The sequence below is a fragment of the Phyllobates terribilis genome, unplaced genomic scaffold, assembly GCF_046119375.1.
Source record: "Phyllobates terribilis strain yellow unplaced genomic scaffold, ASM4611937v1 Scaffold_4__5_contigs__length_816908805, whole genome shotgun sequence".
Taxonomy (NCBI): Eukaryota; Metazoa; Chordata; class Amphibia; order Anura; family Dendrobatidae; genus Phyllobates; species Phyllobates terribilis.
The window spans coordinates 547,430,503-547,502,591 of record NW_027362764.1 but is presented as its reverse complement, the minus strand read 5'-3'; positions in this window follow the sequence as shown (position 1 = coordinate 547,502,591).

Sequence of the window (72,089 nt, the reverse complement as noted above, 5' to 3'; positions counted from 1 at the left end):
CAAAACTTTATTCTAGGTGATGTTACATTTGCACATAGGACCCCTTGTTCGAAAGGAGCTTCTGAACTCTCTCGTCCATTGAATTTGTCAGGTTTTGGATGGTTTCTGCTTCAATTTTTTTGTATGAGGACAGAATACCCTCCCAGAGCTGTTGCTTAGATGTGAACTGCCTCCCGCCATCATAGACACTCCTTTTGATGATGCTCCAGAGGTTCTCAATGGGGTTGAGGTCAGGGGAGCATGGGAGTCACACCATATGTTTGTCCCCTTTTATGCTCATATCAGCCAAAGATGCAGATGTGTTATGTGCAGCATGAGACGGTGCATTATCATGCATGAAAATGATCTTTCTGCGGAATACACGGTTCTTTTTCTTGAACCATGGCAGGAAGTGCTGTTTGAGAAACTCCACATACATTATGGAGTTCATCTTTACCCCTTCAGGGATCCTAAAGGGGCCGACAATCTCTCTCCCCATGATTACAGCCCAAAACATTACTCCACCTCCTCCTTGTTGGCGCCGTAGCCATGTTTGTATGGGGTGTCCATCAACCAGCCATTCACCACTCCATCCATCTGGACCATCGAGCGTTGCACGTCACTCATCGGTGAACAAAACAGTTTTGAAGTCAGTCTTCATGTATTCTTTGGCCCACTGGAGCCGTTTCTGCTTGTGTACAGTGGATAGAGGAGGTCGACAGGATGGCTTACACACAGCTGCAAACCTATAATGGACCCTGCATCTTGTTGTTCGGGGGTCGTTGGAGGCACCAGCAGCTTCAAAAACTTGTCTGCTGCTATGACAAGGCTTTTTTGCCGCTGCTCTTTTAACCTGACGTAATTGACTGTAGGAAAGAGTCCTCAATTTGCCCTTATCAGCACGCACACGTGTGTACTGTGAATCAGCTACATACTTCTTGATTGTGCGATGATCAGGATGAAGTGTCTTGGCAATGTTGATTGTAGTCATGCCTTGACCTAAACACTCCACAATTTGTTGCTTCTCAGCAGCCGACACATCCTTTTTCTTTCCCATTTTGGCAGAAAATGTAGGCTGCTTAATAATGTGGGACAGCCTTCTTAAGTAGTCTTGACTTTCATTGGACACACCTGCCAAACTAATTAGCACAGGTGTCTGCAATTGCTTACAGTGATATAAAGAGCCCTGACACACATCACCATCAATGAGTTTAACTGACAAACAAACAAATTCTTCCCTTATCACTCCTAAACACTTTTTGCATAATAATTTGGAACACAGTGTACATGTGCTTTTCCACAAAACACCAGTGTTTCACGTAGTGAATCTTACAGTTCTAACTTGCCAACCGTGGTCTGTATGGAGTTGTTCAATAAAGGGCCCAAAATTTAGATAACAAAGATGGGAGAGGTCTCTATGAATACGAATTGCTAAGTATTTGATACCCTGTGAGGGCCAGGCAAAGGGAAAGTTGGACTGGATGTAATCCTGTATGGATTTGGGGAGGGAGACATCGCGGGCCTCAGACTTCGCTGCATTGATTTTAAAATTTGACCATGTAACAAAGTGATCTATTTCAGCCATAACAGCAGGGATGGATATATGTGATTGAGTGATATATACAATGACATCATGAGCAAATGAAGAGCACTTGTACTCGGTGCCTCCCACCCCAATCCACCTAATATTGGGGTTATGGCAAATTGATGATAGCAGGTGCTCCGTCAATAGGATGTATAAGAGAGGGGACAGAGGACATCCCTGCCTTGTCCCATTGGTGATTATGAAAGGTGATGAAAATGTTCCATTTATCTTCAGCCTAGGTGACGTATTGCGATACAGGGCCGTGATTTTGCCTATAAAAGGGTCCCCTAGACCCCTACCCAAAGCTTTTTAAGAGAATAATATATGACGTGCCAGGAGACTCTATGGAATACTTTCTCAGCATCCAACGAGAGTATCTAATTACAAATTTTTAACTGCATCTAGCCCAGGAAATACTTTGTGCCTAGTAGCAGTGTCTGCTAGTCAGCGGATTATCCCAGCTGTTAAGCAAGCTACACCACCTGTAGTTTGGACACTTAATTTTTTCAAAGGAAATGGTTCGGGCCCCCGGAACACTCAGTGAATAGCATCGGGGAGGCACCCCAAGGCACAGGGGCTGGGACTGGCGGTAGGACACCTTGCGGTGGACCGCCAAGCTCGATCCTTATAAAAGCTTTTTAACTGCAGCAGCTTTAGTGGACGCTACTGGAGCTCGAATTACCGTGGCTGCTGGCATGAGACTTGCCCTTCAATAGATCCTTGTAAAAGAATTTAAAGTGTACTCATTCAAATTAGAGAGACAATTTAAATTAAAAAGACTAGACCTGCCTCCACCGCAGGGGGGCTTGCTCGACCCACCAGCGGACTGGCACCAGTATTGGGAGAGGGGGGCTGGCCGTCAGGGTCCACCGCAGCTCTGGCACAAACCCGGCGACGCGGAGGTCACACGGGCAGGAACGGACTTTTTTGGTTTTAGAAGGGCATGACATGCCTATATCTGTGTCTCCCCCTCCTTTTACTCCTCCACCTCTTTTCTTTTCGCATGACTATATGTACTTGTCTCTTTTCCATGTGTTAGTTGTGTCTTCTGAGCAGTTTGCCAGCTTTTGGACACCTTTGAAGGTGTTTTCTATGTGTTTGTGTTTTTGTTTGCCTGCCATTGGTTTTAACGGTGTTCGAAGGTGTTCGACGAACAGTTCGATGAACAGTTCGGTGAACATACGGGTGTTCGACGAACCGAACTCGAACACTACGGGGGTGGCTCAACACTACTCCTTATATGCCTTGGAGGTGCTGGCCTGCCCAGCTGATAGTGTGGTGTCAGAGCGTGTTTTGAGTTCTGCTGGGGCAATCATCACTGATGGGTGCACACGCCTCTCCACGGAAAATGCAGACAGACTTACTCTGATTAAATTCAACAAGGACTGGATATCTCCACAGTTTGTAATCCCTCCAGATGACAGCAAGCCAACCTAAATTCACCAAAAATGCAGATTCATGCTACTGCTGTTAACGTCACCCCCTTCCCATAAAAATCTGTTTCCTTCCTTCATCAACCATGACTCAGCCCATAGAGCTAATTTTTACAAACCCTTTGCACATTGTGCAGTGGACAAATCTGGAATGTACAATGGTCCTACCAAACTAATATTTGTCATTTGATGCCCTTGTCTCAGGTTGTGCCACATTGTGACTGAGATAGGGGATACATATTCAATTGAAATGTACTGTCAGTCACCCTATTTGGCAAAAAAACATGCCTGTCTTGTGCCACATTGTGACTGAGATAGGGGATACATATTCAATAAAAATTTACACTGATTGTTGATGACCGACTGATGGACCTCTGAAAACTTGAATTGAGGGCCACAACTACTAGAGTACTCCATCATATATAATGTTTGTCAAAGGAGGCCCTTGTCATGGAATCTTCCTGCACCCATTACACAGCCCCCAGGAGTAATTTTTGGAAATTTGATGCACATTCTGCACTGGACCAATAAGTACATTATCAAGAAGTCTCTTCCTATATAATCTGGGGAATATTGACAATCAAAATCTCTGAGCCATTTGGAGAAGCTTCTCCAACCCATCCAGGAGGGGGGGCATCATGTATCCTTTGTCCATTGACTTGTACAAGTGATATATTTGAGCTCGTCATCCAGTTGACTAGTGCAGCTATATTTTTCCGGTTCACAGAGTTGAACCATATCTGAGGATCGCAGGTTGCACTCTCTGCTACCTTCTAGTACTCCATGTCTCTCAGCCTTTTTCTCTGTAGTCTCTGCCCTTAAATTAGTTAAATAATAGAGTGAAGGCCCTACAATATGAATAAGTGAGAGCACTCTCAAATGTACACAAGAGGGACCTCCAAAATTTCTAGAGGAGGGCACTTCAAAATGTATGTTACGGGGCCACACGAGGGCTCTCACAAAACTCAGCTTTCCTGCCTACGGCAGGCCCTCTGAACATTTGAATTTAGGGCCGTAGTATTACATGGTGGTGGAGGAGGTGGAGGAGGAGGAGGGTCAATCCCAACGCTGCAATGAGCACATTGTAAACTGTTATGGAATATGTATTCCACTATCTGAGTGTCAATGATGGAGGGGCCGCCCAAATGTCTAAGCAACAGCTGTCCCTCCAAAACTCATGTTACAGAGTCACCTGAGGCCTCTCAGGTCAAAGATCAACATACCTATTGGTACGTTCTTGCTGTGCTTGTAAAGTGCTGGGGAAAAGCAAACTTAAAATGATGTATGACAGAGGGACCTACAAAATGTATAAGTCAGGGCCCTCCCAATTGTAAAAGCCGAAAAAAAAAGTCACAACAGTATGTGTGAACAAACTCTAAAAGGGATATTTTTTTGGTTTCTCTGGTTTATTTAGCCTTATATACAAGTGGTTAGGCAGGAAAAACTGTTTCTTAACCTTTTTGGCCTGTTAAATGCAATTTAGGTTAGGTTTGGTAGTTGCTCTTGTGTGTCTGTAAAAGTGGCGTAATACTGCGACAAACTTATTCCCAGAAACCATATGTGAGTCAGAAATGCATGCAGGCACATTCTCCAGGCTCTTCTCATTCTGTTTCATCAATTTCCCATCCATTTCAGCCTTTTCCTCGGGCCCCCTGACCCCTTTAAAGGGTCCAGCAGAAAATTACTCGCATTTCCCATTGACTTACATTGTACTCGCTATTCGGAAAGAATACGCGATTATTACAAAGTCGTTATGAGTTTAGCGATTACGAATATTACGTGTACTCGCTCATCACTAATTGTAATATGTAAATTAAAAGCTGTTACAATATATGGACATGGAAAAGTAGTACTTTTATTCAAAGAATGGGTTGTACATTTTTTTAAGTAATATTCACAAATACTTATACTATAATTAATATAAAGTTTCATGTAATTTCATCACCATTTCCTTGATTACTGCAAGATGGCCTGTCCATAAGATGACTGCTGATGTAGGGGCAGCTTTCTCTGTTGAAAATATCCTGCACACAGGAATTTAGCATTGGCTCATGCTTGCCCCTTCAACAGCAGCCACCACATAGATGGAACCAGAGTGCAGATGGCACAGAGGACTTTCCGATATAGGGGGTCTCAATAATTTAAAAAGTCCTTCCATGAATGTTTTAATAAATCTGTATATATAAAGTAGTGTGTATGTGTTAATATACTCACCTACTGCCTTCTCTGATATCCAGCGCCGTTCTGCTTCTTTTCTCAGTGACGTCACTACTCTTCAGACTCTCCGCCTCATGCTATGCTCTATGTGTGAGCCGGAAGTCTATTTTACAAAGTAAGCCTATGGAGCCTTGTTCTTACATTGTAAAAGACACTTCTGGGTCATGCAGAGCGCAGTGTGACCTGAAGAGTCTGAAGAGCTGTGACGACACTGAGAAGAGGAGCAGAATGGCAGTAGGTGAGTATTTTAACACATACACACTACATTACATATACGTATGCACAGGTGTATTAAAAAAATGTTCATGGAAGTGCTTCTTTAAGAAAATGGTGGAAAACTGCAGAACAGACTATTCTTTGTAAGTCACATATGTAATACAAATGTGTAAACATTTTTAAACCCTTTTAACATGTATGTCCATTTCAAAAACAATATCTGTTAGAAGACTTCCCTGATTGATCATAAGCAAATCATTATGAATCAGGCTTTTGCAATCCCCAGGACATTGGATGTAGTCGGCTAGAGCATCGGCAAAAGGGTTCAATTACTACACAGTCATTGAAATAATAAAACCATCCCCATAATGTATGTCTGTGACAGCTGCATAAATAGACTGACTAAACAAAATACTTATATCTTAATAATTTAAAATAACATAATCACCAATGGTATCGCTCATAGTTCTGACCTAAGAATATGCTAAAAAATTCATTTTCTATATACAAATCTGTGTTAAGGAATCACTTCACTTATACAAAAACTGAAAATTTAGTAATTAATTCTACTCAAGTTGTTATACCAAAAAAGTAAAGTTGAGTCAGTAGGTAACAAAGAGGCACGTGCTTTCCTATACTGCTGACACATTACACAATTAATCAATAGGAGTCACAGCAGTCAAATGGCAGCAGTCAAAAGGCAATATGCAACCAATGTCTTTTATTAGACAACTCCTTTTACCATATACAGTTTTATTATTGAATTCAATATATATGAAGTAGAGATGAGTGGCTCTTTTGACATTTGAATTCACCGTTTTCCCCAAATTTTCCCCCCAAGAAAAAAGTTTTCTAGAGTCTCAATACAGGAGTGTTTATAATTGGCCAGGATACACATGTGGGGGGAGAGTCAAAAAAAAAGAGAAAACCCCAAGAACCATAAGAGTTTACACTCTACAGGAGACAGAGAAGACTGTGTTAACCATAAGAACTTATACTCTACAGGAGAGAGAGAACTCTGCTGACCATATGAGCTTACATTCTTACACTCTGCCACAGCAAGAAAGAGGAATCTTCTGACTATAAGAGCTTACATTCATAGGCACGAGAAAAGACCCTGCTGGCAATAAGAGCTTACACTCAACAGGATAGAAAAACTTACTCAGTGATTCTGGAGATGGAAAATGACTCTGCAGTACAAATTGTTCTCCACTGGGAACTGGTAATCTGTGAGTAATCTGTGATGGCCCAGGTACCGACCACCACTATACAAGGCATAACAATCGATAAGATGTCATAGCAGCAGGGCATTATGTGCTTCCCTGCGTAGCAAAGAAAATTGACATTTGCCTAGTCTCTTATGTTTAAGCAATTTTGTTTGTTTATTTTTGAACCACAAAATGAATCTCAAAATGGTCGAATTTGTGTGAAACCACAAATTTTAGGAAATTTGACTTAAACTTGAGACACTCATCTCTAATATGAAGTTTTCCATAAGTTCCATTTAGTGGTGGCTGCAGTATTCCTGAATTACACAAGGTATGCATTAACATTAAAAAGGTATTACTGTCTACATACATTATCCACTCTATCTATCCTAGAGATAGATGATGATTGTTAGATTGGTGACGGTCCCTCTAGGATGTTCTCCAATTGTATCGCCCATTCCGTCCAGGTTCTGCTGGGAGTAGTTGAACAACATGTCTCCCATTCTGGCAAACAGCAGAGGAATCCACATGGATCTAAGAATTTATCACCAATCTAGCAATAATATTGACAAATCATATTCCCCAACCTTAAAATCTGCAACAATATCTTAGCAGTAATGAATTACATTAAAATGAATGCACAAATAGAAGACACTGTTATATAGTGGAAATCCATATTCCAGGCATATATGAAGGGCACTTGGAACTATTGTTCGCTGATTTATTTTCTTTCCTTATTCTATTTTTCAGCTATCTGTTCAGTTGACTCATTGGATTAAACAAGACAGAAATGTAATAAGCAGAAAGACGCCATAACCCGAGATCATTTCATGAACTTAAATGCATTTCTTTCATTCCATACCAGGTAATATTAAATATGTGTAATTTCCTTTCCCTAATCTAATTTTATAGTAGCCTGTAGCAGCTCTAACTTTAGTAATTTATAAATACCTCATGTCAAAGTGCCTTTGCTTTATCATAAAAGGGAAAAATCTGCTTGTGATAAGTCTCATCACTTCTTTTTTTCATATCTATAAAATCCCCTGAGCACATTTTAGCAATTTAAAGATTGCATAAATATATAATTTATTAAACTGTAATGACATTTTAGGTTTAGATCATTGCATGCAAATGAGAACACTGACTATCATTGCTCATTTTACATAATGTTACATGCCATTCAGACCAGCTATCATATATTAGAAGGAAGTTTAAGAAGACAAAGGAATTTCCTTTAATTTAGTATTTTGTATTTCACTTGGAATTTTACTAAAGATAATAAACCGTCATTTCTATCATTTATTTTATAATGGTTTAGTTTTATGTCTGGTGGTGTTTTATAACCCAGTTCATTTTCTGTTGGGTTCTGCTCTGCCTACCCACTGACCCCTAAAAGAAATGAATTTAATTGGCTTGCTGAATCCCAGTGTGATGGCCAATAAATGCTTTTTTATGTGTATTCTATATGAATATGCCTAATTATTGCAGAATGGGGAGTTTGGGGCAATGTTTCAATTTATGTAATTCTCTATTAACCAAATATCCAATACTCCATTCTTATACATTATACTTATAATGATAAAATGTAACTGAAGTTCACAGAGGATAGCACATTGTTATCGAAAAGGAAAGTAACTATAAGAATTATTGTATCTTTAAGGTTATTGTATTTTTAAGGTTTCCATTTTTACAAGTTTATCACTGTTCAAACTGAAGTTCTTTGATAGTAGAGTAAAGTAGTATGCAAAAGTGAAAATCTGCTTATGCAGCCTACATAACTTGAAGAAGTACTCCCATCAAAGTTTTTATCCTCGTAATATATTGTGTAATGCACACGCCCGGGCTGAGCGGCGTGTGCATGTTATTCCACTGGACCGTGCCAGAGAGTGAATGCCTGGAGGGGCGTAACTAGGTATTCACCCGATCCGACCAGGGTCGCACGACGGCATACGACGCCAGTGCACCAAGGAGGAACCGAGCAGAGGGACCAGGTGCTACTCCAGGACAGACCCCGGACACGGCTGTTGACCCACACAGGGGAAAACAGGAACAGACTGGTTAGGCTGGCACACAGACTGGTGGGAATAGGCAGGCACGACTGGTATGCAGGCAGGTGGGTATGCAGGCAGGGGGGTACAGGCAAGCACGGCTAGAGTGCAGACAGGAAGGCACTAGCAGGTAGGAACACTGGCGGGATAGGACCCAGTACACACTGGGACTCAGGAACAGAACCACAGATGTGGCGGACAAACACAGCAGAGTGAGGCCGCCCAGAGAGGTGAGCGAGAGCAGGGCAGGACGAGACCGCCTGGAGCGGTGAGCAAGAGCAGAGCAGGACGAGGCCGCCTGGAGCGGTGAGCAAGGGCAGAGCAGGACGAGACCGCCTGGAGCGGTGAGCAAGAGCAGAGCAGGACGAGACCGCCTGGAGCGGTGAGCAAGAGCAGAGCAGGACGAGACCGCCTGGAGCGGTGAGCAAGAGCAGAGTAGGACGAGACCGCCTGGAGCGGTGAGCAAGAGCAGAGCAGGACGAGACCGCCTGGAGCGGTGAGCAAGAGCAGAGCAGGACGAGACCGCCTGGAGTGGTGAGCAAGTGCAGAGCAGGACGAGACCGCCTGGAGCGGTGAGCAAGAGCAGAGCAGGACGAGACCGCCAGGAGCGGTGAGCAAGAGCAGAGCAGGACGAGACCGCCAGGAGCGGTGTGCAAGAGCAGAGCAGGACGAGACCGCCTGGAGCGGTGAGCAAGAGCAGAGCAGGACGAGACCGCCTGGAGCGGTGAGCAAGAGCAGAGCAGGACGAGACCGCCTGGAGCGGTGAGCAAGAGCAGAGCAGGACGAGACCGCCTGGAGCGGTGAGCAAGAGCAGAGCAGGACGAGACCGCCTGAAGCGGTGAGCAATAGCAGAGCAGGACGAGACCGCCAGGAGTGGTGAGCAAGAGCAGAGCAGGACGAGACCGCCTGGAGCGGTGAGCAAGAGCAGAGCAGGACAAGACATGGCTCTGTGTACACGGAACAGACAGGAAGGGAAAGGCAGAGCCAGATACCCACAGGGTACTTGCAGTGAAGTAGCGAGTGGACCACAAACTCACAAACGGGAGTACAGAGACAACAAGCAGGAGTTAGGTACGAGTTCAGACTCTGCAGAAAAAGGAAAGGAACGGACATAGAGGCAAAACAGGTAAAGGATAAGAGAGAGTTCAGACTGGAACTGAGTGTACGGAAGAGACCGACACTGCAGCGGGATACAGGAGCGGGTCTGGGAATACGGCCCCCAGAGAGGCGGGACGAACAGGCAAGGAGCGTGTTCAGACAGGACAGACAAGATACAGGAGCGGGTCTAGGTAATCGGCCCCTAGAAGGCGGGAGGAACAGGCTAGGAGCGTGTTCAGACAGGACAGACAAGATACAGGAGCGGGTCTAGGTAATCGGCCCCTAGAAGGCGGGAGGAACAGGCTAGGAGCGTGTTCAGACAGGACAGACAAGATACAGGAGCGGGTCTAGGTAAACGGCCCCTAGAAGGAGGGAGGAATAGGCTAGGAGCATGTTCAGACAGGCCTGGAAATACAGCCTCCAGGATAGGCAGACAAGAGAAACACAGAACGGGACCTGGCACCTTCAGAGTGCAAGCACACACTGAATGAAACATAATGCTCAGGCAGGGATTGATTGGAGCAGCTGGGTTATATACCAGGTGACAGACAGCAATAGGCTGAGGACGCACAAGGGGTGTGACCCACAGCAGGTACAAAAAGCAGGAAGTGATCGGGCGCTGCCCTTAAGCAGCAGAAACAGACACAAACAGACAGCATGGAGGGAAGCCAGAGCGACATTCTGGACTGGAGATCAAGTGCGCGCTCTTGCACAGTGGGAGATGGACCACCATGTAAGGGCGCCGCCAGGTATGTTACAGTACCCCCCCCTTACGCCCGCTCTTCTTCAGGCCTGTCAGAATCTTCCACAGGGAATTCGAGGGCCAATCCTTCACTTCAAGGAGATCACTCCCACTGTCCACAGGAAAAACTGGTCTCATCTGGTTAGCTAGGATGCTACCTCCTATCCAGCCATCCTCAGCAACAGACGAAACGGGTGGAGTACCAGGAACAGCACACAAGGAAGTCTCTCTCCACATATTTTCAGGTGGCACCCCAGAGGGTACAGGAGACAACTGGAAGTCCTCCACCAGGTTGGAGGGGAGCAGAGACTTGGGGGTAAACTTTGCTTCGAGGTACATCTTGTCAAGCTCACAGGAAGAAATAGACGGGTTATCAGGTACAGGATGAGGAAAAGTCACTGTCTCTTTGTTATCTGGTGGTACCCCGGAGGATTCAGGAAACAACTGGAGGTCCTCCGCCGGGTCAGAAGAGTGCAGAGGCTCGGAGAAAACATCTGCTTCAGAGTACACTAGGTCGGACTCACTGGACGAAGCAGGCGAGGTATCGGGTACAGAGTATAGGAAAGTCTCTGTCCATTCACCACCAGGTGGCACCCCGAAGGGTACTGGAGACAACTGGAGGTCCTCCGCCCGGTCGGAGGGGTGTAGAGACTCGGGAGTAACCTCTGCTTCGGAGTACACTAGGTTGGACTTACTGGACGAAGCGAGCGAGGTATCAGGTACAGAGTATAGGAGAGTCTCTGTCCTTTCGCTACCAGGTAGCAGCCCGAAGGGTTCTGGAGACAACTGGAGGTCCTCCGCCTGGTCGGAGGGGTGTAGAGACTCATGGGTAACCCCTGCTTCAGAGTACACTAGGTTGGACTCACTGGACGAAGCGAGCGAGGTATCAGGTACAGAGTATAGGAGAGTCTCTGTCCTTTCGCTACCAGGTAGCACCCCGAAGGGTTCTGGAGACAACTGGAGGTCCTCCGCCTGGTCAGAGGGGTGTAGAGACTCATGGGTAACCTCTGCTTCAGAGTACACTAGGTTGAACTCACTGGACGAAGCAAGCGAGGTATCAGGTACAGAGTATAGGAGAGTCTCTGTCCTTTCGCTACCAGGTAGCACCCCGAAGGGTTCTGGAGACAACTGGAGGTCCTCCACCTGATCGGAGGGGTGTAGAGACTCGGGGGTAACTACCACTTTGGGGTACCCATTGTCAGGCTCACAGGACGGAGCGGACAAAGTATCGAGTACCAGGTGTAGAGAAGTCTCGCTCCATTTGTCATCGAGTGGTATCCCGGAGGATTCAGGAGGCAACTGGGGGTCCTCCGCCAGGTAGTAGAGGTGCACAGACTCTGAGGTAATCACAGCTTCGGAGCATCCTTGGACATGCACACCGGTTAAAGTGGGTGAAGCATCTGATGCCGGGTGCAGGAAGTTCTCCTGTGTGGAGTCTGGATGGGCAGTAGTCTCTTCGGGCAGGAGAACTGGTGCACTACCCACGCACATTACCCGTTGAGGCTTCTCCGGGATACAGGGAGATGAAGCTTCAGTAGGGACTTCAAGGTTGGGGTCAGGAGGTCTCAGGGAGGACAGACCCTGGCCTGACGGCTTGCCTCTACGTCTAGCACGTCTGGACTGCCTCTTGAGGTTGGGAGAAGTATTCCGGAGAGCGTAGTCATCCTGTGAGGATTCTGGGTGGGCAGTAGTCTCATTGGGCTGGAGGACTATTGCGCTACCCACACACATTACCCATCGGGGCTGCTCCGGGATATTGGGAAGTGAAGCTTCAGCAGGAGCCTCCGGGTTAGGATCATCGAAGACCATTAGAAAGGCCACCAGGAAGGCCATTATGTCCAGGACGATAGGATCCTGTGTTTCCCATAGGGGGTTGATCCATTCCAAGGCATCACCCGCTAGGTTAGACATAATGAATGCCACCTTAACCCGATCGGTGGGAAAACATAGAGGGTAGAACTTGAAGTGTAGCATGCATTGCTCCACAAATGCACGACTTTGTCTTGGATCCCCATAGTAACGTGGCGGATCCACAGGAACGAGAGCAGATAGATCCATCTGGACGGGTGCGTAATTAGCAAGGAACTCAGCTAGAGAAAAAAAAATTGTATTTATTTATTTTTAATGCATGTATTCCCTGGAAAACGTCTCAGAGAGTGAAGGCCGTGGGGCTCAACGGGAACCATGGCCTGAGCATGCTGTAATGCACACGCCCGGGCTGAGCGGCGTGTGCGTGTGATTCCACAGGACCGTGCCGGAGAGTGAATGCCTGGAGGGGCGTAACTAGGTATTCACCTGATCTGACCAGGGTCGCACGACGGCATACGACGCCAGTGCACCAAGGAGGAACCGAGCAGAGGGACCAGGTGCTACTCCAGGACAGACCCCGGACACGGCTGTTGACCCACACAGGGGAATACAGGAACAGACTGGTTAGGCTGGCACACAGACTGGTGGGAATAGGCAGGCACGACTGGTATGCAGGCAGGTGGGTATGCAGGCAGGGGGGTACAGGCAAGTATGGCTAGAGTGCAGACAGGAAGGCACTAGCAGGTAGGAACACTGGCGGGATAGGACCCAGTACACACTGGGACTCAGGAACAGAAACACAGATGTGGCGGACAAACACAGCAGAGTGAGGCCGCCCAGAGAGGTGAGCGAGAGCAGGGCAGGACGAGACCGCCCGGAGCGGTGAGCAAGAGCAGAGCAGGACGAGGCCGCCTGGAGCGGTGAGCAAGGGCAGAGCAGGACGAGACAGCCTGGAGCGGTGAGCAAGAGCAGAGCAGGACGAGACCGCCTGGAGCGGTGAGCAAGAGCAGAGCAGGACGAGACCGCCTGGAGCGGTGAGCAAGAGCAGAGCAGGACGAGACCGCCTGGAGCGGTGAGCAAGTGCAGAGCAGGACGAGACCGCCTGGAGCGGTGAGCAAGAGCAGAGCAGGACGAGACCGCCAGGAGCGGTGAGCAAGAGCAGAGCAGGACGAGACCGCCTGGAGCGGTGAGCAAGAGCAGAGCAGGACGAGACCGCCTGGAGCGGTGAGCAAGAGCAGAGCAGGACGAGACCGCCTGGAGCGGTGAGCAAGAGCAGAGCAGGACGAGACCGCCTGGAGCGGTGAGCAAGAGCAGAGCAGGACGAGACCGCCTGGAGCGGTGAGCAAGAGCAGAGCAGGACGAGACCGCCTGGAGCGGTGAGCAAGAGCAGAGCAGGACGAGACCGCCAGGAGCGGTGAGCAAGAGCAGAGCAGGACGAGACCGCCTGGAGCGGTGAGCAAGAGCAGAGCAGGACGAGACAGGGCTCTGTTCACACGGAACAGACAGGAAGGGAAAGGCAGAGCCAGATACCCACAGGGTACTTGCAGTGAAGTAGCGAGTGGACCACAAACTCACAAACGGGAGTACAGAGACAACAAGCAGGAGTTAGGTACGAGTTCAGACTCTGCAGAAAAAGGAAAGGAACGGACATAGAGGCAAAACAGGTAAAGGATAGGAGAGAGTTCAGACTGGAACTGAGTGTACGGAAGAGACTGACACTGCAGCGGGATACAGGAGCGGGTCTGGGAATACGGCCCCCAGAGAGGCGGGACGAACAGGCAAGGAGCGTGTTCAGACAGGACAGACAAGATACAGGAGCGGGTCTAGGTAATCGGCCCCTAGAAGGCGGGAGGAACAGGCTAGGAGCGTGTTCAGACAGGACAGACAAGATACAGGAGGGGGGCAAGGTAATCGGCCCCTAGAAGGCGGGAGGAACAGGCTAGGAGTGTGTTCAGACAGGCCTGGAAATACAGCCTCGAGGATAGGCAGACAAGAGAAACACAGAACGGGACCTGGCACCTTCAGAGTGCAAGCACACACTGAATGAAACACAATGCTCAGGCAGGGATTGATTGGAGCAGCTGGGTTATATACCAGGTGACAGACAGCTATAGGCTGAGGACGCACAAGGGGTGTGACCCACAGCAGGTGCAAAAAGCAGGAAGTGATCGGGCGCCGCCTTTAAGCAGAAGAAACAGACACAAACAGACAGCATGGAGGGAAGCCAGAGAGACATTCTGGACTGGAGATCAAGTGCGCGCTCTTGCACAGTGGGAGATGGACCACCATGCAAGGGCGCCGCCAGGTATGTTACATATTGCACTTAGTACTTACAATTTCTCATTTTGCCCTTCCGCTAATTTTTCTCATTCTCTTAGAATGATTCAGCTAGTCTGTTTTTAATCATGTGATGTAATAGACCTAATGGAAAAGAGAAGAATTAACGGGGTAGAAGGAAAAATTGTGCAATTGTAAGTACACAGCGCTATATGACATGATAATTGCAATATATTAAGAGGATAAAACTTTGATTAAAGTGCTTTTTTAATCAAATATACTTTGTTTCATTCCCCCTTTAAAAGGGGAGTTTTTTTTCTGATTGGACAGATATTAAAGTATACAGTCATATGAAAAAGTTTGGGCACCCCTATTAATCTTAAGCTTAATGTTTTATAAAAATTGGTGTTTTTGCAACAGCTATTTCAGTTTGATATATGTAATAACTGTTGGACACAGTAATGTTTCTGCCTTGAAATGAGGTTTATTGTGCTAACAGAAAATGTGCAATCTGCATTCAAACAAAATTTGACCGGTGCATAAGTATGGGCACCCTTATCATTTTCTTGTTTTAAATACTCCTGCCTACTTTTTACTGACTTACTAAAGCACTTTTTTTGGTTTTGTAACCTCATTGAGCTTTGAACTTTATAGCCAGGTGTATGCAATCATGAGAAAAGCTACTTAAAGTGGCCACTTGCAAGTTGTTCTCCTGTTTGAATCTCCTCTGAAGAGTGGCATCATGGGCTCCTCAAAACAACTGTCAAATGATCTGAAAACAAAGATTATTCAACATAGTTGTTCAGGGGAAGGATACAAAAAGCTGTCTCAGAGATTTAACCTGTCAGTTTCCACTGTGAGGAGCATAGTAAGGAAATGGAAGAACATAGGGACAGTTCTTGTTAAGGCCAGAAGTGTCAGGACAAGAAAAACATCAGAAAGGCAGAGAAGAAGAATGGTGAGATCAGTCAAGGACAATCCTCAGACCACCTCCAGAGAGCTGCAGCATCAACTTGCTGCAGATGGTGTCACTGTGCATCGGTCAACTATACAACGCACTTTGCACAAGGAGAAGCTGTATGGGAGAGTGATGCGAAAGAAGCCGTTTCTGCAAGTACGCACAAACAGAGTCGGCTGAGGTATGCAAAAGCACATTTGAAGAAGCCTATTTCTTTTTGGAAGAAGGTCCTGTGGACTGATGAAACCAAGATTGAGTTGTTTGGTCATACAAAAAGGCGTTGTGCATGGTGGCAAAAAAACACAGCATTCCAAGAAAAACACTTGCTACCCACAGTAAAATTTGGTGGAGGTTCCATCATGCTTTGGGGCTGTGTGGTCAATGCCGGCACTGGGAATCTTGTTAAAGTTGAGGGACGCATGGATTCCACTCAGTATCAGCAGATTCTTGGCAATAGTGTTCAAGAATCAGTGATAAAGTTGAAGTTACGCAGTGGATGGATCTTTCAGCAAGACAATGATCCAAAACACCGCTCCAAATCTACTCAGGCATTCATGCAGAGAAACAATTACAATGTTCTGGAATGGCCATCCCAGTCCCCAGACCTGAATATCATTGAACATCTGTGGGATCATTTGAAGAGGCTGTCCATGCTCGGCGACCATCAAACTTAACTGAACTGGAATTGTTTTGTAAAGAGGAATGGTCAAAAATACCTTCATCCAGGATCCAGGAACTCATTAAAAGCTATAGGAAGCAACTAGAGGCTGTTATTTTTGCAAAAGGAGGATATACTAAATATTAATGTCACTTTTCTGGTGAGGTGCCCATACTTATGCACCTGTCAAATTTTGTTTGAATGCAGATTGCACATTTTCTGTTAGTACAATAAACCTCATTTCAAGGCAGAAACATTACTGTATCCAACAGTTATTACATATATCAAACTGAAATAGCTGTTGCAAAAACACCAATTTTTATAAAATATTAAGCTTAAGATTAATAGGGGTGCCCAAACTTTTTCATATGACTGTATATATAATATCTCTGATGGAAGATCAACTTTAATATATACAGCCATTATTTATACTTTGGGAAAATTGATGTGTATAATATACGGCCATAACCCGTTTATTATAAAGGGACTGGGTTAAGCATTCCAATTAACATCTTTCTCACATTTATATGCACCGGGATTTTTTGTGGGTTATCATCATTAAGGGTGACCTTATATGCATCTGTAGATGCATGTGATTTGTATATTTTAGAATTAACCATTTTAACAATAATATTTTCTAATAAAGATCACATTTTTTTACTTTATTTACATCTTTTCTTATTCCCCCTCCCTTAGAGTGTCCAGAAATATAGTATGAAATTCAATGTTAGCGCCAGACTCCCCTTTTAAAGGGGGAATGAAACAAAGTATATTTGGTTAAAAAAGCACTTTTATCAAAGTTTTTATCCTCTTAATATATTGAAATTGTCCACGACTATTAGGTTGTGTACATCTGTGAATAGAGGTCTGATGAGATTTGACATATCTTTTGTGTCATACTATATTTCTACCTATTTTAATTATTAATTTAACCGCATTTCCAATATTTTTCATTTACAAATTCCCTATCCTTTCCGCTCTACTCTAACTTTCAGTCTGTTTTTTTTACTTACTTCTGATTTGTTTGATTCTCCCAGCATGCATTAGGGATCAAATGGATCATCGTCGAGGGGCAGGCACTGCTGTCACTCACACAGTGTTTTTTTTCTCCCTGAAAAGAAGCATTATCAAGTTCCTTGATTATTTGAAATATTGCTGTAAAAAAAACTTATAGGTTGGCATGGGCAAATTTATTTAGTGGAAATGAATTCTACTCGAACTTTACAAAAATCTGCATTATGGAATATATGGAATTTTTAGTAATTTGCTTGTTGCAAATTCAACAAAATGGGTGCCAGTTGCGGCGCCCATCTTTCTAAACAGTATAATTCTGGTAAAAGGTTTAAAAGGGAAAAAAACATACTTAACTGCTTATTTCTCTGGTTGCTCTCGCTGCTCCCTACTTGCTGTCCGATTATCCAGCATCCAGGCTTCAAAAGAGGTCGCACTTCAAAAATGGGAAAAAAAATGTTGCGATACGTCTTCATCATGGTTATTCCATGCCTAGAAGACTTGGTGCTGTCCTTAAAAATCATGGAGGTCATACAAAATACTAGATGTAGTTGTTTTTGATGTAGGGTGTACTCATTTTTGCATCAACTAGTTTTAGTAAGAGTAAAGATTTTGAAATGAAAGTTATATTATTAACCTTGCTTTCATGGTATGGGTTAAAAAATGTTCTTGTCAGGGTGTGGCCTGAAGCTCAGCCAGCATGAACATGTCTTCCTGAGCTCCTGCAAAGATCCACCTGAAAAGCGACTTCAAAGCCTTCCGAGACCCATCTACCCCATTTGTAGATAGGAGCCTGCCTGGATCCCTTGGGAACATTTTGGACTCTCTTGGATTACAATTTCTTCCTCAGGGAAAGAAAAGAAAAGGGCCTTCTTTCAGATCTCAGTGCCTGGAAAAAGAGCTGAGTCATATTGCTCTGACAGATTTGCAGCTGAAGACAAAAGCCCGGGTAAAAGTTTCTCTTACCTTTACAATCCCTTGTGGTTCAGATCCAGTATGTGAAATGTCATTCTCTAAAGAAAAAGATCCTTTAGAACACAAGAAGTCCCCTTCCCGCCGGATCAAAGGAGAAGATACCTACTCCGGTGTTCCATCTGTTACAGAGGTTATACCATTATCCAAAGAAGGATCCTTACTTTCAAAGGAGCTCTGCAGCACAGATCCAGAGTGTGCCACATCTTCCTTGAAGAAAAAACATCCTTTACAACAGAAGAAGTCTTCTCCACGTCGGACCTAGCAAGAAGACACCAGCAAGAAAGACACAAGCCAAAAGCAAGATCCCTGCTCCGCCGCAGAAACCTTCAATTCCAGTGTTATCCAATGATCCTCTGCTTTCCACGGTGTGACATGACATCTCCTAAGAAAAGGGACTTAACCATTCAGATATCGCCCTCTACAACACCAAGAGATCTGGACAACCCTCGCATGGTAAGCAAACTTCCTTTGCCTCAGCGCAGGGCGATAGACTCAGAACGTACTTTGTGGCGCCTTGAGGCTTCAGCTGCCAATCACAGTGAAGAGTCCCTGTGCTCTCACAAAGAGTCAGGGCTCCCTGTGAGTGTGGGAGAGAGCTCAGCCTTACCCAGCTCTCAGCCTTCTGTGCCACCAACGAGCAGCTTACTGATCACACCGCACAGTTTAGAAACTTTAGAGGACAATCATAAGGAAGAGTCCATGCATCTCCTTAAGGGGTCAGGACCTTCCTTAAGCATCGGAACTGTAATAGATGCATTCAATACTTCTTCACCTGCATTTTTACTGAATAGCTCATTGACTAATATGGCAAATGTTACCTTACTGGCTAGTAAAGGTAAAAAAGATGATATCCAAAAACATGCTGATGACATAAATTACCCTACAGTAGTTGTCAGACCCAAGGACAGGGCTTTAACAACCAAATCTATGATCCTTACACAAGATGCAGATGTATCAAATTTAAATAAACCTACAAGGTCAAGCAATATGACCAAGGTTAGAAATGACTTGGAACAATGGGGGAATAAATCTATACCACAAGGTAGGAATATGGAAGCTCCCTCTAATTCTACTTTAAGACGCTCCACTTCCCTCAGATCACTTAGGTCTGAATCTTTTTGGGACTTTCAAGATAATTGTGATGTAGTAGAGGACATAGAGGTGGACCCTTTTAATAGGTGCATGATACCAAAAAGAGGGAAAAGAAAAGGAGTGGGGAATGACAGAAACGTAATTGTTTATAAATCGGACTGTGACTCCGATCCTGATGAAGAATCGGATGATTACTCACCAAATGTAACCCCAGTAAAAAATCGTCCCAGACTAGATAAAGGCTCTCCTCTTACCTCCTATTACACAAAAAGCAATAATAACTCATCCCTTACTATTTTGGACACATCAACCGCTAACTTGACAGTACATGAGAACTTTATTAGAGAATTATTTATGGCCTCTGCAAACCAAATGGAACTTAATCTAAGCAAGAAAATGGACACTCTACAACAATCCATGGATAACATTATAATTAAGATGGGAGAAACTGTTAAAATAGTTGATGAGGTTTCAATTAAACAGGATGCCCTAGAAAAAGACAATACCTATTTGAAAGAAGAGGTTAAACAACTAAAATTAAAACTAACTGGCATAGAGGACAGAAACAGAATAAATAATTTAAAATTCAGGGGAATTCCTGAAAATGTCCCACCAAATAAACTGTCATCCTTTATCAAGGCTCTAACAAAAAAAGCGCTCCCATCATCAACACCAATAGACTCAACGATAGATAGAGCCCACAGACTCCCGAAACCTAAATTTCTTTCCAAAGAAATCCCTAGAGAGTTATTGCAAGATTTCACTTCTATCACATAAAAGGACAACTATTGGACTATATGAAGAAGAATTGCAACCTACTGGCACCATTTGAAAACATCAGAATCTATACAGACCTTTCTAAAGAAACACTGAAACTAAGGAAATCATTTGTGGACATAACAAACATCTTGAAAGCTCGGAACATACCATACAAATGGGGATTTCCCACTAAGCTCATCATATTCTATAAAGGGTCCACACATATAATCCAAGACATGGAAGAAGGAAGGAGATTCCTTGTACAACACGATCTGACCGAGACAATGGATCAATCACCTTCGCCAGGAAATGGAGAAGGTGACACTTGAACTTAATTTCACTTTTCAGTCTATGCTTCGTAAGCTTGATTAATCCTTTGGATTTATTATTACTTCATGTCAACAGGTAGACTTTCCCCCCACCTTAGTAAAGGCTAGTCCTTTACTCAGGTCGTCTGAACCAGATTGGTGTATTTCAGTTTTGTTTTTTTTCTCCGTTTTTTTCTCTTTGTTTTCGTAATGGTTCTTATATTACTTTGTTATTTGTTTGCACTCATATATACAGATTTTTTTTGTGTTTGCACTCGATATGTAATAATCAACCTTTCTTTACAGGCAACTGTTCTAGGTATCTGATCTAAATGTCTATTTTACTGTTTTTCTTATAAATGGAGGTTAACATTTTGTCCTTGAATACCAAGGGACTCAACGGCCCTATGAAACGATATCTTGTTTGGAAGGACGCAAAATCGTCAGGCTCTGATAACATAGCACTCCAAGAAAAGAAATTTTCATTTATCAACCCCCCTAAATTTTCACATAAAAATTACTCACATATCTATTGTTCATCCATGGAGAAAAAAAGAGCAGGAATACTCACGGCTATTAAGGATACGGTTACGTTTGAATTTATTTCGGAAATCAAAGATGATAATGGTCGCTTTCATGTCCTTATTTGCAAGATAAACAATAATGAAAGCACAATAGTAAATATATACGCCCCCAATAAGGGTCAGATTTCATTTTTAAATAAAATCATGAAAAAAGTGAAAAAAAAACAGAAAGGAGACTTAAATGTCCTAGGGGATTTTAATATCACCCCAGACCAACTAGTAGACACCACGGCTACTCCCAGATATTACATTTTTACTTTAAAAAAATGGTTAAATCAAGAAAATCTCTACTATGCTTTTAGATGTTTGAATGCATCCTCTAGAGATTACACATTTTATTCAGATAGACATCACACTTTCACCAGAATAGATTTAGTTTGTACAAATATTCATTCACTACTAAAAATTAAAGAGGTCACCATAGGAAACATCACATGGTCAGACCATGCCCCAGTATTCTTTTCATTTTTAACTTCTAACAATTGTGAGCGAACCAGAATATGGAGATGCAATTCATTTCTATTAAAACATCCACTATATAAAAATATAATTAAAAACTCTTTAAAAAATTGCTTTAAGGAAAATACTTCACAAGAAATTGCACCAGCCACAATATGGAACGCCTACAAGGCAGTTCTGAGGGGATTGTTTAATCAACTTAACTCACAATATAATAAACAAACTAAAATTAAAATTCAGGAAATTACTGACAAAATTGACAAAGAAGAAAAACGGTAACAAACTAATCCATCTCATAGTACACATTCAAAAATCCTGAAACTGAGATTATAACTAAGATCTCAGTTAATAGAAAAATATGATAAAATGATACAATCCATTAAGATAAGACATTATTTTGAATACAAGAAGATGTCCAAATTAATGGCAGAAAAAATCAAACAACAAAGAATAAAAACAAAAGTCACACATATCCAAAAATCAAATAATCTTCTATCACACCCAAAGGACATCTCTGAAGCCGTTGCTTCGTATTATTATGCATTATATAATTTTAAAGATAATTTGGATGTACAACAACCCAAAGAAATAGATATAAATAACTTTTTATCTGGTATTCAACTCCCAGTACTGAATGAAGAACAATTAGCTTGTTTAAAAGCCCCCTTTTCTGGTCCAGAAGTCGAGACCACATTATATAAATTAAAAGAAAATAAGGCCCCAGGTCCTGATGGCTTCTCAAATGACTATTATTCCACTTTCAAACATATCCTCTCTACTCCCTTGACCAATTTTTATAATCAAACAACTGAAGAAAAAAACATGCCATCTGAGAACCTCCAAGCCAATATTATAGTGATTTCCAAGCAACAAACAGATCCCACATTAATCTCAAATTACAGGCCTATATCCCTTCTTAATACAGATATCAAAGTGTTGACAAAAATAATAGCAGATTATCAACATTTTTACCTAGCTTGATACATACGGATCAAGTCGGGTATGTAAAGGGCAGACAAACATCAGACGGTACCAGGAGAACCTTAGACTTGATTGCCCACATAGAAAAAATAAAAATTCCTTCAATACTTCTCTCTATTGATGCTGAAAAAGCATTTGATAGGATTAATTGGAGCTATATTTTTGCAACTTTATCTAAATTTGGTATCCATGGTCCAATTTTTAATGCTATCTCAACCTTATACACATGTCCATCAACTAATGTTTTGATAAATAATCTCCCTTCTAAATTTTTTTTAACATATCCAATGGTACACGGCAAAGCTGTCCACTGTCCCCGATCCTCTTTACCCTGATAATGGAGCCTTTTGCAGAAGCAATCAGGATGAATAATTTAATCACAGGTGTTCCAACGAATAAGAGACAATACAAGATAAGCCTTTTTGCGGATGATATCATTTTAACATTAACAAACCCACTGAACTCTATCCGGGAACTAACTCATTTAATTAAAGAATTCTCTAAAATCTCATATTATAAAATTAACCCAAGTAAATCAAAAATCTTAAGTTTTAACATCCAGAGACAAAAAATATAATCAAAAATGAATTTCCTTACACATGTGAAAAAGCCAATATTACATATCTTGGGATTAAATTGACTAAACCCGGGGACAAGATTATAGAAATAAATCTATCTAACATCTATAAAGAAATACAAGAAAGTATTTCTAAGATAGAGAAGGTAGAAACTTCTTGGTTGGGAAAAATAATTATATATAAAATGTCTCTGCTTCCCAAGCTCCAATATATTTTTCGCACCATACCTCTTCTTATTCCACAAGTCTGGATGAGCAAATTTCAAAAACAATTATCAAACTTTATCTGGAGTTGCAAACCTCCTAGAATTTCTAAACGGATTATTTATAAACACAAATTAAATGGAGGCATGAGTGTCCCCAATTTAAATGCGTACCACCTTGCTAAATTTAGTCATGCATAGTAGGAACTGCCTCCTAAATTTACCCATTAAACTCTGCTGGATCGAATTAGAGAGAGAATTCAACAAGGACTTACCCCTTTTATCAATGGTGTTGTAATTTCTTTTTGACAAATCATTAGATTTACCGTTACATCCGGCCATCAAATCATCAATATTAGCATGGAAATTGCTGTTTAATGCAACAAATTCTAACATCATACCAGCCAATCTAGAAAATATCCCTATTTCCACTCTCAAAATTGCCATTTCAAATTTTGACCGTACATTATGGGAGAAAAAAGAATCAAAGATTTCTCTGGAATACTGAAGGAAAATAAAGCAGATTCCTTTTACACTTTTCAGCAACTCAAAGAGAAATATAGGCTTCCTGATATAGAATTTTATACATATCTTGAGATAAGGAAATATATCAGAAAAAAATACAAATTCCCTTTTGTTATTTCTAGAAAAATATTTTGTCTTTTGAAAAACCCAGAAAATAACACTTTGTGGAAAACAAAAAACATTTATGCAAATTTCAATGAAGATAATTTATTTACAAAACAAATGTATATGAATAACTGGTAGTGTTGAGCGAGCATGCTCGACACCGCTCGGTACTCGCCCGAGCATCTCACTACTTGGGATGCTCAGCGAGCAACGAGTATTTTCGGGTTACTCGGACGGGAGCTCGGGTCTCCGCCCTGCATGTTTGGCGCTCTTTACAGAGCCAATGAACATGCAGGGATTGCCAGCCAGACACTGTAATGCTGCAGCCATGTTGGTTGTGGGCATTACGGTTACTGGCTGGGCGCACAGTGTCAACTCAAGAATTTAAAACCGGGCGCCGCCATCTTGGACACAGTCGCTCCGGATCAGACAGTGTAGGGAGAGTGCTGCTGAGCTAGGGAGAGAATTAAGCTGCTAAATAGGTAGTGTAGGGTCTCTAAAGCCTGCAAAATCAAGCAAACAGTCCTTCTGAGGACTAATATCCATCCCAGATATCAGGCAGGCAGGCAGGCTGTATAGGAGACGCAGTGGTTATACCAACAAACACTGCATTACAGTCTTCTGTGCTGCTGCTGCTCAAATTGCTAGACTTAGCCCAGGTCTCAGGGGCCAGGAAAAATCCTTCTTTTTTATCTAAATCCTCTTTTTTTTTCTTCAGTCAGAAAGTACAAATACCCGTCTTATTAACCTTTTGGTATTCCCCCCCCCAAAAAAAATTGAGTGTGTCTGTGAGTGTTCAGACACAAATATATCTGTTTAAAAGAGTCTGGTTTCGGCCAGATAACTAGAACTGTGGTTTTGCAGTTCCATGGATCAAATCTCTGTATTATCCACTTTTTTGCCTTTTTTCCATAAAAAAAAACAGTTCGAGTGTCTCGCTGACTGTTCAGACACAAATATATCTATTTAAAAAAGTCTGGTATACGCCAGGAAACAAGAACTGTGGTTTTCCTCTTCCACGGTTCAAATCTGCGTGTAATCCCCCTTTTTGCCTTTTTTACATTAAAAAAAAACAGTTTGAGTGTCTTGCTGACTGATCAGACACAAATATATCTGTTTAAAAGATTCTGGTGTAGGCCAGAGAACTAGAACTGTGGTTTTCCTCTTCCACGGTTCAAATCTGGGTGTAATCCACCTTTTTGCCTTTTTTACATAAAAAAAGAGTTTGAGTGTCTCGTTGACTGTTTTAAAACCGGGCGCCGCCATCTTGGACACAGTCGCTCCGGATCAGACAGTGTAGGGAGAGTGCTGCTGAGCTAGGGAGAGAATTAAGCTGCTAAATAGGTAGTGTAGGGTCTCTAAAGCCTGCAAAATCAAGCAAACAGTCCTTCTGAGGACTAATATCCATCCCAGATATCAGGCAGGCAGGCAAGCTGTATAGGAGACGCAGTGGTTATACCAACAAACACTGCATTACAGTCCACTGTGCTGCTGCTGCTCAAATTGCTAGGCTTAGCCCCAGGTCTCAGGGGCCAGGAAAAATCCTTTTTTTTTTCACCTAAATCCTCTTTTTTTTTCCTCAGTCAGACTGTACAAATACCCGTCTTATTAACCTTTTGGTATTCCCCCCCCCCCCAAAAAATTGAGTGTGTCTGTGAGTGTTCAGACACAAATATATCTGTTTAAAAGAGTCTGGTTTCGGCCAGATAACTAGAACTGTGGTTTTGCAGTTCCATGGTTCAAATCTCTGTATTATCCTCTTTTTTGCCTTTTTTCCATAAAAAAAAACAGTTTGAGTGTCTCGCTGACTGTTCAGATACAAATATATCTGTTTAAAAGATTCTGGTGTAGGCCAGAGAACTAGAACTGTGATTTTCCTCTTCCACAGTTCAAATCTGGGTGTAATCCACCTTTTTACCTTTTTAACATAAAAAAAACAGTTTGAGTGTCTCGCTGACTGTTCAGACACAAATATATCTATTTTAAAAAGTCTGGTGTACGCAAAGAAATTAGAACTGTGGTTTTCCTCTTCCACGGTTCAAATCTGGGTGTAATCCACCTTTTTGCCTTTTTTACATTAAAAAAGACAGTTTGAGTGTCTCGCTGACTGTTCAGACACAAATATATCTGTTTAAAAGACTCTGGTGTAGGCCAGAGAAATAGAACTATGGTTTTCCTCTTCCACGGTTCAAATCTGGGTGTTATCCACCTTTTTGCCTTTTTTACATTAAAAAAGACAGTTTGAGGGTCTCGCTGGCTGTTAAGACACAAATATATCTGTTTAAAAGACTCTGGTGTAGGCCAGAGAAATAGAACCGTGGTTTTCCTCTTCCACGGTTCTAATCTTGTTATTATTACCCTTTTGCCATTGATACTGCGAGTGAAAGCTATTTTACTTCATTTACAATGGGCAAGGCGCGTGGCAAGGGACATGGAACTGGACGTTCTGGTGAAGGTGCGTGCTGAGGACGGGGCCGTGGCCAAGGTGAAAATGTGCAACAACCAACAGCCACATCTTCTCGCTCCCAGTTCAAAACTGGATTACTAGGGAAGCACACAAAACCACTATTGCGAACTGATCAGTGTGAACAGGTTATTAATTGGATAGCAGATAATACAGTCACTTTTGACTCAGTTCTTTCCTTCACTCCTCACATCAAATCACTCGCTCGTTCATGCCATCTACACCTCAAAAACAGCTCAAGAATCACGACTTTTCTCACTTTTGACTCGGCAAGAACTCTTACTGTAGCTCTTATTCATTCCCGTCTGGACTACTGCAACTTTCTACTTATCAGGCTCCCTCTTACTAAACTCTCCCCACTCCAATCCGTCCTTAACGCAACAGCCAGGATCATATTGCTCGCCTACCGCTACACCAATGCCTCTTCCCTGTGCCAGTCATTGCATTGGTTACCCATCCAATATAGAGTTCAATTTAAACTTATCACGCTTACCCACAAAGTGCTCCATGCTTCAGTACTCCCTACATCTCCTCCCTTGTCTCAGTCTACCACCCTACACGTGCCCTCCGTTCTGTCAGTGACGTAAAACTAAAATCCTCCATAATCTGTACTTCCCACTCCCGTCTACAAGATTTCTCATGTGCTGCGCCAATTCTTTGGAATGTACTACCCAGGACAGTTCGATTAATTCCCAATACCCACAGTTTCAAGCGGACCCTAAAAACTAATTTCTTTAGACTGCCGTATCGCCTCCACAAACACTATCTGTCCGTCCCAGTTTTCCCCCATATTAAAATCTTCTTCAATTTCAGGTTCATACCAACCATGCACATAATAACCTCGGTCAGGACTGCACACATACTGGCAGGCGACCAGTCCATGTATTATTTTTCCTATTTAGTATATCAAGGCTGCATTATACAATATATGTTCATTCTACCTTTTGTGTCTCCCCCATTTCCTCATAGAATGTAAGCTTGTGAGCAGCGCCCTCACTCCTTTCGATATGAAATATGCTTATTCTGTATTGTCTGTATAAGTCCCCCGTAAAATTAGTAAAGTGCTGCGGATTATGTTGGCGCTATAAAAATAAAAAAAATATTATTATTATTATTATTATTATAATACTTCCAGTCACCTGGGCACAACCACCTCCAGTCTGTCTTCCACACGGTCAAGTCTTAATAGCCGTGAGTCTCGACCGCATACTCCTCCTCACCCTGATGCTCCTTCCTCCCACCATGCCGAGTGTCGTCAGACAGCAACTGATCCCACAGTTGGACACTCTGAAGAGCTGTTCACTGGTCCATTTCCATATTTGGGCCCCTCGCCTGCTCAGCTTGAAGTGGTGGAAGAGGAGATCCCATGTAGCGATGGCCAAATATTTGAACAGCCACGGTCACAGGAAGGCGACGCTGGCAATTTGTCACAAGAGGTGGACGATGATGAGACACAATTGTCACGAAGTGAGGAGGAGGACCGTGGTGCGGAAGTGAAAGAGGAGGAGGTGGTGGATGATCTAGTAACTGACCCAACGTGGCAGGAGGACACGCAAAGCGAGGCCAGCAGCACACAGGGGGAGGGAGGCAGAGTACCCCAACAGGCAGGAAGAAGCAGTGTGGTGGCCACAGACAGAAGGCGGGCAACCGTTCCCCGTAAATCCAACACAAGGGACGTTGCCAGTACAACCGGTAGGTCTTCCAGAGTCTGGAATTTTTTTAAAGACTCTGCTGATAACCCCAAAAAGGCCATTTTTACCACCTGCCAAGCCAGCATCAGCAGGTGTGACAAAACTATGAGCCTGACCACCACCAGCATGATCAGGCACATGTCAGCAAAGCACCCAACTTTGTGGGGCGAACTCCTGGGTCCACAACCAGTGTCAGCGGGTGTCACCACTGCTTCTTCCGCTGTTCTGCATGTAAGAGAACCCCCTGTTGTGCGTGCAAGGCAATCCCCTGTCCATACTGCATGAAAAGATGCCCCCTCTTCTCAGTCTTCACTTGTTATGTCAGTTTCTCAAGAAACAGCATCCACGTCCACGTCCCACCGCAGCGTTCAATTGTCCATATCCCAGACCTTTGAACGAAAGCGCAAATCCGCAGCCAACGCCCCACAGGCCATAGTCCTAAATTCGCACATTTCACGACTGCTTGCATTGGAAATGCTGCCTTTTAGGCTGGTGGAGACTAAATCCTTCGGCAACCTTATGGCGATGGCCGTCCCTCGGTACTCGGTCCCCAGCCGACACTAATTTGCCCGGTGTGCCATCTCCGCACTACACAAGCACGTGTCCCAAAACATCTGTCGTGCCGTCAACAACGCAGTTACTGGGAGAGTCCACCTGCAACGGACACGTGGACAAGTGCTTGTGGCCAGGGACGGTACATCTCGCTGACGGCACACTGGATAAACATAGTGGAAGCCGGGACCCAGTCAGACCTTGGGACGGAACACATACTCCCCACACCGAGGATTGCAGGCCCTATGTCAGTCAGAGTTGCCCCCACAGTGTACAGCTTCTGCGCATCATCCTCCTCTTCCTCCTCATGTTCAGCCTCCATCTCAGAAATCACCACATCAGTTGCAAGCTGGAAGCACTGCAGTACTGCCTCAGCCAAGCGGCAACAGGCTGTGCTGAAAATCATAAGCTTAGGTGATAAACCTCACACTGCTTGTGAGTTGTGGATAGCTGTGAAAGAGTAGGCAGATATGTGGCTGAGACCGCTGAACCTAAATCCAAGCATGATAGTGTGTGACAATGGCCGTAACCTGGTGGTGGCCCTGAGGTGAGGCGAGATCACACACGTACCATGCCTGGCTCATGTGCTTAACCTCGTGGTTCAGTGGTTTCTTAAATCGTACCCCGAGTTGCCAGATCTGCTCGTCAAAGTACGCCACCTGTCAGCTCATTTTCGGAAGTGGGCTACAGCTTCTGCCACCCTTGATGTGTTGCAGCAGCATTTGCAGCTTCCGGCACACCGACTGGTGTGTGATGTCCCCACTCATTGGAACTCTACCCTGCACATGTTGCAAAGGATTTGTGAGCAGAAGAGAGCAGTTGTGGAGTACCAGCTGCAACAAGGCTGTCGATATTCAGGTCAGACTCCACACATAAGACCTCAGGAGTGGACCTGGATGTCTGACATATGTACCATCCTGACAAACTTTGAGGAGTCCACCTAGATGGTGAGTGGAGATGACGCCATCATTAGCGTCAGCATCCCACTTGTCTGTCTTTTGCAACACTCTCTGCAGAGAATTAAAGAGGAGGCATTGCAGCCAGAGTATGATGAGATGGATCAAGAAGCCGTAGCGGGCGATTACACAGAGCCCAGCCCCATCTCATCCCAACGTGCATTGGGGCACAATGAGGGAGAGGAAGAGGAGGAGGGGGAGGAGGAGGAGAAGGAGGAGAAAGAACAGGAGCTGGTATCATGTGCTGTAGACAGTAGTACCTGTACAACTGTCATACCGTCGGTTCAGAGTGGGTGGCCTGAGGACAGGGGGGAGGAGGAGGAGGAAGAGGAGGAGGAGAGCATGGTCAGTCGTCATCCTGGTGAGGACACGGAAGTCTTGCCCGTTACCAGTCTGGCACGCATGGCTGACTTTATGTTATGCTGCCTTAACCGTGACCCTCGAGTTGTCAAAATGTTGGGTGACAGTCCTTACTGGTTTGTGACACTTTTAGACCCCCGCTACAAGGAGAACTTTCACTCTCTTATTCCTGAGGTGGAGAGGTCTACAAAAATGGGGCAGTACCAGAAGGCCCTTGCTGCAGAACTGTTAAAAAAATTCCCATCTGAACACGCTAGCGGCAGAGGTCACAGTTCGTTGCCCAACCAAGGCGTACAGGCGAGAGAGACGCAACTCCAATCCAGCAGAGGCAGGGGAACACTGTCAACGTTCTGGGACAGTTTTCTGAGACCCGCCCAGCTTACAGGCCCTGAGGCACGGGGTAATCTGACAAGGAGTGGAAAGTTTCAAAAGATGGTGAGGGAGTACCTTGCTGACTGTACCAGCGTCCTCCGCGATTCGTCTGTGCCTTTTAATTATTGGGTATCCAAGCTGGACACTTGGAATGAACTCGCTCTGTACGCCTTGGAGGTCCTGGCCTGCCCTGCCGCTAGCGTGTTATCGGAGCGTGTTTTTAGTGCCGCTGGGGGAATTATAACTCACCTATCAACTGACAATGCTGACAAGCTGACCCTTATCAAAATGAACAAGGGCTGGATTGGGCAAGACTTCTCATCAATTCACTACCAAATGACTGCAGAGTAACATAAACTCAAATCCACTGTGTTATTTCGGGAGGTGTATTCCCATGTACCGCTTTACACCCACACATGGGTATACGCTTCCTCATTTCGGCAGTTTTTTGCTCTTCTCCCCTTATCCTCAGCCTCCACCAACACTATACCAACAGGGTGACCGTGGTCCGTGTTGCCAGCATTGCAAGTTCCTCCGTCCTCATTTTTGGCAGCTTTTGCTTGGAAGGCATACGCAAAGACTATGGGAGACCCACTCCCCAATAATGGGAATAATGTTTTTAATATGCTGTACTGCATGGCTCTTGTTAGGGGCATTGCAAGTTCCTCCGTCCTTATTTTTGGCAGCTTTTGCTTGGAAGGCATAGGCAAATACTATGGGAGACCCACTCCACAATAATGGGAATAATGTTTTTAATATGCTGTACTGCATGACTCTTGTAAGGGGCATTGTAAGTTCCTCTGTCCTAATTTTTGGCAGCTTTTGCTTGGAAGGCATAGGCAAAGACTATGGGAGACCCGCTCCCCAATAATGGGAATAATGTTTTTAATGTGCTGTACTGCATGGCTCTTGTAAGGGGCATTAAAATCATCTTGTTAAGCTACTGTGACCTCCACGTCTCTTCCAAGGGTCATTGATATTGTCTTTTTATTCCACTGGGACCTCCACGTCTCTTCCAAGGGGCATTGATATTGTCTTTTTATTCCACTGTAACCTCCACCACACTTCCAAGGGGCTTTGAAACCGTCTTGTTAAACCACTTTGAACTCCACAGCTCTTCCAAGGGGAATTGAAATGTTGTTTTTAATTACCTCTAACCTCCATGACTCTTCCAACGGGCATTGCATTAAATCCTAATTTTAGTCAGCTTTTGCTTTTCAATGCATAGGCGAACACTAAGGGAGACCCACTCCCCAATAATGGGTAGAAGGTTTTTAGTACGCTGTAATCCACATCTGTTTCAAGGGGCATTTCAGTTCCTCATAATTTGTGGAAAGCCTTCCATTCACTGCTTAGGCCAACAGTGTACAGGTGACCCAGTTGCTATAAATGGAAAAAACGGTTTAGTTAAGGCCCTCTGACCTCCATGTCACTTCCAAATTTTTGGTAGGCATTGCACTCACTGCATGCCCTATAACTGTGTAGCCGAACTGCTCCTTTTGGTACAGAAACATATCCTACAAGACGTGTGGTTGACTGGCCTGATATTGATGTGAATGGACCCTGTTCCTCCTGCTCTTTCTCCTTTGCCACCACCTCATCTATCATTCATCACCTGAAGCTTTGTTTTTACGGGAGTCATAGAACTGGCATAGTAGCAGGAAAACATCCAGCAATCCTCGGAGGAGGTAGGATATGCGCCAAAACGCTGAACACCTCAGGCCTAGCCGCTACTACATGCATGAGCTTGCTTTCCAAGAAACAGAAAGCTAAGGAGATGGATGGCCTCATGATCATGAATAATTTACTCATTGTGTAGGAGGCCGACCACTGCTGCTGTCTACCTTCTAAACTTTGTGTTGAAGCCTGATTGACCCAGGACCCGCACTCCTTTATGTCTGTAGGCTGTGCTGCATCCCAGTGTCCAACTGTGTCCCGACTTCAACAATATTAACCCAGTGTGAAGGCGTCAGTGAGATGGACCATCCCTGGCCACATTCAGAAGACCTATCTCAAAAAGTTAGACCAATTGCTATCCATCTTTTTTTGGTTACAAAATTACTTATAACAACTAATTGGAAACAAACGAATGTGCCTTTGATATCAGAGGTAATTGACAGAGTAACAACAAATAACACTTTTGAACTGGCGGCCGCCATGAGAAATAACACAATGAATAAGTATGATACTTATTGGTCCTTATGGAACACTCATTTTTCCTCTAAAGAGTACCAATAAGATCTAAGAATTTTCCCAAGGTTATATTAATACCAGATACCTCTTTTTTTTTTTTTTTTACCTTTTCCTGAAAATAATGGGTTCTTTTATTTATGTTCAGATTGCAAATGGTTTGGTTGACCTACTGTAAATTCACACTTATTTCCTATGTCCCTCCAATCCTTCCCCAACCATATACCCTTGCCTTCCCTTCCTACTGACCTTGTTATTTGCATGTTTTTAATCCCATCGTGTGTATTGTATTCCCCCCCATTAAAAAACAATAAATATAATTTGAAATAAATAAACAATGTTCTTGTCAAAACTTTGGAAATTGTTCTTATATTCAGTGACATATTGATTATATTCTTACTTTTCAAAAAAGGTGAATTAATTTATGTTGAGCACTGTATATCAGATGAAGCTTTAGTAATAACTCGTTGCCCATTTCGCAGTGGAGCACAGTTTCTATGGCAGAATTGTGTTCTATCTCCAGAATCACTGTGTAAGTCTCTCTTCTGTAGTATGTAAGCTCTTATGGACAGCCGGGTCCTGTCTCTCACTGGTAAAGTTTAAACTTTTATGGTTAGCAAGTTCCTCTCTTTCTCTCACACCTTGGGAGTGTAAGCTCTTATGGTGACCGGGGTTCTCTGTCACTACTTTAGAGTTTAAGCTCTTATGATCAGCATGGTCCTCTCTCTCTTCTGTAGTATCCAAGCTCTTATGGTTAACAAGGCCCTCTCTCTATTTCCTAAGATTTTAAGCTCCTTTCCCCCACATGTATTTTTTGATCAATTATAAGTAATTATTGAGTATTGAGATTTGTGCAAATTTATTCACCGCAAATCAAATTTTGGGGGAAAATTCTGCAAATTCGACAAAATATAATTTCAAAAGATCTGCTCATCTATAGTGCTCTTCTTAATGAGTTTGTTGCATCTTTCTGCTGCCGTGTACCAGCATAAGAAATAAACTCCAGTTATTTAATTCTCTGATAGTCTAAAATAATTAATGCTCTACTGTATAATTTATTATCATATATTATTTATTGATGCAGGAATTGGGAATTGGCATTTTGAACATTTTTGGAATTTCAATAAAAGTGCCTAGAAAGAGAAAAGCATTTGGGGTCTTCTCTGTATTCTTGACAGCACATTTTTGACAGCAAAATTGCCATGAATGTCCCAGATTGGATAACCTTACAATTGTGCATAGTAATTTGTGACAAAATAAATTAAATACAACTGAAAAAAACAGTACATATTTCAACATTTCATCTTAAATGTATTGCAGTGACCTCAATAAAAAAAAGAAAAGCATGATATGGTTAGTTTGCAGTATAACACATACAAAGTAAAAATATAAAAAAACAACAAGAATAGCTAAAGTAAAGTTGACTTTTACTAATCATTTCAGGTATAAGAAGATTTCAGGGAAGCCAAAGAAAAACAATATAGAGGTTTCTCTTGCTTTATAAAATATTAAATTATTACACTGAAATTATTACCGTTTTTTTTCTTTTGTACCAATCTAAAGTTAAATGTAAGGAGCTAGAAGCAGAGTTTTCTTCTGTTGTTTTCTTCACATTTTTAGTTGGTTAATAATTACTATTATTTTTTTTCTATTTTTTTTTAAATGTAGCCTGCTTTATACATTGGCTTTTTCATGCTTTTTCCTTTGGGTTCTCAGTAGTAATTCATTTATCCATGAAAACGGAAGTTTAAAGATAAAAAATAAAAAGCCACCCAAAGAAACTTGTGTAAAAAGCATAAAAATCAAGTGATAAGGAGAAACTATGGATAAAATAAATAAATCCAATATCACTGGACACCTGGCAGCATCTCTTGTGTATAAATAAATTAATTAGTAAAGAGCTAACAGTTTCAGGAACAGCAAACTACACCAATAGATACTACATCAAAAGTGAAGATAATTACCACTTAGGCAGACTGGTCATCTGTAGCTTAAACCAGAGAAAACACCTGGCAATAGAAATGCAATATTTAGATGCAAAATTGATAATAATCTGATATCAACACCATCCATGGATAAATCTGTAAACGGGGGATATGTTCAGTTCTTTGGGTGCAAGTGTCAGCAATGTGATATCAACATGGATTATGGATGTATCATAGTGGTGTTTGGTGAGTTGAGGATGATAAAAGTATGATCAGAAATATGGTAGTCATAGTATATAGCTAGAAGGTTCCTGTGTGAAAATATCACATGAATTAGAATTATATTTTTGCTCCCATATTTCCAGACATACAATTAGTTATCCCCCTCTCACCTCACAAGAACGAGGGGTGAGGGATGTGGATGAGACATTTTTAACATCTCCTCCAGAAAAAACTAATTATCAAATCCAGGAGAGACAATGGAAATTGTAGATCTGTCCTAATTTCTGCAGATATCTTCTCTGCAAAGAAGTGCTCACATGACTAATCTGTAAGGTCTTAATTTATTTATCCCTTTTGCATTATACTGTTTTTGCCTTTTATGTATGTCTTTTTGTTATTTCATATTTTTGTAATATATTATAAGCACTGTAATTTTTTCCTATATTAAATCTAAAACTTAAACTGTTTGTTCCTTGCTGCTCTAAACTTCTCCGCAACCTCGAAGAGGAAAAGCCTGTTTGTGTGCATGTGTACTACTGTGTCACCCAGAGCAGGCGTTTCGCTGGCCTATTAAAACAGGGAGTGGTGGCTGCAAGAAGTTTTGTGTGGGTGTGTGAACTGGCTGTGGGGCGCACTTAGCTCTTGGTCAGCTTATTATGATAGATGAGTGAACAAATGAGTGTAAGAAGCACAATCCCCCTTTACAGTCACATCTGAGTTGTGTGTGTAGGAACTGGGTGGTGTTAATAACATATTAAAAGCAAGCCGTGGGAGATTTTTTTTTTTTTTGAGCAGTAAAGTGAATTATTAAATTAACCTTTGAATTTATAGACTGGTAGAATCCTTGCAAAAATCACTTCAATCAGCAAAGACAAACTCAACATTTAATTTTGTTTTTTAAGGCACTACTCCAGCTATTTTTTTATTGCAGCACTGGAGTGGTGCTACTAATCAAGGTGCCCTGTCCCTAGTCTTCTTCTCACAAGCCACCATCTATAGCTATTACAGGCTGAAGTGGTACATCATACTGGCAAAACAGTCCTCCCCCATTCTTGTTTCTCTTTCCAATCCTTTATTTGGAAAGTAACTTTTGAGATGGCTGCTTCTTATAAGAAGCAGGAAAAAGCTGGCTTGATTCACGAAGATAAAGAATTAATTGAGATGGATAAATCCAAAGAGATGATGATTTGTGTCTTGGTGGAGGATGAAGCAAAGCATCAAAGTAATGTGATACCAGTGCCAAGGGCCAATATCACGCTAGAATATCAAGTCCTTGTCTTGTTCTGGTATTGTCTTATCCAGAGAGCATCTGCAGCAATCTCAGTTGCCAGAGTGTAATGAACTGTTTCTTTCCAATAATTCTTCAGCAATTGGGAGAATGTAACTGTTAAATACATCTGCAGCTTGTTTTATGAGAATGCCAAGCATGGCGCAAGTTTTCAGAGTGACAGGCCCAGACTGAGTGAGATGCTACAGAGCATCCAGGAGAGTGAAAACACCAGCTTGAATTAGCCCAAATCCAAGTGCAAAGCTCTACCCCACAAATCCCATCTGGAGCACTTTCCTATTATGGAAAAAGATGGAGGACTAGACTGGAACTTTCCTAAGAAAATTTGAAAAGATCTACAGACAGTACTAATTTCCCAGTAAGCAATGGGATAGATACTACCCAACTCCAGTGTTAAGAGGCAATTACCAGAAAGTGTTTCCAGGTCTCCCCCTTTTGTTCACCTTATACTAATCAGCAAAATGGTGGCCATCCATATTCACATGTAGCAAATCATAAAAAAATCAGATAAAAAAATGTGATATAAAGAAATCTGATTTTTTTGTAAAAATGAATTGATTTGCTCATCTTTAGGCATGTTAAAAAGAAACAGGATTATAGAAACAGAAAACACTTTATCAACATTACAAGACCAGGTAAGATAAACAATGTCTGTAAACATGAAAATACCTCTAAAAAATATAATTTTTATTCTGATTCCTTTTAAAACACACCAAAAAACCCCTGTGATATGCAAGTAAGAAGGTTCATGATTTTATCAAGATCCGTCCAAAATCCCTTAGGGACTACTTAACATTGAGTCAAAAAAATGGAAATAGATAACCACACATGGGTCTGTGAAGTCTTAAACATGATAAACATTCATATACAATATAGACTTAAAACTGCCCTATCTTAAAAAGCCTTGACTGATACTGCCTGTCATGGAGGTTGGCACCCTAATATACGAATCTGGCGCCCCCATTCAACGGCGGCTGTCCCTCAATTTCCCTGCTAGACCCTGATAATGTGAGTTATAAACAGGTAATGAGTGACTGCCTATTCTAATACATTTTTCATACTATGCTAATAGATAAATAGAGAGTGCAGCATAATGGCAAACTTATCTCATATTCTGGAACTCACCCCAACGCGTTTCCCCTTCCTGTAGATTCATCAGGAGGCCAAATGTACAGGACTCCAGAAAATCATGAGTGAAGATGTAGCTCAATGAAGGATATGGCAGGCTATGCTAGTATGTGCCACGGCTGTAGTTAAATATCGTGCTCAATCATAGCCCCGTAAATCTCACACACTTACTTCTGATACCGTCCTCCCCATCCAGTATTGTCTCCTGTTGGCTGATTGAGACTGCGCATGTCCAGTACCCAGTACGCTAGAGGTTGCGTCATCAACGAGCAGCATGCATAGCTTTCTAAACTGGAAATGACGTTTGCGTTCCACGATGAGCCGCAGATGGGATCGACTAAGTTCGCGACTGCGTCTCACCTTCACTTCCGGGAATGTCTCCATACTTGCGTTCCAGGGAGAGGCGCAGGAGATGAGAGATTACTGCACACGCATCTCCCTGGGGTATCCGCATCAATATTGCGACTATAGAGAAAAGACTTCCCCGCCTATAATCATTCCTGGCTTAATAGTTATGATAATAATAACTCCTCATGATCCAATTAAAGGAGAATAGTATCTTTATCAAGTAAAATTATATATATACTGTACATAACAGACTCACTATGGCCCAGGGAAGTTCTAGTCCCTATGGAGATCATAAAAATAATAGAAAGGAGAGGAGGGAATAGTAGATTTTTTTGATCTACTCAGGGAAATTAAAGATTGATATATGCAGATTTAATATATAGTTATTCTTCCCCCAATGGGGAACCTCCAACTTGGAGGTATAGAGAAGACATCCTCTCAGCAGTGTATCCCCATATATCAGGACATGGGTGGAAGTAGACCAAACAGGTATCAGGCTAAAAATATACGGGCATAGAGAGAAAACGCGAAGCTTTCCTATACATGCTTTTATAGGAAGCATGTATAGGAAAGCTGCTCATTTAGCCCCTTAGGGGCCACAGATTTTAATCTGAAAATCCATTCAGTTTCTTTTCTGAGGATTATCTTATTCAGATCACCCCCCTGGTTTTTGGTCTTATGCATTCAATCATATTAAATTATATTTCCTTGAGTCGTCCGCCATGTAGCTCATTCATATGATGTGCAATGGGGGTGTAACACTTATTCCTAATGTCTCCTAAGTGCTCCCCCACCCGTACTCGTAGCTCTCTAGTGGTTTTACCCACATGATCCTTTGGACAAGTACATGTCACTTTATACACAACCCCTGTCGATCTACTGTTGCCAAAATCTCTCAAAGAAAATTGCTTACCAGAGGTTGAGCTGGTGAAGGTTTTACAAACATTCATCCACTCGCACCTACTACAGCTGCCACATCTGTAATATCCACAAGGCTTTCTGTCTAGCCTAGTACCAGGTTCAGTTGGTTTCTGATACAGGCTATGTGCCAGGCGGTCACCAATAGATTTACCCCTTCTGTATGTAATACTCGGGACAGGGGGGATTAAGTCCTTGACATTTGGATCTGCTAACAAGACCCCCCAATGTTTCCTCAGAATTTTAGACACCCTCTCTGAATGATTATCAAAGGTGCCTATTATTCTTAGAGTGTCCTTTCCCTGGGGTTTATCTTTTTTAGAATTGGCAAGAAGTGACCCTCTACTCCTACCCAAGGCCTCTGAATAGGATCTATCCTGGACTTTGGACGGATATCCCCTTTCATAAAACCTAGTGTATAAATCTGTGGCCTGCTCTCTAAAGGTGCCGATATTACTGGAATTTCTCCTCACATGTAAGAATTGGCTTTTTGGAATGCCACGCTTTAGAGCCTCGGGATGGTGGCTATCCCACCTCAGAAGGCTATTTGTTGCAGTCGGTTTACGATATGTACATGTACTGATCGATCCATCCTTCTCCTTCCTTATTCTCAAGTCAAGGAAGATTATTAGTGTTGAGCGAGCACTAAAATGCTCGGGTGCTCGAAGCTCGGGCCGAGCTCGCCGTGATACTCGGGTGCTCGAGCCGAGCAACGAGCCCAATGTTAGTCTATGGGAGACTCGAGCATTTTTGCGGCGGCTCCTCCGGCAGTCTTTTAAAAGCCTAATAAGTGCCCAAAACTATAGTGACAGTGCTCAAATGACATGGGGACAGCATGGGGATCGCCCCAGGAAGCATTTCTGACCCCCAGGTCACTGCTGTCAACAACGTGGTCAGAGGTATTAAGCCACTTTTACAGGCTCAAAATAAAACGTTCAAAAACGAAAGTGAAAGTGCTTTCCTGTGAAATATGTTACGGATAGTGTTGAGCGATACCTTCCGATATCAGGAAATATCGTATCGGATTGGATCGGACCGATACCCAAAAAGTATCGGATATCGCCGATTCCGATACCGGAAACCAATGCAAGTCAATGGGACACAAATATCGGAATGAAAATAAACCCTTTCTTTCCTTGTAGGTTAATTCTACATGAAGTAAAACAACTAAGAATAATGTAGAATGTATTACGCGAAAAGCCGGCAATTCAGCAGCGGCATACACCGGTACCCGACAATTTACAACAGAAAGAATAGAGCTTCACACATAGATTAGATAGATAGAAACATGTCAGTCACATATATATGAAGTACAGTGACAGTGTTGCTTACTGTACTTGTCATTTAGTGTAAAGGATTTATTTATAAAAATAATTGTGTTTTCATGCACTGTCTCTTTAAAAAAGCCAGGCCGGCAATTCAGCTGCGGTACCCGACAGTTTATAACAGACAGAATAGAGCTTCACACATAGATTAGATAGATAGAAACATGTCAGTCACATATATATGAAGTACAGTGACAGTGTTGCTTACTGTACTTGTCATTTAGTGTAAAGGATTTATTTAAAAATATAATAGTGTTTTCATGCACCGTCTCTTTAAAAAAGCCGGCCGGCAATTCAGCATCTGTACCCGACAATTTAGAATAGAAGGAATAGAGAATCATACATAGATTAGATAGATAGAAACATGTCAGTCACATATATATGAAGTACAGTGACAGTGTTGATTACTGTACTTGTCATTTAGTGTTAAAATAAAGGATTTATTTAAAAAAAAATTGGCGTGGGGTTCCCCATAATTTTTGTCTCTGCTGGGGCAGATGTTTGAAGCCTGGGAAGGGAGTAATACCCACGGAGCTTCCCAGGCTACTAATATCAGCCCCCAGCCGAATACCTAGCCTTTACTAGCTATTAAAATGGGGGACCCCCTCAAAAAAATGACGTGGGGTCCCCCCTAATTTAATAGCTAGCAAAGGCTAGGCAGACAGCTGGGGGCTGATATTAATAGCCCAGGAAGGGTGCCATGAATATTGGCCCCCTCCCAGGCTAGAAACACCAGCCGTCAGCCGCCCCAGAAATGGCGCATCCATAGGATGCGCCAATTCTGGCACTTAGCCTCGCTCTTCCCACTGCCCTGTAGCGGTGGCAGTGGGGTAATAGGGTTGGGGTTGATGTCAGCTTATAATGCCAGCTGACATCAAGCCCAGGTTAGTAATGGAGAGGCGTCTATAAGACACCCCCATTACTAACCCCATAGTCAAAGTTAAAAAAAAAACACAAACACCCAGAATAAAGTCCTTTAATTGAAATAAACACACAATTCTTTATTGTTCTAAATTAAACTCTGCTTACCATCACGCACATTCCAGCTGAAGCCAACGATCTCCTGCAATAAAACAAAAATAATAAAGCAGCCTCATCCTTACCTTTCCATGGTTCCCAGGACAGCTTCAGCTTTGCTACATCAAGATGACAGGCTGGACCGCAGCAGAATGCTGCCATCCAGCCTGTCATCCCGCAGACACTGAGAAGCGCAGGCATGCTTGCGCTCCTCAGTGTCTCTCTGTGACGCCATCCAGATGAGCCAAGTTCATGTCCAATGAACTCAGCTCACCTCATGCACGTCACTGACAGCGTGGGAGAATTCTCCTGCACTCAGCGCTTCAGCGTGAGAATTTTCCCACGCTGTCAGTGACGTGCATGAGGTGAGCTGAGTTCATTGGACATGACCTCACCTCATTCACGTCACTGACAGCGTGGGAAAATTCTCACGCTGAAGCGCTGAGCACAGGAGAATTCTCCCACGCTGTCAGTGACGTGCATGAGGTGAGCCGAGTTCATTGGACATGACCTTGGCTCATCTTTATGCCGTCACAGAGAGACACTGAGGAGTGCAAGCATGCCTGCACTTCTCAGTGTCTGCGGGATGACAAGCTGGATGGCAGTGTTCTGCTGCAGTCCAGCCTGTCATCTCGATGTAGCAGAACTGAAGCTGTCGTGGGAACCATGGAAAGGTAAGGATGAGGTTGCTTTATTATTTTTCTTTTATTGCAGGAGATCGTTGGCTTCAGCTGGAATGGGCGTGATGGTAAGTATAGTTTAATTTAGAACAATAAAGAATTGTGTGTTTATTTCAATTAAAGGACTTTTTTCTGGGTGTTGTGTTTTTTTTAAATACTTTACTAGAAATTCATGGTGGTCATGTCTAATATTGGCATGACCCCATGAATTTCGGGTTTAGGGCCAGCTGATAATGCCAAGCTGGCCTTAACCCCTTTATTACCCAGTGAGCCACCGCACCAGGGCCCTGGATGAGTTGGGTACAGCGCCAGAAGATGGCGCTTCTATGAACGCGCCAATTTCCGGGGTGGCTGCGGACTGCAATTTGCAGCGGGTGGGGCCCAGAAAGCTTGGGCCTCCCTGCGCTGCGGATTCCAGCCCCCAGCTGCCTAGTTGTACCTGGCTGGACACAAAAATAGGCCGAAGCCCCACGTATTTTTTTTTTAAGTTATTTCATGAAATTCATGAAATAATTAAGAAAAAAAGGGCTTCCCTATATTGTTGTGTCCAACCAGGTACAAATAGACAGCTGTTGGTTGGGGGCAGCCCATTCCTGCCTGCTGTACCTGGCTGGACACAAATATAGTGCGAAGCTCCATGTCAATTTTTTTAAAATTATTTCATGAAATCATTTTTTTAAAAAAGGGCTTCCCTATATTGTTGTGTCCGGCCAGGTACAAATAGGCAGCTGGTGGTTGGGCGCAGCCCGTTCCTGCCTGCTGTACCTGGCTGGACACAAATATAGGGCGAAGCCCCACATCAATTTTTTTTTAATTATTTCATGAATTTCCTGAAATAATTAAAAAAAAATTGACGTGGGGCTTCGCACTATATTTGTGTCCAGCTAGGTACAGCAGGCAGGAATGGGCTGCGCCCAACTACCAGCTGCCTATTTGTACCTGGCCGGACACAACAATATAGGGAAGCCCTTTTTTTCTTTATTATTTCATGAATTTCATGAAATAATTTAAAAAAAAAATACGTGGGGCTTCTCCCTATTTGTGTGTCCAGCCAGGTACAACTAGGCAGCTGGGGGATGGAATCTGCAGTGCAGGGAGGCCCAAGCTTTCTGCCCCCCCCCGGTGCAAATTGCAGTCCGCAGCCACCCCGGAAAATGGCGCGTTCATAGAAGCTGGATGCTGTACCTGGCTGGCATACAAAAATATGGCAAAACCCACGTCAAAATTTTGAGGAAAAATTAATTAAAAAATAAATAATAATTTAGGGACTGCATCTTTATTCACACCTCAAATGTCATTTAGTGTTAAAATAAAGGATTTATTTAAAAAAAAATTGGCGTGGGATCCCCCATAATTTTAGGCTCTAGCGGAGGTTAAGCAGACGGCTGGGGCAGATGTTTGAAGCCTGGGAAGTGGGTAATACCCACGGAGCTTCCCAGACTACTAATATCAGCCCCCAGCTGAATACCTAGCCTTTACTAGTTATTAAAATGGGGGACCCCCCCAAAAAAATGACGTGGGGTACCCCCTATTTAACATCTAGGAAAGGCTAGGCAGACAGCTGGGGGCTGATATTAATAGCCCAGGAAGGGTGTCATGAATATTGGCCCCCTCTCAGGCTAGAAACACCAGCCGTCAGCCGCCCCAGAAATGGCGCATCCATAGGATGCGCCAATTCTGGCGCTTAGCCTTGCTCTTCCCCGCTGCCCTGGTGCGGTGGCAGGGGGTAATAGGGTTGGGGTTCATGTCAGCGCCAGCTGCCATGAAGCCCAGGTTAGTAATGATGGGCGTCTATAAGACACCCCCATTACTAACCTACAAAGTGTTAAAAAGAAAAAACACACTACACCCAGAAAAAAATAATTTATTTGAAATAAAACACACAATTTTATTTAATTCTTAGTTTACTAAAAAAAAAATAGTTACCTGTCCACGTTCCTGCGCTGATCTCCCATGCACAGCTGTCACATCTGGAGATGGTGACAGCTGTGCATGGCTGCTGTAAGTTCACACTGCCAGGAACACGTCCGCTCCCGGCAGCGGGAGCCACTGACTGAGGTCACTGGAGTGCATTCAGGCAGCGCAGCTCCGGAGACCTCCTTTACGGCACTGCTGTACCGTAGGAATTTCTCACGATACAGCAGGGCCGTAAAGGAGCTAACTGGAGCAGCGCTGCCTGAACTCCGGCGAACCCGCTTATGCAATGATGGGGCTGCTTTACGGCCCCATCATTCTAGCGGCGGCAGCGGTTCAGAGCGATCACATTCTATGTGGCTGCTCTAAACTGGAGATCTTCGTGGGACACTCGTGGACTTCTACGGAGGGGTAAGGATAAGGTTGTGGTTTATTATTTTATATTTTATTACAGGAGATCGATGGCTTCGGGGAATTAGGTGTCTAGGTGAGTATAGGTGTAGTTTTTTATTTTTTACTTTATTTTAGGAGGCGATCGGCGGGGACAGGTAATGTATGAACTAATTTATTGTAGGCAACCACTGGCCACCAATGACATGTATTTAACATTTATTGGGGACACAGTAGGGCAATTTAAATAGCAGGATCAGGCTGATGGGAACTACTGCTCCCATCGAGCTGATCCTGCTGGCACGAGTGGACCGGGGACAGACATAGGCTGATGGGAGTAGTAGTGTCACATCGGCCTATGTCTGCCTGCATGCACACACCAACAGACATCATACAGACACCGCACACACCCGCAGACATCGCACAGACACCGCGCACACCCGCAGACATCGCACAGACACCGCGCACACCCGCAGACATCGCACAGACACCGCACACACCCGCAGACATCGCGCAGACACACGCACAGACACCGCACACACCCGCAGACATCGCGCAGACACACGCACAGACACCCCGCACACACTCGCAGACACACGCACAGACACCCACACACACCAATCATGACGGGCTGATCGTCTGGGAGGTGACGCTGTGCGGCCACCCAATCACTGTAATGCCCACAAACAACATCCCTGCGGCATTACAGTGACTGGCTGGCAATCCCTGCATGTTCATTGGCTCTGTAAAGAGCACCAAACATGCAGGGCGGAGACCCGAGCTCCCGCCCGAGTAACCCGGAAATGCTCGGTGCTCGCCGAACATCCCGAGTAGCGTGATGCTCGGGCGAGTACCGAGCAGTGTCGAGCATGTTCGCTCAACACTAAAGATTATATTATCAATCTGGCATTCATACGTGAAACTAAGTCCCAGTCCATTGATATTAATGGTACCAATGAACTGTTTGAACTCAACCTCAGTTCCAGACCAGAATACCAAAATATCATCAATATATCTGGCCCTAAGGCTGATGTGTGGATGCCACCATTGATCCTCCTCTCCAAAGATTATTGTTTCTTCCCACCAATCCAGGAACAGATTGGCATAAGTGGAGGCACAGGGACTCCCCATTGCAATGCCCCTGAGCTGGTGGAAGTACTTGTCATTAAAGAGAAAGTAGTTGTGAGTGAGGGTACAGCGCAACAGGTCCTGTATCAGTCTATTATGATCATCGCATTCTACTGCCCTCAGGTGGTTTCCTCCACAGCAACACCCTCCAATTGGGTCAAGAGATGAGATGTATCCCGAACGTAAGATGGAAGGGATACAACAAATGGGCTTAAAACTTTATGAATATAGATGCCAATATTTTGAGACAGAGAGTCAATGCCAGCAACTATGGGGCGGCCCTTTAACAGATTCACTCCTTTATGGACCTTTGAAAGAGCATAAAAAGAGGGTATCGTTGGTATATCGGGTTTAAGGTACAAAAATTCATTATTTGAAATTAGACCTTTTTCTTTTGCCCCATCCAGAATATCAATCAATTTTGAGGTATAAATACTAGTTGGATTTTTTGGGAGGACTTCATATGTGTCTTTATCTTTCAATATCATCTGACACACTGTAAGGTATTTTGTATGATCCATCAATACAAGGTTACCTCCCTTATCTGATGCTTTTATTATCAGATGCTTGCTATTTTCCAGTTTCTTCAAAGCTTATAATTCCTCAGTGGATAAATTGGAACATTGGCCACTGTCTCTTGGAATTTTACACAAGTCTTGTTCAACCAGATACATGAAAATATCAATACTGGTAATCTCTTTATTCAGAGGCATCCTTGTACTCCTATATTTTAGGTCCGTAAAGGGCCCTTTCCCCCTTACCTTTGCTTGTTCCCTAGTCCCTTCCTGTTGAAGTCCTGTTAGTGCTCAATAGGTCTCAATGTCGTCATCTGCCAGTCCCAGTTGGTGGCATTGCTCCCTGTCATGATTTTGAAAAAATAATTTCCATTTCAAATTACGTCCAAAGATGTTAATATCCTTGACCCAATCAAAACAGTTAAATGGGTTGGTTGGCACATAATTTAGCCCTTTTTGGAGGACCAAATATTCTTCTCTTGAAAGTTTATACGAAGTCAGATTAATAATTTGGCCCTTATCCATCAAGGTCTTTTTCTCAGATCGTAATTTAGAGGTGCCCTCCTTCCTAAAAAAGATAGTTGTGAGGTAGAGGTATATGAGGATGGTGAACATGTATCTATGTCCGTATTTTGGGGACCCTTTCTCCATGCGACCCCCTGCCTTGGTCTGTGCCTTCCTTGCCATCTTGTCTTATAGGGTCTGCCTCCACCACATGAGAGTCCTCCCCTAATTTTATCTCCTCTCTCAGTATCTGATGTTTCAATATCTGATGATGAAGCATCAGTTGTGGGTCTCGGATCAAAGTTGTAAGCTTGATTCTCTTTAAATTAAGCCAGATCACGTGTAAATGGATTATGTTTTCTCTCTTTGAGAATAGATTGAAACTTCTCAACAGAGGATTGTAACGAGTTTTTCTTTTCTATTAAAGTCTGGATCTGCTTTATATTTTTGGGCCTTCTCTATTAATTCATTCAATTTTTTAGTCGAGTCCTCTAGTAATGTTTTTTCCTCTCTGAGGAGGATTTCCATAAATCTAAGTGAGGACTCAACTGATTCTTTTGCCCAGACTGCCAGTAATTGAGTGCTGGCAGTATGAGGTGATGGTTGAGTCGTGATTCTTAATCCTTTAGGTACAATATGATTCTTTATATAATTTTCTAGGCCTTTTATTTCCCACCAAGCTTTTATATTAGATTTATACGATGAGTACAGATCTTTAAAGAGGGTTTTTAGGGAAGGACTCTCACTGCTCTCGTATGGGGCTCCAGTCATGGAAAACACCTGATTGGCCTCCTCCACCCACGTCTCTGTATGTATTGGACCTGAGAGAAAGCTTGCCATACTCTAAAATTGGTTTAAATGTACAAAAACTCTATTGGAATAGAGGTAACTAGAATATGTGTAAACATGAAAAAACCTCTAAAAAATATAATTTTTACTCTGATTCCTTTTAAAACACACCAAAAAACCCCTGTGATACACAAGTAAGAAGGTTCATGATTATATCAAGATCCGTCCAAAATCCCTTAGGGACTACTTAACATTGAGTCAAAAAAATGGAAATAGATAACCACACATGGGTCAGTGAAGTCTTAAACATGATAAACATTCATATACAATATAGACTTAAAACTGCCCTATCTTAAAAAGCCTCAACTGATACTGCCTGTCATGGAGGTTGGCACCCTAATATACGAATCTGGCGCCCCCATTCAACGGCGGCTGTCCCTCACTTTCCCGAGTATTGCGTGGTTATCTATTTCCATTTTTTTGACTCAATGTTAAGTAGTCCTTAAGGGATTTTGGACGGATCTTGATATAATCATGAACCTTCTTACTTGCATATCACAGGGTTTTTTTTGGGTGTTTTAAAAGGAATCAGAATAAAAATTATATTTTTTAGAGTTTTTTTCATGTTTACACATATTCTAGTTACCTCTATTCCTATACAGTTTTTTTGTAAAGATAAACAATGTTCTCATGGCTAAGCTCCAATCATAAGGCATCAGGGAAGTTAGCGGAAACATATCTCTATTATTGACATGTTTGTTAGTTTTAAGGTCATGAAGTCAACTAATGTGGTAGGCATTTTGTTTAGTAGAGTGCTATAACAATTCATTGGCGTACATGACAGTTACTAAAGATTAAAACTTGTCACATATGAAGATATATTTTATATTTAAAAGAAGAGGTTTTGAACATCGTCTTAATTTCTGTTCAACTTTATATCTGTACATAATTATCAACCACAAATCATCTGCTTTGTTTTGCTATCATTGCAGATGTTATTTTGATAGAAACAATAAAAGCAACATTACAATATAAATTGGATAAAGGGTGAAAGAAAAATCTACCAAGATGACATGTAAAATGTTGAGTTTCGTGATTATATTTGTTTGCAAATGAGTTCTGTTCTGGCAGTTGCAATATTTTTTTAATGAAGATACACGCTGACAATTATTCTACATATGCCACGCAAAACATTTTTACTTTGCAAGTTGTAAATTGACTTAATTGTAAATGTGAAAAATAGCATGGTCAGTAAATGTTATACATTTGCAATGTGATGAATTAGAAATGTTTTGTAACTGGATGACCTCTATAAAGAAATATTAATGTGTTATAAAATCTGAGTGCTCAGGATCATTGGGTACTGGTATAATTGTGGGAGGACAATTGCTGCGTTGATATGTTAATTATACTATTAAGAATGTTTCAATTATTTGGACATGTTTAGGACAAAGATTTATAGATGATTTTATGTGTTTTATCTCTTTCTCCTTTTTGATACATAATGTACGCATAATGTTTGAAATCCTCATTTTAGAGACTTTCCAACTTTTCAGGAACAAATCTACATCAGCTATCCTAGAATTAGAGATTTTTCACAAGCTGTGTTTTTGATAAAAAAATTTCCATAGGTTTTTACTGTGGAAAAAAATAGTGTTTTATAGCACTAACACAGTGAATGAGATTTCTGAAATCTCATGCACATGTTTCTTATTATTTCCTTGTGGATTTGAACAGTCAAAAAGGCTTTTTTTCAAATCTGCTGCATGTCAATTCTTTCAGCATTTTTTTTGCATTTTTTACCCTTTCAAATGCAATGGGAAAAAAGACAAGTAAAAGTGTATCAAAAATATATGCAAATTACAACAAAATGCTGCAAATACTCAACGTATGCACATAGCCTTAGTGAGGTCTTAAAACTTGCACCCATGTAATTATCCATAGTAAAGAAATTTATATTAATTTATCTATCCTGCTTGTGGACTTCCAGGATGCTGTGGATCATGTGATGTATTTTATCTCTCTTCCCTCTGTTTCCTGTAATGTCATATCTGATCTGTCCTTCTTCTGTGCTTCTGAAACAGAGAGGATTAAGAACCTCTAAGCATGAGATCTGTCTGATTTGCAGTATACATAATCTAAGTTGCCTATGTAGATGTCACTCATTAAAACACTAATGGGTGGAGTGGGTGGATTTTGGTGGAGAAAAGTTTTTCCTAATTCTGGCTTGGATGCCAGAGCTAAAATTCATAATGTAGACAGTAGTAAGAGAAAGCAAACTGAAGGGGCTCATGATAGGACTCTAGATAGCACTAAACATATGGAGAAAATATAAGTAAATGAAGGTGAAAAGTATCAGGTGTATTTGGGAACATAATAAAAGGCATTCTAGGAGTTTTTTCAAATATGTAAAATAAAGTGGACAACCCTTTTGACTTTACATTGATGAAACATAGTTTTAAAGTATACCTCCAGCCAAAAATGAAACATGTGGTGAGCTTATTGTAAACTGAAAATTTTTCACTGCAGAAAACTGTTATAAAAGCTGTTAAAAGTTGCACAATTTTTGCACAATGGAGAGTAGTGTAAAAAATGTGATATGTCTGCCGTTTTTACCCCACTGTGAATCAGCTCCTCTGAGATGGGCTAAGCTGTGGAGGAGGTGAGGTGTGATGGGGTCATCATCACGCCCACTCGTCAGATTCTTCAAAAGTGTCAGGAATTTGTATGCTACTCTCTTACTGGAGTGGCATTTCTGGCACAGCACACGGAGGCACACGCCATTCAGAAGAGGTGCCAAATTCATTAAGTGGTGTGCGTTTCTTACTGAATTCAGCACCTTGTATTCCAGCAAGACTGGCATAGTGTGATAATGCAGTACACCAGTCTTGATAAATCAGCCCTTTAGTGCTTTTTTGTGTGTCCCTGTCAAGCAAAATAAGCGAAATATCTTTTTCCAAAGTAGATGTAGGATTCAAACCTGTTTCTTGACAAAAATATATGCAATGTACAGATATAGAAAATATAGTTGTGTAAAACAGCCCATATACAGAAATATAGTTATGAATAATGAACTCTAGGAATGAATCCAAGACCACTATGATACCAAAAAAGGTCATTTACAACAGACAATTGTGGCTAAGTATAGAGTAGGACAAGAGAGCAAGCTGAGCTGCTATAAACTGTATTGGAAACACAAATATAATAAAGATTGATTTGGCTCAGATAACACAGCACTGCAATATCAATGCACAAAACAGTGTAATATGACACCTAATTCCACAGTGGTCAATGGTTTATGCAATGCTAAGTCATCTTAATTCTCTTAAAGAGAACCTGTCAGCACAATTTTGTAATGTAAGGTAAAAACATGTTAGTAATGGGACTGATATAAAGTTTATATTGATACCTTTGGTGAAGAAATCCAATTTGTGTTTCTTCTTTAATCGCCATTTGAATTTTTCTGCCAATTAGATTTCAGTGCACAAGGGTAGGACTGTACACAGGGTCTTCTCCTTCCTGTCTGTGACTCCCAGACCCCTCAGCCTACCTCTGGTCTTTAAATGACAGGTCACTGCTGAGATTTCAAACATAGGAAGTCGGTCATTCACAGACCAGAGGCAGCAGAGGGGCCGGGGAATCACAGACAGGGAGGAGAAGACCCTGTGTACAGTCCGGCCCCTGTGTACCAACATCTAATTAAAAGAAAACTTCAAATGGTGATAAAAGAAGAACCACAAAGTGGATTTCTTCACCAAAGGTAAAACATCAATATGATCTGAATAACAACGCCATTACAGCCATGTCTTTTCTTTGCATTACAAAATTCTGTTGACAGGTTTTCTTTAAGTGAGTTAGTCTGCTGTGAAAGGTGATCAATATGATGCATTGCGAATAATTGTAAACTTTGCTACTTCTGTGCACATACCTAACCTACTCAACCCACCACCTTTTTCTCTCAGGGTTATTGGCCCTCTGTTCTCCTGATAGTTTAGGTAAAGGTCATTTACATGTATTTTACATAAAAAATGTCAAAAATCTACATTTTTTTAAAATTTGAGAATGTAAAATATAAATTCTTTCATATTTATTATTCGCAAATCTTTAAAAGCTCTTATGGTTTAAAGAAATCAGTGATCATAGTTTTAAACCCCTCCCTGATATTTGATGTACATGTAGACTATAAAGTGAAAGATGTTCCCACATTATGATTTACAGTTACATCATGGTAATCATGAGGCCATGGGATCTGTGACTGCACAATCACTGCCTGGAGTTCAGCTTAACTCTCTCCTGAGCTCCTAGAGTAACAGCCAGGGCCAGTGCCCGCCACCGTCCATGGCTTTTTAACCCTCTAAATGCGATGATTAATATAAATTGAGGCATATAAAAGGTTGTGAGTGGAAGGAGGCTCACCCAAAAAAACAAACTCAAGCTCAAAATAGAAAAGTTACAGCTTTGAGAGGATGGCGATGTATAACCAAATTGTTCTTAGTGTATGTACAAAAGAAATAAAACATATAGAGCCTATATAAATGTGATATGGCTATAATGAATTAATGACTATAGATGAGCGAACCTGAACTTAAAAGTTTGGCATACGCACCGGACAGTTAGTGACCAGTGCTAAACGCCGAACACGGACTTTCCCCCCGAAGTCCTTTTCAATGTTTGGAGTTCTGGGGGAAATCCATTGCAGAGAGAGAGAGGGAGAGAGACTCAAAGTTTGGGTTCTGGTTCACATTCGGGTATAGTTCTGGTACTTGATCCAAATTTGGAATAAAGTTCAGGTCGGGTACCAGAACCCAAACTTTCTCGGGTACGCTTAACGACCAAAAGAATTAAGCTGTCTTTTTCCCTTTTATTGCATGGTGAATTTCATAAAAATAATATCCTGAGCTGCTATTTGTTTTCATACTGCCTCCCAAAAATCAGAAAACAAAGTGATGAAAAAATGCTATGTGCCGCAAATTGGTACCAACTAAAACATAATCTTTTCCCATCAAAAGACAAGCACTTATACAAAACTGTCTGCAGAAAAATAGAAAATGATTAACTCTCAAAATATGGTCATGTTAAAATAAAAACAGCGATTTTAGTGCTTAAAAGTAGCAAAACATGAAAAAACAATATAAATTCAGTATGGCTGTAATCGTACTGACCCAACAAATTAACCAGTCTTATCAAGTAACCGCACAGTGAATGGAGTAAAAAAATAAATGATTAAAAGAAAGTTTTGAACTGCTATTGATTTGTTCATTCTGACTACCAAAATTTGCATAAGGTTCAGTTCACATCTATCCTGTGCTCTACATTTAAGCACTTACGCTGTGGTTTCCCATACATTTTCAAAATAACGATTCAGATGAGACACCTGACAGAATAATTCACTGTAATGAGTTAGCAGGAGTCGATTTGGAGTTCAAAGTGAATCCATCTATCTCATTACCATGCATTGTTCTTTCAGGGATTTTGTCTGTTTTCCATATTTTGCAGATTTAGATGGAAACCCTGACATACAGTACAGACCAAAAGTTTGGATACTCCTTCTCATTTAAAGATTTTTCTGTATTTTCATGACTTTGAAAATTGTACATTCACACTGAAGGCATCAAAACTATGAATTAACACATGTGGAATTATATACTTAACAAAAAAGTGTGAAATAACTGAAAATATGTCTTATATTCTAGGATATTCTAGGTTCTTCAAAGTAGCCACCTTTTGCTTTGATGACTGCTTTGCACACTCTTGGCATTCTCTTGATGAGCTTCAAGAGGTAGTCACCGGAAATGGTCTTTCAGCAATCTTGAAGGAGTTCCCAGAGATGCTTAGCACTTGTTGGCCCTTTTGCCTTCACATTGCGGTCCAGCTAACCCCAAACCATCTCAATTGGGTTCAGGTCTGGTGACTGTGGAGGCCAGGTCATCTGGCGTAGCACCCCATCACTCTCCTTCTTGGTCAAATAGCCCTTACACAGCCTGGAGGTGTGTTTGGGGTCATTGTCCTGTTGAAAAATAAATGATGGTCCAGCTAAACGCAAACCGGATGGAATAGCATGTTGTTGCAAGATGCTGTGGTAGCCATGCTGGTTCAGTATGCCTTCAATTTTGAATAAATCCACAATAGTATTACCAGCAAAGCACCCCCACACCATCACACCTCCTCCTCCATGCTTCACGGTGGGAACCAGGCATGTAGAGTCCATCCATTCACCTTTTCTGCATCGCACAAAGACACGGTGGTTGGAACCAAAGATCTCAAATTTGGACTCATCAGACCAAAGCACAGATTTCCACTGGTCTAATGTCCATTCCTTGTGTTCTTTAGCCCAAACAAGTCTCTTCTGCTTGTTGCCTGTCCTTAGCAGTGGTTTACTAGCAGCTATTTTACCATGAAGGCCTGCTGCACAAAGTCTCATCTTAACAGTTGTTGTAGAGATGTGTCTGCTGCTAGAACTCTGTGTGGCATTGACATGGTCTCTAATCTGAGCTGCTGTTAACCTAAAATTTCTGAGGCTGGTGACTCGGATAAACTTATCCTCAGAAGCAGAGGTGACTCTTGTTCTTCCTTTCCTGGGGCGGTCCTCATGTGAGCCAGTTTCTTTGTAGCGCTTGATGGTTTTTGCAACTGCACTTGGGGACACTTTCAAAGTTTGCCTAATTTTTCAGACTGACTGACCTTCATTTCTTAAAGTAATGATGGCCACTCGTTTTTCTTAACTTAGCTGCTTTTTTCTTGCCATAATACAAATTCTAACAGTCTATTCAGTAGGACTATCAGCTGTGTATCCACCTGACTTCTGCACAACACAACTGATGGCCCCAACCACATTTATAAGGCAAGAAATCCCACTTATTAAACTTGACAGGGCAAACCTGTGAAGTGAAAACCATTTACGGTGACTACCTCTTGAAGCTCATCAAGAGAATGCCAAGAGTGTGCAAAGCAGTCATCAAAGCAAAAGGTGGCTACTTTGAAGAACCAAGAATATAAGACATATTGTCAGTTGTTTCACACTTTTTGGTTAAGTATATAATTCTACATGTGCTAATTTCATAGTTTTGATGCCTTCAGTGTGAATGTACAATTTTCAAAGTCATGAAAATACAGAAAAATGAGAAGGTGTGTCCAAACTTTTGATCTGTACTGTATGTGCTCAGCATAGAGCACCAAATAAATATGAAAGAAGCCTTAATTGGGATCCAAATTGTTATGTTCCTTAAAATGGTACCAATAAAATATTCAACTCAATCAACAAAAACAAGCCCATACTCAGGTCTGTCAAAAGAATTATAAGATGGTTCATATCACTAATAGTACCCCCAAAAAAATCCAGTTAAATCTGCGCTCCCATAACTCATATCCCATATCTTGTGTACTGTATGACCATATGTAGAATATTAAAGCCTTCGATAGAAATAGTGTAAAAGTTATGATGTCCATTTTCACATATTATTTATAACATCTGCTGCTAAAACAACATTTTAGCAGTAACATTTTTTCTTTATGGCCTAATGCTAAAAATTCTGTACAACGCTTGAGTTGTCATCATTCTACACTTATCAATGAATTCATTGAGAGATGTAATTTGTAAAATGGGATACTTTTGGTGGGATTCTGTTGTTATGGCACCTCAGAGGCTTTGCTAATGTGCGATGTCATCCAGCAAACTAGTTTCTGACCACATATTGGCTACTGGCACATTCTGGAGAAGTTTCATCACAAACTGCAAGGTCCACTTTTTCCTATTATCACTTGTGCAAATGAAAAATTTGAGACTAAATCAATATTTTAGTAAAAAAAAATTTGTTTTTTTTTTTATTTTGTTTAGCGTTAATTCCTGTAAAGCACCTGAAGAGTTAAGAAACTTTCTAAATGTGATTTTGAATACTTTGAGGGGTGAAATTGTTAAAATGGGGTCTCTTTTTTGCTTTCTACGGAATAGATCCCTCAAAGACACTTCAAAAGTGAAGTGGTCCCGAAAAAAAATTACTCTAAATTTATTTTAAAATATTAAAATTAGCTTCTAAATTGTTTCCCTCTTTACAAAATATAAGGCAATCATTTAAAAATGAAGCTGATATAAAGTATGGTAAAGTATGGTAAATATTATTTATTAACTAGTTCGTGAGCTATTGACTATGTGTTTTAAGGGCATAAAAATTAAAAGTTTGAACATTACAAATCTTTGCCAAATTTTCTCCAAATTTCCAATATTTTCATAAAAAAACTCAAATTTTATCAAATTAAATTTACTACTAACAAAAAGTTCAATTTGACACAAAAAAAAATCTCATTATCACAGGGATATGTGGAAGCATTTCAAGTTATCACCTTATAAAATGATACTTGTCCGATTTGAAAAATTTTGCCTGGTCAGGAAAGTGAGAACTGGCTTTGGCAGAAAGGGATTTCCAGGAGGCTGTCAACTCCAAAACTTGATTTAAACCACTTATGCAGCCCTATAGGGGACTTAGCCTCTATAAAAATTACACCTGCAGTATAGATTTCATACTTTAGTTTTTCTGAAAAAAAAAGTTTAATTTGAAAATGAGTGCTCATCAGTGCATCCTGGATGTGGCCAAGGGCTCAGTGCATCATTCTGTGGACTCTATCAGCATGCTGTACACCTCCCGTTACCTAGATGGACACCACTTGTTTCCCTGGATCTAGTGATGCATAAATTGAAACACTAAATACCACCATATTTTGCAAGCCCACATCTACAAATGCATTATTTACTCCTTTCTGATGTGAGACAGAGCTATACGTCCCTGTGGCCTGGGCCTTAAAGACCAGATACGTATAGATATGTCTCGACGATCACGCCCACACAGAGGCTGTGTGGGCTTGATCGGCATTGGGTGTCAGTTGATTCTGACAGCTGACACCAGGCACTCAGTGCCAAGAATGGTGTCCGTACTACTTCTGGCACTTTAACCCCCTAAATGCTGTGATTTCTGCGATCACAGCATTTAGTGAGCGAGCAGAGGGACAAAAGCCCCTCTGCTCTTGGATCGTAGACCTCGCGATGTCATCACGGGGTCCCGATGTCATCATGATGACATCTGGGTCACCAGGCACTAGCAAGGTAGTTAGATCATGCGCAGTGCATGATCTAACTATCTTGTGTCTGCAGGGCTGACCGCTATAAGGCATAGCAGTGACCCTGCACTGCTATGCCTTTAGCGGTGATCAGACAGCAGAAAGTGAAAGTCCCATCGTGGGACTAAGTAAAAGAAGAGAAAAAAAGTAAAAAAAAGTTGTAAAAATATTTTTTAAAAAGTCACAAAATAATATTAATAATAGTAAAAAAAAAAAATTATATATATATATATATATATATATATATATATATATATATATATATATATATATATACATACACTGCTCAAGAAAATAAAGGGAACACTTAAACAACAGAATATAACTCCAAGTAAATCAAACTTCTGTGAAATCAAACTGTCCACTTAGGAAGCAACACTGATTGACAACCAATTTCACATGCTGTTGTGCAAATGGAATAGACAATAGATGGAAGTTATTGGCAATTATCAAGCCACCCTCAATAAAGGAGTGGTTCTGCAGGTGAGGACCACAGACCACATCTCAGTACCAATGCTTTCTGGCTGATGTTTTGGTCTCTTTTGAATGTTGGTTGTGCTTTCACACTCGTGGTAGCATGAGAAGGACTCTACAGCCCACACAAGTTGCTCAGGTAGTGCAGCTCATCCAGGATGGCACATCAATGCGAGACGTGGCAAGAAGGTTTGTTGTGTCTGTCAGCTTAGAGTCCAGAGGCTGGAGGCACTACCAGGAGACAGGCCAGTACACCAAGAGATGTGGAGGGGGCCGAAGGAGGGCAACAACCCTGCTGCAGGATACCAACCTCCGCCTTTGTGCAAGGAGGAACAGGAGGAGCACTGCCAGCGCCCTGCAAAATGACCTCCAGCAGGCCACAAATGTGCACGTGTCTGCACAAACGGTTAGAAACTGACTCCATGAGGGTGGTATGAGGGCCCGACGCCCACAGATGGGGGTTGTGCTCACAGCCCTACACCGTGCAGGACGCTTGGCATTTGCCACAGAACACCAGGATTGGCTAAGTCACCACTGGCGCCCTGTGCTCTTCACAGATGAAAGCAGGTTCACACTGAGCACATGTGACAGATGTGACAGAGTCTGAAGACGCTGTGGAGAGCGATCTGCTGCCTGCAACATCCTTCAGCATGACCGGTTGGTAATGGGTCAGTAATGGTGTGGGGTGGCATTTCTTTGGAGGGCCGCACAGCCCACCATGTGCTCGCTAGAGGTAGCCTGACTGCCATCAGGTGCTGAGATAAGATCCTCAGACCCCTTGTGAGATCATATGCTGGTGTGGTTGGCCCTGGGTTCCTCCTAATGCAGGACAATGCCAGACCTCATGTGGCTGGAGTGTGTCAGCAGTTCCTGCAAGATGAAGGCATTGAAGCTTTTGACTGGCGTGCCCGTTCCCCAACCTGAATCCGATTGAACACATCTGGGACATCATGTCTCGCTCCATCCACCAACGTCACGTTGCACAACAGACTTCCAGGAGTTGGCGGATGCTTTAGTCCAGGTCGGGTAGGAAATCCCACAGGAGACCATCTGCAACCTCATCAGGCATTGTAGGGAGGTCATACAGACACGGGAAGGCCACACACAATACTGAGCCTCATTTTGACTTGTTTTAAGGATATTACATCAAAGTTCGATCAGCCTGTAGTGTGCTATTCCACTTTAATTTTTGTGGGTGACTCCAAATCCAGGCCTCTATTGGTTAATAAATTTGATTTCCATGGATGATTTTTGTGTGATTTTGTTGTCCGCACATTCAACTTTGTACAGAACAAAGTATTCAATGAGAATATTTCATTCATTCAGATCTAGGATGTGTTATTTGAGTGTTCCCTTTATTTTTTTGAGCAGAGTATATACATAAATATATATATATATATATATATATAGTACAGACCTGAACCCAATCGAGATGGTTTGGGGTGAGCTGGACCGCAGAGTGAAGGCAAAAGGGCCAACAAGTGCTAAGCATCTCTGGGAACTCCTTCAAGATTGCTGAAAGACCATTTCCGGTGACTACCTCTTGAAGCTCATCAAGAGAATGCCAAGAGTGTGCAAAGCAGTCATCAAAGCAAAAGGTGGCTACTTTGAAGAACCTAGAATATAAGACATATTTTCAGTTGTTTCACACTTTTTTGTTAAGTATATAATTCCACATGTGTTAATTCATAGTTTCGATGCGTTCAGTGTGAATGTACAATTTTCATAGTCAGGAAAATGCAGAATAATCTTTAAATGAGAAGGTGTGTCCAAACTTTTGGTCTGTACTGTATGTATGTATATATATTATATATATATATATATATATATATATATATATGTAGCACCCTGAGGATTCGGCTGCTACAGGGGTATTGCACCTCAACCCAGAGGTGTGATATTCCACTCCCGGGTAAGGATGGAGTGTGGAGCTGAGCTCAGTAGGCTGCATGCACTACACACATCCCATTTCCGGAGGGCAGACCAACGGTACTCCCACTTAGAAATGTGCAGGTACGATCGAGTCTGTCCTTGGCTGGAGTGGGAGGGGGGTGGACCATCCCAGTAGTGTAGGGGCAGATAGGGGGTGCAGTCTGGGTAGTGCTAGGAGCTCATTGGGTGCTGGTCACCTGAGCTCACACATAGAGGGAGTATAAAAGGTGGGAACCATCTAAGATCAGGGTCAGTCTGTGAGAAGTCAGTCAGTAAGTCTTTGCAGAGCAGTGGAGGAAAGCAGAGGAGCAGAGCAGCCCCAAGGCCCAGAGAGAGAGAGGAGAACGAAAGACCCAGAGGGGGAGAAAGAAGGAACTCTGAGAGCCCAAATTAGACCAGAGGGTGAAGAGTTGGCAACAGGGTACCGGATCCCAAACTGTTGGGGGCTACAGCATACCTCAGCCAGAGACCGGAGGCCGTGGGCAGCATCTGCCACGGCCACCCACCAAATCCACCCGGAAGGCAGACCACGCATAGGGTCAGGGAACCCAGAGGCAAGGGTTCGCCAACAAGAGGCCCGAGGGAGCCGGACATAGGTGGATCCCTGGTGGGGAAGGCCAGAGACGAGGACAGGACAGAAAGGGAGCTCAGAACCACGCTCCAGAACTACTTGGGGGTTGGCCGAGTCCAGGACCTGGTGGACGCAGCACGGCTCGGGTGGTCACTCAAGGCCGGAGTGACCGGTACAAGAACAGCAGTAAGTAAAGAACCCTGAACTGCACAACCCGACTGACTCTCATTACCATCTTCCCTGCACTTCCACAACCACCATCCTCTGCACCTGACCCCCTGAGGCTATACCCTTCCCGTTGGGGGTTATACCACCTAAGCTGCACAAACACCATCAGCCTCAGCGGACCCTGCTGCAGCGGCGGCCGTAGTGACCGCAATTCAACGGGTGGCGTAGTCGACATAAAGAACTTTGGTAACATCAGTAAGGACTGCCACACACTGAGTTTGACACCCTGGGCACGGACCGGGTCACAGCCACTCGGAGACTACAACCCCCATCTGATCCGGCTCCGGGTATCCCCAACAACACTGGCCCAGGGGGCGCGTCAACTTTGGCGTAGTCGGCAGGATAACGTGCCCGCAACAACCGGGTACTGCGTGCCTGAAGAAAAGTTCATCGTTACCTTAAAAAGAAGTCTCCTGCCGGTTCCGGAGGGTCCCCGCCATCGGGCCCCATCACAGGTCGTTTCCCGCCGGTTGTCCGCCATTTCCAGCTTTTTCCCGCCATCAATGGAGTTTCCCGCCACTGGGAGACGATTCCCGCCATTTCCAAAGATTTCCCGCCTTGGAAGAGCGGACGCCATTATGGGCGTGCCAGAGGGTGGCAAGAGGCCACCTCCCATCGTGGGCCAGGTCAAAGAATGGCGCCAAAAGCGGAAACCGCCCCCACCAACAGAGACTGTGATGCTGGAAGTGTCCATCAGCGTAAGAGAACTGCCCCTGGAACTGAAGTTGCCCCGGGACCACCCTCGATGTGGGCGGAGACAGAAGAAGAGAGCAAAGATGGGTGTCGCCTGGAGCAGTCTGGAGAGAGCGCACCCGGAGACAAGACGTCTGGAAGAGAGTCCAGAGAGAGCCTACCCGGAGATGGAGGGAGAGCCAGGCAGCACCGACCCAGCGGTCAGGAGCCTGATGCGGGCCGGTACTCCAGGCAGCACCGACCCAGTGGTCAGGAGCCTGTTGCCGGTTGCCATTCCAGAAGGCCGGCTGGAGACAGCGGGAGGAGAGCAGAGCAGCACCGACCCGTTGGTCAGGAGCCTGCTAGAAGCAACGACCCCACTAGGCTTAGTGGAGGTCTTGGCACAGCTTCCCCGAGATCGGGAGTGTGCACAGACTGCGCTGGAGGGCCTCGCACGGAGGATGGCCCGGGTGCAGAAAGAGACGTTAGCAGAATGGAGCCGTGAGATGGCCCAGCAGACAAGAACCCGTCAGCGGAGCACGCCACCCGAGACGAGGAGACAGACCGCCTCTGAGGATGGCGCAGGAGGACTGAAGGCCGGAGACGGCGCCGAGAAGGGAGCCGAACGAAAGGAGGCAGGTAAAGGGGACGTCTCTACCCCAACCGGGAAACCGCGTACCTGCCCCAGCTCCCCGTCGCAGAGCCCGAAGTATCCCCTGCCGTGCCCGTCGCTGCAACGTCACCGCCGCAGACTAGGCCTCAAACGGGAGCCGCGACCCCTGTGACGTCACACGCCTCGACCCCGAGCGTGGCCAAGCAGGAAGTACCATCGGCCTGGTCGCAAGGCCCAGTACCCCCGGGCGCCGCAATACCAACAGCGCCCCCTACCTCCGCGGAGCCACCGGCCTGGTCGCAGGGCCAAGTAACACAGGGCGCCGCCGTCCTTACGGTGCCCTTTACTTTCAAAGTGCCCCAAGCCTGGTCGCAAGGCTTGGGCAACCCGGGCGCCGCTACCACCACAGCGCCCGTAACATCAAGAGTGCCGCACCTGGGTGAAGACCTGTTCGCCCAACATACGTGCCCGGATGGGCAGCCCTTCATATGGCCACCGGAGTTTCACCATCCTCGACTCCGGAAAGAGAGACCCCTAGACGAACCCCTGATCCCGGCTCCAAAGCCCATAAAGAGGATCTCGCCCCCGCTAGAAGAGACCCAGTTTGAGTGGGACCCCACCGGAGAAGACCTCATGGGGTTCACTCAGGAGACTCGGGCAGCCGCAGCGGAGCGTGCAGAGTGCTGCCGCCAGCAGCTCGAGGTCTTTGAGAGGGAGCGGAGAGAGAGGCGGGTCCGGGAACAGCAAGCCCAAGTCAGGAGCGCGGAGCAGAAGAGCCGGACCAGGAGAGACCCCCGTGCAGCGCATGGTCCCCGTACCATCGGGACTGTGATAAAGTTCAATCTGCAGCATGGGTGGGGTTTCATCAGGGATCACCGCACCCCAGGCGACGTCTTCGTGACCAGGAGAGACGTTGAGTCCCACCTACCGGAGGGACACAGAGGTCGTGACCTGTATGTAGGGGACGAGGTCACCTTCACCCGGCACAAGTGTGCCAAAGGACCCTACGCCCTCCATGTGCATCGCCTGACGGAGGAGGAGCTGCGGTGTGAGGAGGAGCAAGAGGACCCGGACGGGTCTGAACCAGAACCTGGAACCAATCACAAAGAAAGAGCAGGAGGACGCCGTCGTTGAGTACGGTAGTATAGAGACTGTATATAGTTGCCCGTCGGGGCACAGTGAACCGTTGCTGCTAATATAGTCCCCGTTGGGACCAGAGAACTGAACTGTTAACCCGTGTGTCCCTATTCCCACTGACCGAGGACTGAGAACGGTCAATCCTCCCTAATACCTGGCCGAGGACTGAGAGCGGCCATATCCCTGTATATAGTTGCGCTTCCTAAAGCGCCCCCTACTGGTTTTATAGGAAACTGTTTTATTCCAAAAGAGACTGTCGCACTTTACCCGGTCACAAGTTGCACCGTGACCGGAGGAGCCAGAAGCAAGAAAAGTCTACGAGAATGTTATTTATATGAAAAGTTTATTGCTGATATATATATATGATGTTTTATATGTTTTATATGTTTATGTTGTTTATGCAAAAATTGTATGTTTTGGTGTTGTTTATATCTTACAGCCCGAGGACGTGCTGTGATTTACCAGGGGGGAATGTAGCACCCTGAGGATTCGGCTGCTACAGGGGTATTGCACCTCAACCCAGAGGTGTGATATTCCACTCCCGGGTAAGGATGGAGTGTGGAGCTGAGCTCAGTAGGCTGCATGCACTACACACATCCCATTTCCGGAGGGCAGACCAACGGTACTCCCACTTAGAAATGTGCAGGTACGATCGAGTCTGTCCTTGGCTGGAGTGGGAGGGGGGTGGACCATCCCAGTAGTGTAGGGGCAGATAGGGGGAGCAGTCTGGGTAGTGCTAGGAGCTCATTGGGTGCTGGTCACCTGAGCTCACACATAGAGGGAGTATAAAAGGTGGGAACCATCTAAGATCAGGGTCAGTCTGTGAGAAGTCAGTCAGTAAGTCTTTGCAGAGCAGTGGAGGAAAGCAGAGGAGCAGAGCAGCCCCAAGGCCCAGAGAGAGAGAGGAGAACGAAAGACCCAGAGGGGGAGAAAGAAGGAACTCTGAGAGCCCAAATTAGACCAGAGGGTGAAGAGTTGGCAACAGGGTACCGGATCCCAAACTGGTGGGGGCTACAGCATACCTCAGCCAGAGACCGGAGGCCGTGGGCAGCATCTGCCACGGCCACCCACCAAATCCACCCGGAAGGCAGACCACGCATAGGGTCAGGGAACCCAGAGGCAAGGGTTCGCCAACAAGAGGCCCGAGGGAGCCGGACATAGGTGGATCCCTGGTGGGGAAGGCCAGAGACGAGGACAGGACAGAAAGGGAGCTCAGAACCACGCTCCAGAACTACTTGGGGGTTGGCCGAGTCCAGGACCTGGTGGACGCAGCACGGCTCGGGTGGTCACTCAAGGCCGGAGTGACCGGTACAAGAACAGCAGTAAGTAAAGAACCCTGAACTGCACAACCCGACTCTGACTCTCATTACCATCTTCCCTGCACTTCCACAACCACCATCCTCTGCACCTGACCCCCTGAGGCTATACCCTTCCCGTTGGGGGTTATACCACCTAAGCTGCACAAACACCATCAGCCTCAGCGGACCCTGCTGCAGCGGCGGCCGTAGTGACCGCAATTCAACGGGTGGCGTAGTCGACATAAAGAACTTTAGTAACATCAGTAAGGACTGCCACACACTGAGTTTGACACCCTGGGCACGGACCGGGTCACAGCCACTCGTAGACTACAACCCCCATCTGATCCGGCTCCGGGTATCCCCAACAACACTGGCCCAGGGGGCGCGTCATATATATATATAGTACCCTTCCAGAAGTAGACTCAGGAACCCAGGTTTTCTTTGCAGGCTTTATTAACAGCATAAAGCTCTGCACTCCAGCAAAATAAATAGAGCCTTACTTGGCTAAACAACAAAACAAAAGATGAACTATAACACAGTCCATATATGTGTGTGCAGGTCGCACACACAAGTTTTGTCCAGCCTTCAGCTCCCTCCTGAGCTATGGCTGTCCAGTCTGGAGACCTTGCCTCTCCAAACACAACACAAAGGCAAAAAAAACAGGACTGAACATTTAAAGATGCTCAGCCACACCCTTTAAGTGAGTTAACCCATCAGCATAAAACATACTGGTTTCAGTTCACACAGGCTAACAACCTGCATGACACATACCTCCCCTCATATACTATACAGGTGACTCTGTCACAACCCATAAATAAATATTATTATGAAAAAAAAAGAACAATAAATGTACACATATTTGGTATTGCTGTGTTCGGAACGACCTGACCTGTAAAACTGTTCCACTAGTTAACCCCTTTATTGAACACGGTAAAACGTAAAAATAAAAAATGAAGTAAAAAACAATGGTTTATCATTATACCACCAAACAAAAAGTGGAATAAAATGCAGTCAAAAAGACGAATGTAAATAAAAATAATAGTGCTGAAAACATTATCTTGTCCCACAAAAAACAAGCCATTTTACAGCTCTATCCATGGAAAAATAAAAAATTTATAGCTCTCAGAATAAAGCAATGTAAAAAAATGTGTTTTTTTACAAAATAGTTTTTATTGTGTAAAAGCGCCACAACATAAAAATAATATATAAATCTGGTATAGCTGTAAGCGTACTAACCTGAAGAATAAAGCTGCCTTATAAATTTTACCACGCGTGGAACGGCATAACAAAAACAAACAAAAAAACTATTCCTGAATTGTTGGTTTTTGTTTATTCTGCCTCCAAAAAATCGGAATAGAAAGCGATCAAAAATGTCACGCACCTGAAAATGGTGACAATTAAAACGTCAACTTGTCCTGCAAAAACAAGCCCTCACATGACTCTGTCGGCTGAAATATGGAAAAATTATAGCTCTCAAAATATGGCAATGCAAAAACTAGTTTTTGCAAAAAAAAAGGGGTTTTTAGTGTGTGACAGCAGTCAAACATAAAAACCTGATATAAATCTGGTATCGCTGTAATTGCACCGATACGAAGAATAAAGTCGTTCAATCACTTATATTGCATGAGGAACGGAGTAAAAAATAAACAAAACCTATTCTTTACCTGCTGCTGATTTGTTCACTTTGCCTCCCAAAGATTGCAGTATGCCTTGGCTCCCATTTATTCTGCGCTCTTCACTGAGTGCTTACACCAGGGTTTCTGTGTAAATCTCTGAAATACGTGATTCAGACGGAACCCCCAGCGGAAGATCCCTGTAATTAGGTAGATGGAGGCACTGTTGACGCCTTCTGGCCTGTGATCCCACGGGGTCCGACTTTTTATTAGGCGTGCATAAAAGTGCTGTCGGCCACAGTGAACCTCTGAAAAAAGAACAACAGTAAACAAAGGCCAATCACTGTCCAGAGTAACTCTTCTGCATCATTATAGTGAATGGGTCCCTTCATCTGAATTACGTCACTCGGAGATTTAAATGGAAACCCGATATCAGTACTCAGCATAGAGCACAGGATAAATGGGAACATTTTACATAACATTTTGGATCACAATAAAATCTTTGACTCAATTCACAAAAAAACAAGTTCCCACTCAGCACCGTCATCCATTAATGGAAATATAGTGGGCTTCCACGTTACTAGTAGCACAAAGGCTCTGTAAAAGCACAATGGCCCTTGCCCTCCAAAAGAAATTCAGCAAGTTTTGTGCTCCCAAATACAAATGCCCACTGACCTTTTGAGCCCCACAGTGTGCCTCAACCGCAGTTAGCGTCCACATGTTTGGCATTTCTTTAGCGATGAGAGCCTGCTTAATTTACGAGTGCATGTCTCCAGAAGCATGAGCTAGGCATAAATACTGGTCACCACAATGTCAATTTACAATTTTCACCCAGCAACATTCACTCCTGCTTGTTTCTGGAAAAAGCCCATGTAGTTAAAATACTCACCACACCGGTAGATAAATTCCCAAAGGGGTATAATTTCCAAAACGGGGTCACTTGAGGCAAGTTTCTGCTCTTCTAGCACTTAAGGTCTCTGTATATGAAGTCTGCATACTATTCGAGGAAAATCTGCACTCCAGGAGGCAAATAGCGCTCCGTTCCTCCAGAGTCTCACCGTTTGGCTAAGCAGTACTATACAGCAATATATCGGGTATTTTTAGATTCAGCAAAAATTGTGTGACAAATTTTGGTTTCATTTTTACCCAGCTCCCAGTGTGAAAATGTAAAATCTGGGGCTAAAACTAAACTTTGGTGATAAAAATTGAACTACTCTTTCTTCACGGACCGATGGTGTAAAAATCTGTGAGGCACATGTGGTGTCAACATGCTCACTGCACCCCTAGTTGAATTCATTGAGAGGTGTAGTTTGTAAAATGGGGTCTCTTATGGGAGGTTCTGCTGTTCTGGCACCTTAGGGGCTCTGCCAATGTGACATGGCACCATCAAACCAGCCCAGCAAAATATGAACTCCAATATGGCGCTTCTTCCCTTCTGAGCTTTGCACTGTGCCTCAAAAGTAGTTTTCGACGACATAAGGGGTATCGGAGTACTCAGGAGAAATTGAACAACAAATTTGTCTATTTACTCCTGCTATCCTTGTAAAATGAAAATATTGGGGGCTAAAATAACATTTTTGTGGGAAAAATATTTTTTTTTCATTTTTACAGATCCACTTTGTAAGATTCTGTGAGCACCTGTGGGTTCAAGGTGCTCACCACACATCTAAATAAATTCCTTGAGGGGTCTAGTGGTCAATGTGTTCACTTGTGGTGGGTTTCCACTATTTAGGAACATCAGGGGCTCTCCAAACGCAATATGACACCTGCAGACCATTCCATCAAGGTCTGTGTTCCAAAATGACACCCCTTCCATTCTGAGCCCTACCGTTTGCCCAACTAATAGTTTCATATGGGGTACGTGAATGCTCAGGAGAAATTACACAACAAATTTTAGGGTCCATTGTCTCCCGTTACCCTTTTGGAAATGCAAAATGTGGGGCGAAAAAACAATTTTGTGGGAAAAATGGGATTTTTTTTATTTTCAATGCTCCACGTTATAAGCTTCTGTGAAGCACATGGGGGTTCAAGGTGCTCATCAAACATCTAGATAAGTTCCCTGAGTGGTCTAGTTTCCAAAATGGTGTCACTTGTGGGTGATTCCTACTGTTTTTCAGCACATCAGGGGCTCCTCAAACGCAACATGGCATCCGCTAATTATTCAAGCAAATTTTACATTCAAGAAGTCAAATGGCGTTCTTTGATTTCCGAGTCCTGCCATGCGCCCAAACAGTGGTTTTCCCTCACATATGGGGTATCGGCTCACTCAGGAGAGATTGCACAACAAATGGTTTGGTGAAATTTTTCCTGTTACCCTTATGAAAATGCAAAATTTGGGGCTGAATAACATTTCTCTGGTAAAAATGTGAAAATTTTATTTTCACGGCTCAATGTTAGAAACTTCCGTGAAGCACCTTTTGGCTCAAGGTGCTCGCCACACATCTCGATAAGTTCCCTGAGGGGTCTAGTTTCCAAAATGATGTCACTTGTGGGGAGTTTCCACTGTTTAGGCACATCAGGGGCTCTCCAAATGCGACATGTCATCCGCTAATTATTCAAGCAAATTTTGCATTCAAAAAGTCAAATGGCGCTCCTTCCCTTCTGAACCATGCCGCGCGCCCAAACAGCAGTTTTCCCCCACATATAGGGTATCAGCATGCCCAGGAAAAACTTCTCAACAAATTTTGGTGTAAATTGTTTCCTGTTACTCTTGCAAAAATAAAAAAAAATTGGGTCTAAAGTAAAATTTTTGTGAAAAAGTTAAATGTTCATTGTTTTTTTCCACATTCAAAAAGTTCATGTGAAGCGCCTAAAGGGTTAATAAACTTCTTGATTGTGGTTTTGAGAAATTGAGCAGTGGAGCTTTTAGAATGGTGTCACTTTTGAGTATTTTCTGTCATAAAGATCCCTTAAAGTCACTTGAAATGTAATGTGGTCCCTAAAAAAATGGTTTTGTAAATTTTGTTGGAAAAATTAGAATTCGTTGGTCAACTTTTAACCCTTATAACTTGCTAAGAAAAAAAATTTTGGATACAAAATTGTGCTGATGTAGACATGTGGAAAATGTTATTTATTAACTATTTTGTGTGAAATGGCTCTCTGCTTTAAGGGCATAAAAATTCAAAGTTTGAAAATTGCAAAATTTTCCATTTTTTTCACAAAGTCATATCGAATCAATTTTACCACCATCATGAAGTACAATATGTCATGAAAAAACAATCTCAGAATTAGTGATGAGCAAGTATGTTTTGTTAACCCTTTCGCCGAGTATACTCGGCCGAGCACCGAGTATTTGTAGCGTGCTCGGGCTTTAAGTTTTCATCGCTCCGTGAACATGATTTGCACCTGTTTGACAGATTTAATACATGTGGAGAATGCTGGAAAAACAGGCATTCCTCACAGGTATTAAATCTGTCAAACAGTCGCAAATCATGTTCATGGAGCGAAGAAAACTTAAAGCCCGAGCACGCTATAAATACTCGGAGCTCGGCCGAGTATACTCGGCGAAAGGGTTAACAAAACATACTCGCTCATCACTACTCAGAATCAGTAGGATCTGTTGAAGCTTTCCAGAGTTATTACCTTATAAAATGACACTGGTCAGAATTGTAAAAATTGGTCTAGTCATTAACAAGCTTGGTGCTCGGCGAGTATTTCCGGGTTGCTCTGGGGGGAGCTCGGGTCCCCACCCTTCATGTTTGGTGCTCTTTACAGAGCAAATGAACATGCAGGGATTGCTTGCCGCGCACTGTAATGCCGTAGCCATGTTGGTTGTGGGCATTACAGTGATTGGCTGGCCACACAGCGTCATCAGGTCTATTTAAGACCAGGTGACGCTAGGCTCGTCACAGTCTACCCCGGAAACAGGCAGAGTAGGGAGAGCTGCTGCTGAGTTAGGGAGAGATTTGCTTGTTTATAGTTAGTAAAAGTATTCCACAGCATATTTAAATATCCATCTGAACTAACAGTCGTTCTAAGGACTAATCCAGCTGAATATATTCAGTGGTGATAGCAGGAGTTAGGCATGGAGGCAAAGTATGTGGCAGACTGCAGTGAATACAGCACAATAGGGTTCATAGCACGCTTTTCTGCTGCGACAGATATTTGTAAACATAGCCCCAGATATCAGGGGCCAGGGCTAATTTTTTTTTTATCTTAATCCTGGTTATTTGCTTAAAAAGCAATCCAGAGTACTCCATTTTTCTGATCCATTTGCTTGTTAGCACTGCAGAGTACAGCCAGATCTTTTCCATATTACAGAGATAAAAATCCAGAAATTTGAAATTATTGGCCGCCATTTCCATTTTTTTGGAAGCTATTCACACAAGGTTGCTGTGAAGAATAGTATTAGTAAACTACAGGCCCGCTTTTTTAAACTGTTGTTCTCCATCAGATGTATCCCATATAACTGCATTCCAAGTTCAGCCATTTCTGGCTTCCATTTACATTTTGTTGCAGTGTGTCAGCGAAGCTATTCACACAAGGTTGCTGTGAAGAATAGTATTAGTAAACTACAGGTCCGCTATTTAAAACTGTGGTTCTCCGTCAAACGTATCACATAAAACTGCGTTCCAAAATCAGCCATTTCTGGCTTCTATTTCCATTTTGTTGCAGTGTGTCGGTGAAGCTATGCATACGAGGTCGCTTTGAAGAATTGTATTACTAAACTAAAGGCCCGCTTTTTAAAACCGTGGTTCTCTGTCAGATGTATCACATATAACTGCGTTCCAAATTCAGCCATTTCTGCCTTTCATTTACATTTTGTTGCAGTGTGTCAGCGAAGCTATTCTCATGAGGTTGATGTGAAGAATAGTATTAGTAATCTACCGGCCCACTTTTTAAAACCGTGGTTCTCCATCAGATCACATAAATCTGCGGTTCAAATTCAGCCATTTGTAGTGATCGTGGAAATACTGTTCTCCATTTAAAATGGGCAAGGTGCGTGGCAAGGGATGGGGAAGTGTACGAGATGGTGATGGTGCTTTCAGGGGTCGAGGTAGAGGCCATGGCCATGGGCAAGCTGAAATTATGCCCATGTATCAACAAACACCCACATCTTGTCGCTCGACCCTCCTGTCCCAATTACTAGGGGACAACAGAACACCACTATTGAACACAAAGCAGTGTCAAAAAGTTGTTGGTTGGATAGCAGATAATGCTTCCAGTCACTTTGAGACCACCACCACCCTGTGTTGGACACGGTCAAGTTTCAGTAGCCATGAGTCTGGACTGCATATTCCGCTCCCTTATCCTCCTTCCTCCCACCATGCTGAGTGCCTGGAGACAATGGATCCCACACTTGGACACTCAGAAGAGCTGTTCACTTTTCTATTTATAGATTTGGGCCTCTCGCCTGGCAAGCTTCAAGCGGGTAAAGAGGAGAACGTGTGTAGCGATGCCCAAATATTTGAGCAGCCACGGTCACATGAAGGTGACGGTGGGAAAGTGCAATTACTGTTCCAAGAAGTGGATGATGATGAGACACAATTGCCAGAAAGTCAGGAGGAGGCCCATGGTAACTGACCCAACCTGGCAGGGGCGACATGCAGTGTGAGGACAGCAGCACACAGGGGGAGGGAGGCGTAGCACCACAAAAGGCAGGAAGAAGCAGTGTGGTGGACGCAGACACAGGGCGGCAAAGTGTTCCCAGTAATGCCAACACAACTGAAGTTGCCAGTACAACTGTTAGGTTTTCTTGAGTCTAATTGTTTTTTAAAGACTCTGCAGATAACCCCAAAAAGGCCATTTGTACCACCTGCCAGGCCAGCATCAGCATGGGTGGCAAAACTAGCAGCCTGACCACCACCAGCATGATCAGGCACATGGCAACAAAGCACCCGACTAAGTGAGCCGAACCCCAGGGCCCAGCAACAGTGTCTGTGGCTGACACTACTGATTCTTCCTCTATTGTGCGTGCATGCAAATTCCTTGTCCATGGCGCATGTGGAGATGCCTCCCATCCTGCAACTGTCATTGCACTCTCTCAACTAGCACCATCAGCAAGCACGTCCACGTCCTTGTCCCAGCGCAGCGTTCAGTTGTCCCTACACCACTCCTTGGAATGCAACACTACTAAATTCACACATTTCGCAAATGCTTGCGCTCGAAATGTTGCCTTTTAGGCTCGGGGAGACGGAAACTTTCCACAACCCGTCTCTTGGTACTCGGTCCCCAGCCGCCACTATTTCTCCAGGTGTGCCGTCCCCACATTTCGCGAGCATGTGTCCCACAACATTAGTCGTGCCCTCAACAATGCAGTTACAGGGAAAGTCCACCTAACCACGGACACGTGGACAAGTGCTTGTAGGCAGGGACGGCACATCTCACTGACGGCACACTGGGTTAGTATAGTGGAATGGTCTAATATCCATTCCTTGTGTTCATTAGCCCAAACAAGTCTCTTCTGCTTGTTGCCTGTCCTTAGCAGTGGTTTCCTATCAGCTATTTTACCATGAAGGCCTGCTGCACAAAGTCTCCTCTTAACAGTTGTTGCAGAGATGTGTCTGCTGCTAGAACTCTGTGTGGCATTGACCTGGTCTCTAATCTGAGCTGCTGTTAACCTGCGATTTCTGAGGCTTGTGACTCGGATAAACTTATCCTCAGAAGCAGAGGTGACTCTTTGTCTTCCTTTCCTGGGGAGGTCCTCATGTGAGCCAGTTTCTTTGTAGTGCTTGATGGTTTTTGCAACTGCACTTGGGGACACATTCAAAGTTTTCCCAATTTTTCGGACTGACTGACCTTCATTTCTTAGACTAATGATGGCCACTCGTTTTTCTTTACTTAGCTGCTTTTTTCTTGCCATAATACAAATTCTATCAGTCTATTCAGTAGGACTATCAGCTGTGTATCCACCTGACTTCAGCACAACACAACTGATGGTCCCAACCCCATTTATAAGGCAAGAAATCCCACTTATTAAACCTGACAGCTCACATTTGTGAAGTGAAAACCATTTCCGGTGACTACCTCTTGAAGCTCATCAAGAGACTGCCAAGAGTGTGCAAAGCAGTCATCAAAGCAAAAGGTGGCTACTTTGAAGAACCAAGAATATAAGACATATTTTCAGTTGTTTCACACTTTTTTGTTAAGTATATAATTCCACATGTGTTAATTTCATAGTTTTGATGCCTTCAGTGTGAATGTACAATTTTCAAAGTCATGAAAATACAGAAAAATCTTAAAATGAGAAGGGGTATCCAAACTTTTGGTCTGTACTGTATATACACATACAGTATATATATATATATATATATATATATATATATATATATATATATATATATATATATATAATCTATATATATCTCATCCTATTGTCATAAAATGTTTATATTCATTTTAACATAAAAATTGAGTTTAGAAGATCATGTCACAATTCATTGAAAATTAATATAAGTTTGTCTTATTGGTTCATCTTGTCATACTCTACTTTGAATGCAGTAATTGGGATAATTTCATTTCCCATTGCTGCTGGATCCCTGTGGCTCACAAATGAATGGTATTATTGTATAAAAAGGAATTCACAAAAGACCTGAAATCTTACTTTCCATGCATGAATGCAAGAAAATACCTTTGTTTGAAAGATGTTAAAAATCCAACTTTACTAAATGATACGACTCAGATCCAGTGACCTTTTCATTTTTCTGATTTTACATTTCCCATGAGACTAAAAAACTGCATTACAAGTCCTAAACGCATGTGATGTATTTGTGTGTAAGCTACTTCTAGAACTGCAAAGGAAATTACATGTGCACATGGCATAGAGGCTCTATTGTGTGCTAAGGAAATGGCTGCTATAATTCAGTAGAGGATTGCACAAATTAATGCACCATAGAAAATTTGTCACATTGAAAAGCCTTTAGGCACAAATTGAAGCTGCCAGTCTATGCTCAACCTTCAAAGTAATCCTTTAAAACATTGTTGCTAGGTCAGACTCTTGAAAAATAAGATCTGGTAAATT